This window comes from Vigna unguiculata, chromosome 1 (assembly GCF_004118075.2).
Source record: "Vigna unguiculata cultivar IT97K-499-35 chromosome 1, ASM411807v1, whole genome shotgun sequence".
Classification (NCBI taxonomy): domain Eukaryota; kingdom Viridiplantae; phylum Streptophyta; class Magnoliopsida; order Fabales; family Fabaceae; genus Vigna; species Vigna unguiculata.
Genome location: NC_040279.1, coordinates 22082561 through 22143508, shown reverse-complemented (window position 1 = coordinate 22143508; position 60948 = coordinate 22082561). Strand labels below are relative to the sequence as shown.

At 31.9% G+C, this 60948-nt stretch overlaps 3 protein-coding genes, 3 non-coding genes and 1 pseudogene across 7 annotated transcripts; 6 read left to right on the top strand and 1 right to left on the bottom strand.

Moving 5' to 3' along the window:
* Positions 1 to 558: 558 nt before the first annotated feature.
* LOC114194680 (sialyltransferase-like protein 5) lies at positions 559 to 9758 on the top strand. The gene is made up of 11 exons (XM_028085046.1): positions 559 to 920; positions 1007 to 1083; positions 1332 to 1418; positions 1538 to 1615; positions 1705 to 1796; positions 1889 to 2090; positions 2343 to 2433; positions 8210 to 8268; positions 8405 to 8553; positions 8731 to 8812; positions 8896 to 9758. Exons 1-11 carry the CDS (start codon positions 803 to 805, stop codon positions 9286 to 9288), a joined length of 1428 nt encoding a protein of 475 aa, XP_027940847.1. The 5' UTR covers positions 559 to 802; the 3' UTR covers positions 9289 to 9758.
* Positions 9759 to 10432: 674 nt separating this feature from the next.
* On the top strand, positions 10433 to 11343 carry LOC114176904 (light-regulated protein, chloroplastic). Its single transcript, XM_028062103.1, has 3 exons — positions 10433 to 10738; positions 10839 to 10997; positions 11156 to 11343. The coding sequence occupies exons 1-3, from the start codon at positions 10554 to 10556 to the stop codon at positions 11229 to 11231; spliced, it is 420 nt and encodes a 139-aa protein (XP_027917904.1). The 5' UTR covers positions 10433 to 10553; the 3' UTR covers positions 11232 to 11343.
* Positions 11344 to 19369: 8026 nt separating this feature from the next.
* On the top strand, positions 19370 to 19442 carry TRNAR-ACG. The gene has a single exon. It is a non-coding gene; the product is annotated as a tRNA-Arg (tRNA).
* Positions 19443 to 28330: 8888 nt separating this feature from the next.
* Positions 28331 to 28403, top strand: TRNAR-ACG. Its single transcript has one exon. It is a non-coding gene; the product is annotated as a tRNA-Arg (tRNA).
* Positions 28404 to 38946: 10543 nt separating this feature from the next.
* LOC114165506 lies at positions 38947 to 39049 on the top strand. Its single transcript, XR_003599723.1, has one exon. It is a non-coding gene; the product is annotated as a U6 spliceosomal RNA (small nuclear RNA).
* Positions 39050 to 39482: 433 nt separating this feature from the next.
* On the top strand, positions 39483 to 39660 carry LOC114165471 (annotated as a pseudogene).
* Positions 39661 to 44804: 5144 nt separating this feature from the next.
* LOC114162308 (transcription factor ICE1-like) lies at positions 44805 to 47540 on the bottom strand. 2 transcript variants are annotated; one of them, XM_028046154.1, is made up of 4 exons: positions 46549 to 47540; positions 45781 to 46011; positions 45249 to 45419; positions 44805 to 45139 (listed from the first exon to the last, which is right to left on the bottom strand). In XM_028046154.1, exons 1-4 carry the CDS (start codon positions 47371 to 47373, stop codon positions 45056 to 45058), a joined length of 1311 nt encoding a protein of 436 aa, XP_027901955.1. In that variant the 5' UTR covers positions 47374 to 47540; the 3' UTR covers positions 44805 to 45055. The 2 variants fall into 2 exon arrangements, with proteins under 2 accessions (XP_027901955.1, XP_027901962.1); XM_028046161.1 differs by having other exon boundaries at positions 44805 to 45136; positions 46549 to 47539.
* Positions 47541 to 60948: the final 13408 nt, after the last annotated feature.

The window sequence follows — 60948 nt, the reverse complement described above, 5'->3', positions numbered from 1 at the left end:
CCTAGCATAATACTGACACCTAGCATTATCACTGCCACATCACTCTGCCACGTGGCACGATGACAGGTTGACACGTGGCAAATTTTTTTATTTTTTAAAAGAAATTAAAAAAAAATAAATAATAATAAAAAATTCAAAAAAAAAAATCAAAAAGTCGAGAAACTGACATGTGGCACTCCCTCTAAGGATGTCAATCCAGATTTAACAGAAAGGGCAAACTTGAGACATTTTAACAAAAGAGGAGACTGAGACTTTTAAAAATTTGGATATCAAATTAAGATTTTAACTCCAAAATAGAGACAAAAACATGATTAAACCAAGAGTTAGTCACATGATAAGAAAAGAAAAAAAGAAAAAACTTATAAGTTTCTAGAATTTTATATAAAACATCGTAGAATAACTGTTAATATTAATAGATAAAGAGGAAAATAGACAAATCAAATATATATATATATATATATATATATATATATATATATATATATATATATATATATATATATATATATATATATATATATATATATATATATATATATATAAAGACACACTCATAAATCAGTAGTCCCTGGTCTGATTTGGCACCAGGTTAAAACGCGATTGTCCCCTCAGAACGCGAATCCAAACGCGCTTTTGCGTTTCCGATTCCTTTCATCAGAAGCGAAGAAAGTCGGTGACGTTCGCCAGAGAAGAAAACGTCGTCGTTTCGGAGAGCTGAAGCTGTTCCTTATCTGCCACATTTTCATTCCGATGTAGATGACATTGTTCTGTCTCTTTCTCTCTGAGCGTAACCCAAACACCAATGAGGCAGCACAAGCAGGTTTCAGCCCTTAACCGGCGACCCACCGTCCTTTATCTAGTGTTCGCCGCCGCATTGTTCTCCCTCCTCCTCTTCTACATCCAATCCTCTCTCTTCGCAGGTATTTTCGCCGTAACCACACCACACTTGTAATATCAATCATTTTAATTCTGTTTTCTTAATTTCCTTTTAAATTCGCATGTTCAGGGTCCCTTTCTTCGGCTCGCAAATCCGAAATTATCCGCGTCTTGTCTAACTTTCAGTCCAGTGTTCAGCAATGTGTGGTAACTGTTCGATCTGAAACATTTCTCCCTGATGAATAATACTGATGTGGTTATTTATTTATCTTATCATTTCTCATTATTATTGATGTGTAACTCCGGCTACACTCACTTCCAATTCTGATAGGAGAGGCACATAAACAACACATAAGCAACTGAATCTAAGTCTTGTTGTGCGTTTATTTTTTATTTTTTAAGAAGATAGAATATAGTTGTGTTAAGATATGAGCTGATTTTGGAAATTGAAACAGGATAATAGGGGGCTAGGACTCACTGCTCATATTATTGATCATTGTAATTTGATCCTTAAATACCCTGAAGGTACCAACAGCTCTTGGGTATGTCTTTCTGTCTCTTCAATTCTGAGTTCTGAGAACACTTATTTGGTTTAATGTTTCGTTAATGGTCAAACTGTTGAGTTCCCTTTTTTTTTTTTTCAATGTTTAAATTATTGCAGTACAACGCACAGTTTAAGCACTTTGAGCCGTTGGAGTACACATATGATGTGTGTGAGGCAATCCTGTTGTGGGAACAGGTGCATTGTCATGGCACTCCTTTTGTTCCTGTTTAGTTTGAACTTTCAGAATGAGTATTTACTTCGGCTGATATGTTGAGATGTTGCAGTATCGGAACATGACAACTGTGTTGACCAGAGAGTATCTTGATTCTCGACCTGGTGGTTGGGTGGATTATGCTCCACAAAGGATAGCACAGTTGTAAGGATCTTGAAACCTTATTTCAATTTTGTTTATTGGGTTGCATGTGTTATCAGTTAGTGTGTGTGCGCTAATGCTTTTTCTTCTTGTAGGGGGACAAAGAAGTGCATCAACAAGACTCTTTGTGAAGAGAACCTCAATGTATTATTACCTGCAAAGCCCCCATTTCACCCACGGCAGTTCCAAACTTGTGCTGTTGTTGGGAATTCTGGGGACCTTCTGAAGACTACATTCGGGAAAGAAATTGATAGCCATGATGCTGTTATTCGAGACAATGAGGCCCCTGTTAATGAGGTATACATGTCAACCCATCATAATGGGGCAAAGTTTTAACAATTTCTTCTTTCATTTCCGTTGTCTTGAAATCCTGTTAGTTTATCCAAAGCATAGATGAAACTGACCACTTGCTTCTGCAATATCCATCTATTATTTTTACTTCTGAACAAGATGCCAAAAAATGATACAGTATTAGAGTTTGTAGTGCATTTATCTGATATGCTATTAAAAAGGTCGCTGATACTTATTTTGTCTCTACGAATTGTGTAGGAATATGCCAAATATGTTGGTCTTAAGAGGGATTTCCGTCTAGTTGTCAGAGGTGCTGCTCGTAACATGGTCCCTATTCTAAAAGGATCTGGTAAGTTATTATTTTTTATAATATTTAAACGAAGATGCGAAACTTCTGTTGAAATTTTGGGCCATATTAGTTGTATTGGGAATCTATCCAGTGTGAAATATAGCTTTAATTTTTCTATTAAAGATTTGGCATGCAAAAAAATCACTACGGAACAATGACATCCTAACTAGATTGTCAATTGAATGTCCATCTATCATTTGTAACATGTCAAAAGATATATAAAAAACTTAAAAAATAAGAATTACCAACAAAAACATGAAGGGACTAGGTCAAACCTCTAAATAACAAAATCAAGAAAATCTAAACGCAAGTAACCCGTACTTGTTCGTAGGAAACTTTCCCTAATAAATTCTGGCATAATATCCAACAAATAAAACTCATGTTTTTCTTCAAAACCATAGTTGGCAAGTTTATCAAGACTATATTACCTTCTCTATAAGTATGATATAGAAAAAAAAATGCATAGAAGAACAAAGTTGAAGACATCTAATCCATCTCCCTCGGATTTTCCATGGTACAGGATGAACATCCTTTGAAGCTTCAATCACAAGCTTCGATTCTCATTCCTACCAAAGTTTGCATCGTCCCCATCCCCTTCGATATACTTGTTCAATAGGCTATAATAGAAGCCATGATCTTCTCTTGGAATGCAACAATAAGGCCTATTTATGCCACAAATCCTCCCATAAAAAAATCACCTTTAGTGCCTTAAGATAAATACATGCATTGGTAGCGTGTTCAAAACTCCCATGAGCTGCACCATTTGTGTTGCACTTAACTCTTGGGATATTGAGAAGAAAACTGTTGCACACTTTTGGCATTCAGTAGTGTGTGTGTGTGTGTATATATATATATATATATATATATATATATATATATATATATATATAGGGATGTCAACGGGACGGGTAGGGTACGGGTAGTAGCCCCGTACCCTACTTGCTAGATAAATATCCGCCCCGTACCCATATCCGTGTGAATATCCGTTATGCTGGTACCCGTATATTTTTGTAATATCTACGGGTACTCGCGGGTATTTACAAAGAGAAATTTAATATTTAATAAAAAAATTTAACCATAAATTCAAATAAAAATACAAGGCATAACGTTTATAAATTTCAAACAAAGTGAAAATAATTCATTTAAATATTATTGAATGACAATTTACAAATAAATAAAAAAATTTAAAATCAATTGATAAAAAATAACCCATTCAAAATCAATGTGTTAATGTTTTAATAATTTTTTTAAATTTAAATTAGAGTATAGTAGGTACGGGTATCCATGGGTACGGATACTATGATACCCGTACCCGTCCCGTTAACATGCAGGTATAAAAAATACCAGTACTCATTACCCGCGGGTATCTATTTTCAATATCCATTTTTTACTCATTGCGGATTTTATCCGCGAATATGAATTTTTTTGACATCACTATATATATATATATATATATATATATATATATATATATATATGTATATGTAGAAAGTGAACTAAATGCCTATGATAGCGTATGTCCATTTGCAACCAACAACATTTTTTCCTAGAGGAAGATGAACCAACTGTCGTATACCACTTTGCTCAAGAGTATGCTTTTAACAATCATGTTTTGTTGCTATACAGGACGATCAAGTGTTTCACAAAGATTTTTTGGAAACATAAATAGGAGATAGAGAAGATACAAAGAGAAATATGACGGAGATAAATGATGATAACACAACAAATTATAAATAGGATGGGAAGTCAGTGGAGGATGGTATTGGAAGTCAGTGGAGGACGAGTAGATCAAATACCTTTCCTAAGAGTTATAGGCTAACTAGAGCTTTCATCCTAGGGATCCATGCTATTGGAGGTCATTCCTAAGAGTTATAGGCTAACTAGAGCTTTCATCCTAGGGATCCATGCTATTGGAGGTCAGTGGAGGAGTACATGAATAAGGAGGTTATGCATGCAAAGTTGGATATATTCTGTGTCCTGTGGAGATATGTGAGACAAGGTTGTGGGGAGGACTTGGGGCGAATGTTGGTTTAAGAAGAGGATTGGTCTTCATGGTTGGGAGACTTATGATGAGGAACCAACAATGGGCTAAAGTAAAACCAATTGGATAGTATCTAAGCCTTGTAAAGAAGAAGTAAATAAGGGGGTTCCTTTAAAAAAAAGTAACATCGGAAAACATATAATTGTTTAGTGTTTGAAGAATAATATTAGTTCCCTTGCTGAGTATGAGAATATCCAAGTAAGACACATGATAGATTGAACTAAAGGCTTATCCAAACTTGGAGAGGCATCTTGAGAAAAACAAGTACAACCAAAAACTTAAGAAGTATGATATAATGGTTTAGTTGGAAAAATTACAGAATGAGGATTTGTTTCTTAAACAAAGGAGGAAGACATTCTATTTATGAGAAAGCATGTAATGAGAACATCATCACCCCAATGATGATCAGGAATATTAAAGCAATAAAGTTTGCACAATTTCAATTAAGTGTCTATTATTCTTTATTCAATTCCATTTTTGTAGTTTATGGGGATATGTGGATTGATGTAGAATGCCTTGTGAAGATAAATAAGAAGAGATATTAGAGAAATATTCTTTGGAGAACTTTGATTATTTCTCCAAATTTATTTTATTATTTCATTGAAAAAGGACATAAAAATGGACAAAAATACAAATAATTTTTTTATTAAATAAATCAAAGTACAACGAGAATATTGATCAATAAAAGTGAAAAAAATATTTGAATCCAAAAGCTGTGCATGGCTTGGATACCAAATTTCCGAGTGAATGATGGAAAAAACAAAGTTATATTTTGTTTCATTTTGCCTAAGAAAAGATCTAACATGTTTCTCCAATTGACATTTTTTTTACATTATTCACACTCTAACATATTTTAGTGAGTCCTGCCACCATTTCCTTTAACTAAGACAGATTTGGATGACCTAAGCGATCATAAATAGGGTTTGGAGAGAGATGCAAAATACGACAGAGGGATTGGTTTCTAAATAATGGATTCAAGATTCATGTTCCATGTCAATCAATCAACTTGTACCATGTTCCTGTACAACAAAAAAATAAAAATCAAGGGCCATAGAACAATTCAATGACTTGCTGATAAAATTCCAAATAGAATTGTCTCAAAAGTTGGAAATTGGGGTTGGGGATTGGAATTAATTTAAACAGGAAATTAGGAATTGAAAACGTAACAATGAAAACTTGGATAAAGGAAGGTACCACAAACAAAATAAGCCTAAGGATTATCGTCACAGAAATTAGCAAAATCAGTGAATTATTGATAAAGTCACAAGATGCACTGATAAAGTCACAAGATGCACGAAAGAACCCTAGCATAAAAATATTCTCACTTTTGTCAAAATCATCCGTCCCTTTTTCTGATTCCAAAATGTTTTAATACACCTTTATTTTCAAAGTTTTTCCTCATTTGTAAGTACAGAAAGAAAAAAACACCTATATCATAATAAAGTTTATTTGACCCGGTGGTTAAGTGAACACATTCTAAACTTGCGGTTCTGGGCTCATTCTAACTTTAATTAATATTTTAAACAATTTTACTTTATCTCTCCAAGCATGTTATACATGTAATCAACCTAGTATATGCTCAAAGTGGTGGGCTTTCCACAATTGAGCTTGCAATAGATGAACCACCTTATGCTCTAGTGACTCCTGTCGTCGTGTCCTTGGGCTTCACGTCACTTGGTTAGTTGACTAAGGGTAAGGGAGATAAAATTAAAAGGACAATTAGGGATAAAGAGAACACATTTCAAGTTTAAAGAGAGAGACATAGCGAACCAATTCCCTTGGTAGCAACCTTAGAGCCATTTGCTAGAGTAGTGACTTGGTTAGTTGACTTAGGGAGATTTAATTAAAAGGATAATTAGGGACAACGAAAACACATTTCAAGTTTCAGGAAGGAGAGAGAAATATTGGACCAATTCCCTTGGAAGTAACCTTAGAGCCATTTGCTAGAGTAGTTAGATGAGGAAATTTTGGGGAAGATATTGAGGCGAAGAAGGAATGATTACCAGAGATGTGATAAGACACACTTAAAAGTTGAATCAATTATCCATAGACCTTAAATATTCAAACATTGAGAAATGCAGGTTGTTGAGTTGAGGTACGAGGTGTTGAAATGATTGGGCTTGGTTGTTGGATTTGTATAGAAGGTATTCTGGATACTCATCCTTAGAAAGCTTGTGTTCATTTTCTTTGGCTTGGATACATCGACTATTTTCTCAAGACAACCATGCAAAGAAGCAACATGTTTCTTGGGCGTGTCCCATCCTCTTATAATAAGAACACTAAGGTCAACCACTTCTGCTCCAACGTTCACCTTGACTTCCACGTCCTCCTCTCCATCAATTAGACATCATGACAAAGGATCCAACAGATTCAATCAAATTTCCACTCCTTTTAAGAGTAGGGATATTGTAGAAATCGTGTAATTAATCTTCCATTGAATGAATCTCTTGGCCTTGGCAAATTTGATCATGAACATGATCCAAGTCTGGATTCATAGCACATAAAACCAAAACCATATATAATTGATAATGTTTTTGCTTTATTTCTTCCTGTGAATTGGCTTCAAGGAACATCTTCAACTCTCTTATTTCCGCTCGAGCTTCCGCAATAAAGGATATCATGTCATTGTCATTGATAAGAGTAATATATGCATTGAATTATTTAAGCATATGAAACACAAAAGTAAACGACAATTTGAATCTCCTCCTTGTTTTAAATCATGAAATAGCTCATGAGAAACTTGAGTCAATGATTCCATGCACAAGATTTAAATAGGAGTAAGAGCAAAAATAGAACTGGGATTCAAACATATGAACACAAATAAGAAGCAAAGTAGATGAACATATCATGAACATGAAGTAAATTGTGGATAGAATAGATCTACACAAATAATAATCGAACAAGTTAAGGATAGAAGATAAGAACTAGAAATCAAAGATAAAATGATAATAAGACTTTGGAGAATGGAAGAATGATTGTGCCACTTTTGTAGTGGGTCTTCATGTTCCTTCACAAAGATAAGCACCAAAAGTTGAATCACTACTTGACTTCCAAGAACCAAGACAAGACTCTAGAAAAGTGATCACTCTCACAAGAGCTTCTACAAATCTCTGAAATTCTCATATCATAAAAATGATTTACGAAGAGAGGGAGTGACTATGTATATAGCCACTCAGGCCAAGCTTTGGCTGAGAATTACATAGGAGAAACAAGAGAATTCAAAAATAAAATTCAAATTTTAAAAATTCTAGATCTAGATCAAGGGCCAAGATGATCTCCATGTTTTCCAAGATCGTGTAACTCTTCATACTTGGGATGCATCATGTAGACATCGAACATATTTTTGGCATTCCTCCAAAAGAACAAGTCTTAAAAGTTTACAGAGTTCCAATAATATTGGGTTCTACAACATAGTACATGATTGAAAATCCATTGTAGCTGACAGCTGCGGACATAGTATATTGGAAACAATTGTATTAAATTGAGAGACTTAAAACATATTTAAGCCTTTTAAAAAAGTTTCTATTTTGATAAACATGTAATAAAATGTTGGATTCCTGTAACTATGTGTTGACAAATATATTTATATATCTGGGCTTCTCAAGACATGGGAAGTAGAAATCGAGAAGTTCACTAGATATTATGAGATTTTAATCCTAATTTTTTTCTTTTTTTTTTGTCTGTTAGTTTATGGTATCTATATATGAAAGGATTAACACTTTTGTTCTTTTGCAGACACTGAGGTTCTCATAATCAAAAGTCTGACACACAGAGAAATCAACGCAGTTATAAAGGTGATAATCTGTTCTTTAATAACCATTTTATTGAATGCTTTTAGGTATATATCAGTACAGATGGGAGCAGCTGGATACCTAGCTACTTACTAGAATAGGTTTATCTACATTTTTTTTAAACTACCTTTTATTGCAGACCATACCCAACCCAGTCTATCTCTTCCAAGGAATTGTACTACGTCGAGGTGCCAAAGGAACTGGAATGAAATCTATTGAGTTAGCGCTCTCCATGTGTGATATCATTGATATATATGGGTTCACTGTTGATCCAGGATACACTGAATGGTGAGTTTCTATTTTGATATTGATTATTTCTCAAATTCTTGGTGTTTCCTCCATTGATACACCAAATCTTAACTTTTAAATTATTTGTTTATTTATTTTTGTAAATGTAAGGTTGTGATACTAAAAGACTTTCGAACATTTTTATCTTCCCTTTTTATCATTTGTTTTTTCTTATAGGACAAGATACTTCTCTAAGCCTAGGAAGGGACACAATCCACTTCAAGGAAGAGCGTATTACCAACTTCTAGAATGTCTTGGGGTATACATTAATTATAAATTTCTATACACAATATATTTAGAGTGTATATTTTATAATGTTTTCGATTTGGGTTTTATTGTCAGGTAATCAGGATTCACTCGCCCATGAGATCTAAGAGGAGGGAAGACTGGTCAGATATACCTAGTAGAGAAATGATAAGGCAAGCACATGCAGCAGCTTTGCGCTTGAAAAGGAATGAAGACGGTCATGGAGGTGATTTAGGACAGTTTGGCAATTGTAAGGTGTGGGGCAATGTGGATCCAGATAACAGTGGACCTGTCTCAGGATCACCAGACATGAGTGATGTCAGGAAATATTCAAATTATAGTAAATGGGAAGTGATGCCTTTTGAGAGTTTGAGGCGGGAAGCACAGGATTATTATAAGCAGATGCAAGGGGTCTCTCTATATAAAATGGATGGCAATAGGTTGGATGATCTAGTCTGTGTGAGACATTCCTTAAAATCTGAGGCGTAAATGGTGCCTTTGCTTTCTATTATTATTGTTTGATCGTGCCCAACCTTCTATAGAATCTGGGATGAAGTTACATTCTGAGGGCTGCTGTCATAGCCCCCCAACAGCGTTCTGTTTCTTCACTTATTGCGGCCAGAGCGTAGCACCAATCTCAACTCCAAGTGAAAAAATGGAGTGAATATGCATAATTCCACCAATCCAGGTGATTCACGTTAGGGTCAAGAAATTACACTACAGGAATTCTGAACCAGAAGTTTGTTGTACCATTTTTTTTTTCAGTTCTGGAATGGACAGTCCTTAGTCTGTGGCATGATAGGTGTCTGTCTTCTATAATGTATTAATTGGCTAAAGAAGTATCTGCAAAAAACATTTTTTTTTTGTGATAATGGATAAAGAAAATGATAGTGAGCTGTTTTGTTTTACGAGATTTTCAATGTATTTATTTCGTTGCTGAGCTTCTTTTCTCCCCTTTATTCATGTTTTTTCTCTTTTGCTCCACTTGCCACAATTCTTAAGTTCTTATCTGGCTTTGTACCACAAATTGCTGCTTGAGTTATTTTGCTGAATTTACCTTTTCATTTGCTTACTAATTGGTCAGCCTCAAGAAGATCACTAGCTCTTCAAATATTTGTGACTCATGCAGCATGTTATCTGTTGGATGTAATACTCAGAGCTGATCCTATTCTTCTAACATTTAACTAGTTCTATTAGGCAATTCTCAATTGTAAAGATGTGCAGATAAAAAGTTTTGCCTTGTTAATTAATCCATCAGCAAACTCATTTTTTTTACATTTTATTTCGTTTTGTTCTCCCTTATCAGCTTGTCAATTTTACTGTAAAATTTATAACTTAATGATTTAAAACTTAATTCCTTTGTTTACTTAAAACATAAATTACTTTGTTTACTTAAAACTTTTAAATTAATAATTAAGTTGCATTTTACGGATAGAGCTTCTCTAACAATTGCTTTATTCATTTACAAAACTTAAATTTAAAACCTCAGATGAAGAAGGTAAATTTTTCCTTATTACAATGATCAAAAAATTCCAAGAGCATAATAAATATCTGGAGTTGATGGAAGCCGCTATAGCAGAACGATCCCCAACACAAAAAGACAACCTTATCCTACACCTTAAATATCTCACTTCATTCCACTCTTGCACTGTCATCCTAAACCTTATCTCACTCCATCCTCTTCTATAAATAGGAATCACTGCTCCTCATAATCTTAATCCAAGCTCAAAGTTCAACAAACCAACACCTTCAAGATGCAAACAGCTTTAACCTTTGCTACCCCCAACGTTGTGCCTTTGGCACCTACAAAGACTGTCACCCATCTCACCAACTTCCCTACCAAATTGAAATCCCCACGCTCCTCCCCTCGTTACTCTCCAATTAGGGTTGCAACCGCCGATCCTGACACTTCAACAGTGGACTATAACTCGGCCTTCTCGTAAGTCATTCCTTCTGACTTAAAACTCTTTTGTAAATTGAGATTTGCATCAAAATTTCATGTCTGAGTTTTTGTGTTTTAATGGCTGCTTTGTTTTCAGAGTGTTTCCAGCAGAAGCATGTGAAACTGTGGGAGGGGAAGCCTGCATGGCAGAGATGTACCCTGAAGCCAAGCTGCAGCCACAAGCCAAGAACGACACACCACGCACAGCTACAGAGAACGTTGAGAGAGAGTATCTTGAATACAATGATCCTCAAACGTAACCAAACAGATACCCTTTTACAAATACCAAATCAATTGAGATCAATTTTCAAACACTCTTTTGAATTCAGAATATACTCATTTTATGGACTTCATTCATAGATTTAAATGCAGAACAGTGGGAAAGCATTATGATATTGTGGATGTGTTTTGCAGGGTATTTCGGGGAGAGGCTTGTGATGATCTTGGAGGAACTTTCTGTGAGCCCGAGTTTCAGAAGAATGTCTTCTAAACTTTTCATATCAACTTCTAGTGATTGAAGTCTTTGGTTGTACAGTACTTAGATATAAACTCTGTTGAGTTTCGTATAAATTTTACAATAATTATACACTAAATTTCATAGCCTTGCCTCTCTCTTCTTCATTAATAGTTTTGACGATTAGTTTTACTATGTTACTGTATTGACAATTGAATTATTGGCGAATAAAAATCGCATACTTTTAAAAGATTAAAAGATTAATTTTTTAATTAAAATTTGAGGGGAACCAAGTTGTACATTGATTACTCTATATAGATTAAAATTGAATTTGAGCTTGTTTCTTATTTTAAAAAATATAAATTTAAATAAAAAGTTGTCTTCGGAAAAGCGATACCAGAGGATTTAGTAAAGAAATGGAGTAATAAAATTTGAATTCAAGTTACAGGAAACTGGCGTAAATATTGTGAATGCCTGTACGCGTCTTTTAAATATATATTAGACAATGTTATTGTAATTTTATTAAATTAATATATAAAATAAAATTATATTTACTAAAAATATCAGAAATAATAGAAGAATAATAGTTAATAAAAGAAAAAATAAATATATGATTTTATAAAAAATTTATAAAATTAATAGTTAATTTTTAAAAATTTAATAAATAATTATATTTTAAAAAATAAAATTAAAATTTTAAAATATAAACATAAAATAAATTTTTTTTTATATATTGCTATAGATGTTAAACCGTAACTTTTCTTTTGACTGAAGTTTTAAAATCGAGAAAAATCCATGGGTCCAATGAATGTAAATGCTTATTAAGGCTTTTGTTGTCTTAAAGCGAATACTAACCTACTCTAAAATCTAGTGCAATATATATATATATATATATATATATATATATATATATATAACATTATTCCACAATTTTAAATTCTAAAATAAATTAAAAAATATTTTAAAGTAATTAGTTATCACATTGTGAATTGTACATGTGAGTTATACAGTGTAAGAAGATTTATATTGTCATATAATTATAAATCACCATAAGTTTGTTCATTTATTAAAAGCAACACTTAATAGATACGTCTAACCTGATTTCTGATTGATTGAAAATGCAAAAATCATATGTTATTAGTTTATAGAAGTTAAAGTAATAGTTATTTTTGAAAGGCTTCTTTGTAATTCTTATTATTACTAGGATATATATTCATTCTATAATGAACAATACAGTCAGAAACTATATGTGAAACTTTTTTGCCGATAAAAATAAAATATGTGAAACTTGAAAGAGGTTAAAAAGAACAGTGTTTGAGACAATTACATTAATTTTTGTTGATGGTATAATTGAATGTGTAACATCTGAATTGAATTAAGAAGGTGCAAAGCTAAGTAAAATTTTGCAGGAACAATAAAAGCAAAGTATAGTTGGAAATGTCTAGCATGAGATGGATAGGCATAGCACTGTATCAGGCACTCAGAAGCTAAGCAAATCTAACTTTCTGAGACTTATCCATTCACAATCTGGTGAATAGACATCTTTCAATGGCAGCCACAAATTTCAGATATTGCATCGTGAAAGATGTACAAGGATTTATTAGATCACAAGTTAGATAATTTTTTCCTTAAGCTAAAAACAACTTATACAGAAGTTAAATAAATATTTAAAAAGAGTTACATAAGAGAGTTTTATAACTTTAGTTTTAGTTTAAAGAGAAATTGATTTTTATTAAGTTTAGATTTGTGTATATTAAACGGAACTCTAGTAGCTTAAAGAGAAAATATCAATCAATATGTAAAATGTTATGAAATCTAAACTTTGACCCAAAAAGCCAACAAAAAAAATTATAAATAAAACTTAATAATTAAAACTTTCAAGACAATGCAAAAACTTTAACAAAATTGAATGAAGACTTAATAATTAAAACAAACCATAATCAATTTAAAACATTAAAATAATTGTGTTGAATTCGTCGAATTTCTTTTGTCTTTTAACTTTTTAGATCCTTTACTTTTTTTTTATATATTTGGACCCTAATTTTTTTTTGAATTTTTACGGTTCAATTCAAACTAACCTAAAAATTGACATGAACACAAAAAATTGACAGAATCTAACTTGCGGTCAAAATTACTCATCGAAGAAGATCTGCTCACTAGGCGAGTTGTTTAACTATCTTTGTTCTTGTTAAGTGAGATTGTAGTTCGTTGGGCAAGATTGCATCGTCAAAAAATGAAAGTTTGTGAACAAAATGTCCCTTCAAATATCTAAACTCGTGTAAAACAATGTAATTGTATTTATACACGATTATTTGGGATTGTCTTTAACGGGAAACAAAAGAAAAGTTAATTTCCATGGATCAAATGTAGAAATATTCAATTAAAAAAAAATGAAAACTCTCAAAAGATAGATATACCATGATGCCCAATGATATTTAAAAGAAATTAATAATGGAAAATTCAAACCAGACCTTATTCTGAGTTCTAAATGATATAAGGAAAAGTTCAATAGAACTTGACTCTGATACAAAAATGATACGATCCTTTACAAAAAGACGACGATATTCTCTAAATTTGAATTTCTTTTGTAAGATAGATGAAATATTAGACATGATAAATCAAAGTTGATAATTTTATAATTATAAAGAATGCAGAATAAGACAAAGATGGATGAACGCCACAATCTAGCAAATTGATAAGTCGAAGGAAGATTCGCCACAAAGAGGTCACTCTTTGATAAGAACCAATAATAGAGACACCATAATCAATAGGATTATTAAGTCAAGAAAGATTTATCACAAAGATCTTAGTATTTGATAAGAACCTGAGGCCTAAGTCAAGAATAAAAAGAATCCTCTCTTTTTTGAAATAAAATTCAATATATGATATAAAGTGATTACATTTTTTGTAGGCCAATGTATTTATAGATCCTTTTAAGATAAAAGATAAAAATAAGCCCCATTACATAGGCTCAATAAATAACAAAAACTGATTTTAAAAATAACAAAAATTGTCGCCTAGCGCCTGGTTGCATCGCCCAATGACCAAAGGCGTCTAGTGCATAAAAAACTCATTCAAGTGTTCGTTCAACGACTCGTGGCTTGCCCAACGGTTTACATGACTTGAATTCTTTGAATTTCCAACTTCTTGGATCATCACGAGCTTGTTAGAAATTTGTTCTTCTAATCTTTTATTCTTTGACCTTCGAATTGTCATGATTCTTCTTCAAGTTCCTCTTGTATGGATTGCGAAGATAGTCCTCTATCACTTTTCTTGCTTTATTCCTTGAACTCCTTTCATTTTTGGTTTGTTCTTTGGTGTAGACTCTCTTTAGATGTGAACCAATCCCTAACATCTTGGGGGGGGGGGGGGTGGAAACCAAAGTGCAACTCAAAGTCTAAGAGGGATTGCACAAGAAAGAGCAAAAGCACTTCGAGGTAAGAAAAGGAGGAATGGCGCAAAACACTTGGGAGAATTTGCATTATTTGAGTTGTATCTTTTATTGTTTTTACTTATTGTATCCATAACCAAATTAGGTGACTTGGGGGAGCCTTTGGTGTTCATTAATCTTCTAATTAGAACCTTAAACCTCTTTAATGAATTTTTTAGTTGGTGAGTGTGTGTCCGAGGTTCTAAGTGCCAACATGCCTCACCATTGGGCCACATAGTATAACTTGCTTTACTTTTCTTTATTTGTTTTATTCTTGCTTTTAGTTTAATGTTGATGCTGCAATGCAACCAATTTTTCCAACAAGTATATTGAGTAGTTTGTAGTACAACAAGTGTCGTCGATAGGGATTTGGTAGAAAACACAAGGTCTAACTAGTTTGAGTTGAATAAAATAGTGTTTGAGTTTCATAAAAAAATATGAAAACATATTTATTGTGAAAAATAGTATTGATCTAAAACAATAAAATTGGATTAAAAATAGATTTGAGCAAGGGTTGATTTCAAAGTTAAAAGATGTATTGAAGCTAGATTTCACTTCCTTGTCCCCGTCTTGTATTGATTCAGTTAATGTTTATAAAGATACAATCATTCATGTCCTAGTAGTTCTCTTTAAATGTAACTTTAGGTCAATTCCTAGAAACCTAGAGCCTAGGATCATCCAACTTCAGTATGATTCCTCAATGACTACTTGATGAATCATCTGCATTAAGACCAAGACTCTATAACCAACTAGACCCTTAGTTATATTCCTAGTATCTAAAAGCACGACGAGAATTAGTTGGACCACAACTTGGAACTAGTTCCCACTCAATCCCAAGCTAGTGAAATAAGACAAGTGATCAGTTCATCCAACAACAAGCATAAACTAATTCACAAACATGTAATGAAAGCATACTTTGATAAATGAAACAATGCCAATACAAGAGAGTTCCAAAGGGGTTGCATCTTTTCTTCAACACTTAAAGAGATTTAGCTCCTCATACTAGATGAGAACAGTACAACACATGGAAGTAGGGGTGGCAATTAGAGCCTGGCCCGTCGGGTCAGCCCGCAAAAAAAACACGGGGCGGGCTAGGGTAGTGAGCTCGTAGTGGCCCGACCCGCATAAGCCCGTAGCCCGCGCGGGCTGGCCCGCGGCCCGCATAAAAAAACTTGTACTTGTGTATATTAATTACTTTTTTTATGGGCTCTTGCATTAACGTTTCAAATTCTTGTATAATTGAAAAAGACAAGTATTATGTATTTTTTAATGTGCTAAAATTTAAACAATACATTGTGTATGTCATAGTATGAATATCAATTTATCATCCAACTCCTCAAAGTCTTTACTTAATTTTGTGAACTTCTTAAAGTTTTCCAATTTTTAGACATTGAAAGTTTTATCATAAAAATTAAAAAAATTAAAAAAATTAAAAAAAAATTAAAAAAAGCGGGCTAGCTCGCGGGCCAGCCCGCAGGCCAAGTGCAGGGCGAGGCGGGCCAGTGTTTGCAGCTCGCATAAAGTGTGTGGGCCGGGCCGGGCCTAAACGGGCCGGACCAGGCCTAAACAGGCCGGGCCGGGCCACATTGCCATCCCTACATGGAAGTGTCATCCTCTCTTGTACAATCAAATAATGTTTACTAAGTATAGGAAGAAGTGTCTCAAAGAGTCTCTCAAAAGAACCCTCACAAATGATTGCCTAAACAAGGGTGCAACTATGTTGTTATAAACTGTCTAGGGGACTAGGGATGGCAAATAAACCCACCCTCATTGCCTGAACTCGTCTCCATTTTGACAACAAATCTCCGCATTAATTGAGTATGGGTATGGGTATAGGGAATCTTTGACTTTTTCAACTAGGTATGGGGATATACATATCCGCCCCGTTCCCGTCCACATCCATATACCCATCATCGTTTAAATTATTAAAATATTCATAGTTAATTAAGTAAAATTATATATATATATATATATATATTATACATAATTTCTATTTTTTATTTCTTCTAATGGTTTGGTTTGCCATAAAATTCATTCACATCTCTAATATATTTTTCATCTTATCATAACCTTTATGCAATTATGTTCAAATGATGTGTGTCAATTAAATATTTTTTATGTGTTGCATTTGAATATTTCTATTTTTTTAATATTTTTATTTATTGTGTATTTTCCTTTCATATGAGAACGTTTAACACTCTCAAGTGTTCAATATCATAAACCTTCAATTTACTAGGTAATATAAAAAAATTATCTTCTTTGCCCTATTATTAATTTTTGTTTCATTTGAAGAATTATTTTGTTTCGCTAAAACAATTTTCATTATTTCTCAATCATTGACTATGTTGAAAAGTTTTCTTAAATCTCTAAAGTATTTTTCATTTTATCATACTCTTAATTATATATTTGTTTTCCTTTGTGCAATTTCATTCAATGGTCTCTCAAATTGTTTCTAAGACACACATTTGATAAAATTTTAATATATTTATTTATTTTTTATTTTTATAATGTAAAATACTATTTTGATATATTTTATATAATTATTTTTTATTCTTTAACTCATTATCATACTGTAATTTTGTCACTATAATTGTATAACTAAATTTTATTTACTATAATATAAAATTTTAATGTAATTGTCATGAATTTCTTTTTATCACCAATCATAACATATATTGAAGTTCAAAAGATACAATATCTACGTTACAATTTTATTATTATTAGTTTAATTATCATTTTTTGTTTTATTTTGATCGTGTGATGTGTTATAAATTGTATTAGTGTATAAAAAAGAGATTCATTAATGTTTGCATATTGAAGTAAACAAACCTTTAACATATATTTTAATTTGAATATTTGTTTTGCTTTTCTATTTTTTTTAATTTAAAATTTATCAACTATAATTCATTAATGTTTTCATATTTAATAAATGTTTTGGTTCTCATGAAATTTTATTTGGTATTCTAATTTGAAATGTATATAATTATAATATAATTTCATTCTAAATATTTGATATTGAAGAAACAACCCTCATCTTAATATTGAATGTTTGATAATATTATGTTTCCTTTGCCGTAATTTTTATTATTTTATAAAAAATAATTTATTAATATTGAAACAATAAAAATGCAAGTACTCATATTGGTATGAGTATATATCCGTTACTCGGTGGGGATGAGACAAAAGTTTGATACCCATTGGGTTTGGATATGGGGATGAGGATGATTTTTTTCGATGGGGATGGGTATGGGATAGCAAAACTCGTCCTTGCCCTGCCCTATTGCCATCCGTATAGGGCACTACTTAGTAGAGCACTTGTGACACGAACTATAGAGGTTCCCTCCTTAGGTGGGTCTGGCTTAAGCCTCATGCTTTTGTATTGCAGCTCTTGTGATAACTTCCTAAAGAAGGAGTCTTCATGGTTTAGCCTCAAGTTCAGTACTTGAGGTTTTCTTCTGCACTGAGTTTGCTAGTGTGGCTCTAGCCTCAAATCTGCCGCTTAACTGCACCAGTGTCAGTTTTTCCTAAAATTGATTGAAATTCATCTATTTTCTTTATTTTCCACTTTGACTCTCTATTGATATTGGAAATTGCAAAAAAAGCTAAATTAGGTAGTTTTATACATAAATTCATTAAAATAAAAAAAAAACAAGATAAATTCTAAATTTGCCTTTTCATTTAAGTTCTCATTGAGAAGTTTAGTGCAAAAGGCCTTAGGTAAACTTTAGTTAGGAAAGACATGGTTACTAAGTAATCCAAGTAATTCACCTCCTTTTCCTTGAGTGAACTTGAGCATCTTTCCTCTTTAAGTCTTCTTAGGAATTTCCTTGAAAGAAAAAGTTTATGTCTAAAATCAAAGAAAAAGCATAAACATGTCTAGGGATCCATCTTACTGATTTGGTAGTGACTCTAGTGAAAATGCTTCTAAAAGTTTGAACCAAATCACTTAAGAGCTAAAGTCACTACAAATTTGGAAGTAGCAAATGGCAATTTCAAAAGAGAAAGAGAAAATGAAAGACAAACTCATCTTGCCATCCTAGAGAAGGAACTTAGAATCCTTAAACAAAAAGAAGAAAAGATAGAAGAGAACTTAAGCAGTGTGAGCCACTTATGAAGCTCCAAATCTCCAATACAAATCACACACTATGAGGAGGAAGTAGGATAGTGAACAACTTTTATCAATCCACTCCACCAAGAAGGCATAAGAGAGAGGGTGAACATGAACATACTCCTATGGACACGCTTCAAAGACTTTATTGAAATAGCATGAGTGTAGAAGAATATAGGCAAAAGATGAATTTATATATGACGAGGGTGTGAATTAGAGAGCAAGAAGAGACAACCATCTCTAGGTTCCTTAGTTGTCTCAATCTTGACCTAAGAGATTGCCCTACCAAGATCTAATTGATTTATTTCTTACATTCAAATTATTTAAATAGATTTTTATATGTAAATTAAATGAATATATAAACTTAGGATTAAATTGGACAAAAAATAAATAACGGTAAAACATTTACAAAAGTAAACATTTGACCAAAATTAAATATTTTTAAATACGAAAACTAATTGACTTCTTTAAAATGAAAATATGAAAATTTTATTTAATATTATTTTTTAAAATGGAAATCAATCACTTCGATAGTTATTTAACTAGAAATCATAATTATCGTAGAATAATTTTTTTAATGTTAAGTAAAAGTTTTGTTGTTGATAATTATATCAAACAATTTATAGTCATCAAGATGACTTCATGGCCCAATGGATAAGGCGCTGGTCTACGAAACCAGAGATTCTGGGTTTGATCCCCAGTGAAGTCGTGTAAACCTTCTAATTTATTTTTTATTATATCAACTTATGACATAGTACCTATGTAAGCTTGCCTTGGTAATTTTATAAGAAAACCATGCACAATGGTCTTATCTCTCCAAATAAAAAGACCTTAGCCAAGAGTGGGTTTTGGTCCAAGCTCTTATTCTCATAGATCAATGATTTATTTAATTAATAGTGTAGGTTTCTTTTAGGCCTTGTATATGGACCAAGTAGTGTGGGGGTTATTTAGGCCTTGAGTAGTAGTGTACGGTTTTTGGGCCTAGGGTTATGCACTAAAGGAGGCACCTTGGTCAACCCTCTTTTGTGCCTAACTTTCTCTCCAGGGTGGGGGCGTGTGTTGATCATTTTCACCTTTGGTGCATGAAACACATGTTCTTGCTACTTGGCACACAACTCTCTTTTGGTCCCCAAGTTAGAGTAATTAGGGATTTGCTCTCCGTTTTGTTTGATACATCTAGTGATAGAGGACTATCCCTAGATTCCATACAAGAAGAACTTGAAGATGAACTTTTACAATTTAAAGGACCTATGATAAGGGCTAGGAGCAAGAGATTGGAAAATCAAATCTATTCAAGGCTCCTGATGCTTGGAAATTTAAAGGATATAAAGATCATGACTTGGAGCACATTTGAAGGATAGTTTTTAAGAAAATTAGTTTATGTTTTTGGACTTTGAGTTTTCTTTTAGAAATTTGTTATGTTTCTATGTTTTTGGGTTTTGAGCTTTCTTTTATAAATTAGTTAATGTTTTTATGTTTTGGGCTTGGGCCTTCTAGTAGGGTTCTTAGGTTTTCTTAAACTTATGTGCCTATAAATAGAGGTACCAAAATCTGATGTAGACATTTATATATTGAATTTGATTTCATTAAAGAGAGGATTCTCTTTGTTCTTGGCTTAGGCCTCTGGTTCTTATCAAAGATTAACATCTTTGTGGCAAATCTTCACTTGACTTATCAATCTGCTAGATTGTGGCGTCCTTCATCTCTATCTTATTCTGCATTCTTCTCTGATTTATTCATGTAGTGCCTCTTGAGGATTTAAATTCAGAAACGATCATACTCTTTTCCAGATAGGATCGTATCATCTAGGGTTTTTGCTTATAAGTAAAGATCCTCTGACATTGTAAAAACCACTTTCAAACTAGTAAAGAAATGTTGTCAAATTTATGGCATTACTTGTCACTTAGTCCCAACCTCTCTTGAGAGCATCTAAACACCACCTCACATTCACCATAATCGAAACATTTCTTCCATTTCCATTAAGCTTCCACCCACCTTAGCCTCTCCTACATTGCTTGGAGCCTATAGTTTGGAGGAGGAGCTATTAGGACATTTGTGTCACACAAGAATATTGTTTATGTTTTGATTTTAAAATTATCAAAAGAATGAAGAGTTTTTCAAGCATTACTAAAAGTTGTATTAATATCGAGTTCAAAATGTAAAATTGTTTCATATTCTGTAATTTAAATTGATTTTTAAAATAATCTTGCAATATAGAAATTGTGTTTGTTACATAATAATTCTAGAAATAAGAAATAATAATTATAACAAAAATAAAAATTTAAACTTTATTGACAAGAGTATTTCGATCATGGTACATGGAAGGAAGTTAATTTAAAACATCACACATTAATTGTGTGAAATGGATGTTCGAGAAATGTTTGGTCATATTGTTCTAGTGTGACCAAGTGTCTGGCCTTGAGAGCAATTTTTTGGAGGGAACTAAGACCATGCCATTTCAATCTATTCTTCTTGAATTTGGTTAACCCTTTTAAATTATTTTCATTTATCGATTTGAGCACATAATTGGCCTGTGTAAGTTGGTCAACTATCGTTGTGCTCGAGTTCGCAATACAGTTTATCTTGGGAGTCTCAGATATTAGGACCCTTACTCGTACACGAGTACCATCAATGGCCCTTAAACAATCATGTTTCATACAAATTAAAAGTGTCAATAAATATTGTTGCATTCGTGTGCTTTGAAAAATTAAAATTACAATTATGTCGATTGCTACCTTAAAGTACGAGTAAAATCGACTATTATTTAGGACATGTAGATGAACCTCTATCCCTAACGGTTGGATTATAAAATCTGACTCCAAAGTTAATTCCACTCAACACATTGTGAAAATATTTGCTAACAGTCGACCCAAACTGATGGAATAAAATTGACACTTTGATTCTTCACATTATGCCCTATGATGTTCATAAATTTATTTACTTGTTTCGCCATTGTTCACCGTATGACATCCTTCACTAACCTAGATGTCTGGAGCCGTTGACATAGGTTAATAAGTTCCTCCGATCCCATCTAAATAATGTCACGACATCAATTAATATACACTAAGTAAGACATCAACTACTGTTTGTGTCGATCTTTGTCTAGAAAAAAATCCCTAACATTATTTCTTGTACTCAAATATATATTTAATATATTCAATGCATATGCAACAATGCATAACATTGTTGATGTAGTTAGTGTTGTGCACAATTGCAATTGTTGGTGTAAGGGTGTAACTATATTAAAGTCCACACTTACAACATCATCAACTAAATATTTGGCATCAAAATATGAAACCTCTAATTCTTCCTTCATCTAAATTACCTTAAAAAAATATAACCACTATTACATACAAATAAAAATAAAGTTACATTCATTTGTAATTTATAGGCAATTAAATTACCCTTGGCCACACATAAATGTTTTATAATATTACAAAAAATTAAATTTCTTAACATTAATGGATTATTGTGTGGAAGTATATTAAAGTGAGCAATTATTATCAGCAAATTGATAACTTATATTCATTTTTTTTTAATGTTGTGTTGCATAGCTAACTTAGTTAGGAATTTAAAAAATTTTCTAATTTTAAAGAATAATTAAAAAAATGAATATTAAAAAATGTATAATAGACAATTCTAATTATATACTTTTATATATAACATTACGGTAGATGTTATAAACTATAAAGAGTAAAGTTATATAATGTACCATCAAGACAAAATAATACTTTCAACATAAAATATGTTGTAAAATAGTTAGAGAAATTTGTGTATTCAAAAACTTCTATTTTTGTTAAACTAAGTATAAAGTTAATTTTAAACTAACTAAAAATCTTATTAAATTGAGATGTTCGTACAATCTATCAATTTCATCTTTTGAAATTTGGATTATGAAAAATATATTTCTAGAGTGGGTTCCTAAATATTGATTAAAGAAATTAAAAAAAAACTAGTGTACATGTGTATAATAAAGTTATATCTCTAAATTATTGCTCATGACGTTAATCTTATAAAAAAACATCATAATATATTTTGAAACGATTTACTATAACTATTTTGAAACTAAAATACAATTCAATCTACATAATATATACAATTTCATGAAAAATCAATATTTAATTTCACTATCCATTATAACTATAAAAACTAACATGATCATGAAAATAAAAATGGTAAGACTATTAACATTCTACCTTTAGAAGAATTGTCAACCATGAGACACCGCAATGAACTCCACAAGCACGTCTTCAACCATAAAACACTTCCTGCAGGAATTCTACACAACTACTCCAACAACAAAATCGTTCATACAACACAAAACCACATTAAACAACTTTCAAAATGTTTGGAATTGGTTACATGCACAAGAGAATTGATTATGCAATGCTATTGTGTCCATGCAAGGCCTAGATCATGCCATTTAGTGTCACCCTCAACCTCCTTAGGTCACCATGGAGCTGCACAACCCAAGGAACCCTTTCTAGTATCAATTTTTCACCTTTAACCGCTTCCCACAAACTCATCACATGACGCCACATTTATGTCATGGACTGGAACTCACCTGAAACAGGTTGAAGCCAAGCTACACCACACCCTTTCCAGCATACTATCCAAATGCAACTTGCCTACTGGTATATCATATACTCCAACAACCAACTTGATATATTCATTGCTCTTTAATGTCTCATTGAAGACACTCATCTATGCATGGTCAAAGAAATTCAAATGAAAGTTGTGAATTGTCACCTCTAAAGTCTGGCATTTTTCCTGTGTAGTTTAGGAATCTTGCAGACCTGAGCTCCTTGAAGTAAAAGCATAAGCAATAGAAAAATAAACAATAGTGCATGCCATATAAACATATTATTAAATCAAGGGTGCTTTTGTAAAAGCACATCTTTCCCCACAAATATCTTCATATGAGGGGAGATGGCATGAAAGGTGAATCCCACATATCCATTCTCACCCCCCATAAATCAATACAAAGCAATAGAAAAAACCTTCTTAAATTTGTGCCTGCCATTCTCTCAAAACAGTAAATCTATCTAAAAGAACACAGTCTAAAACTATTTGTGCAAGATTGATGTACCTTATAATCTTCTGTAAGACCCAATATTTTCTGCCCTAAATTAAAAGGGGTGCCCCATGTGAGTTGGGCCTAAGGGTTGGCCCAAAGGGAAACAAACCCTAAGTCTACCCTAAACCTCATTCCTCTCACTTTGTTGAAACAGATTTCTTAACCCCCTTTGAGTAGCTGTCACCCTTTCCGATAGGGTTCAGCCTTAGAGCTCCGTCGCACTTGTTCGAGCCAGTTTCGTTCCACGTAAGTTGCATCCCATCCCATACCTTTCTTGTTTAGCAAAGTTGCTTCGAGTTCCAACTAGGGTCGTACTAAGTGGCTTCATGTCCTTCTGTTCTTTCGTTTCCAGCTCGCTAAACCGCTCTAAGAGCTGCTGCCTTTCTCTGTTTACGCCCAAGAATCCAACTGTTGGCCCTTTTCCAGGTAAGGGAAGCTAGAACCCCATTGTTTTGTATGATGATAGTTGTTTTGATGGTATTTCATGATTTCCGTGCTTGTATGTCACTGTGAGTGTATGGCATGATTTGTATTATTGTTTGGGCATGGTTGTGTGTTGGTGGTAGAGAGGAACAGTGGCGAGGTCTGTTAAACTCGCCCAAGCGAGCCTGTCTCGTCAAGGCGAGGTTAACAGGGGCTCGCCTAAGCATTTCGCCACGAACGGTCGCCCAGACGACCCGCTGTACTTTTGAGCGAGCGAACGTCTCGCTTAGGCGAGGAGGGTTTGGCCTAAGCGAGAACGCATGCAAGGTTCTTATGCTGAAAGTCGAGCTCTCGCCTAGGCGAAGGGAGCTCGCCTGAGCGAGGGTCCTCCTCGCCTGGGCGAGACCCTGCAGCCTGAGCGAGGTGTTGGGCGAGACAGGGCGAGACACGGCGTGGTGTGATTGTTTTCTTGACTTGGTTGGTGAATGTATGTCTTGAATTTAAGTGTTGTGATGAGAGTATGAGATAAATGAGTATGCATGTGCGAAGTAAATCATAACTTGTGAGTAATGGGTTGGTATGAACTTAGCATGATAATTGTATGAGATGAGTCATGAAATTTAAATGATGAGTTTGGCATGAGTTCGACAAGAGACATGAAAGGGTTGGTATCAATGTGGCATGGTAATGATATGAGACGGAGTTCCATTTGCTGGGTTCGCGAATACGGAGTTGGCATGGTGGTCGGGACGTAATCCCATGGCCCCTGTTAGTGGATGTCCATGGTGGTGCCCCATTTGTATAACTAGGTAAGGATTCAAGGTAAGGTTGCATCCTGACACTCTAAGGAGTCAGTGAGTCTCACCTAGAGCGGACTGACTCCTGTGGTGAGAGTAGCAGGAGACCTAAAATTCATTAAGGACTAACCTTGTGGTGAGGGAAAATTGATTCATTATAACACTTGTAACACATAGCTCGGGGGTGAGTAGAGGTATCCAGCACAAGTGCAAGCATCCGCTGAATTCGACCAGGTTATATGTATCCGGATGAGACGAGTCTTAGTGTATTGTTTTGGAAGGTCATAACATGCTTGAGTGATGTATGTATAATTGACTGTGAAAGCATATCAGATTGCATGATAAAACCACTTTTGGCTCTAGCTTACCCTTTTGTTTTTGTTGTGTATCCTGCTGTGTGGTACTCTCTTTTGCGATGATCATCAACTTGTTGATGTGAGCAGATGCGAGGAACACCCGTGGTCAATAGGGAAGTGATGGATCCGCTGCTTAGTCTTTGGGTTGACTTCTGCCTTTGGGCTCTTCATTTAGGGCTAAGGCCCATGTATTGTTTTCTCCGGAAATTTGTTTAAGTCATTTTCATTCTCTTATTGTACTTTGTACCCGGGATCATGGTGTATCTCTTTTATTCATCCTCTAAGCAATTGGGATATTTATAGGAGTGACGTTATACTCTTTTATCCTCGCTTCTTATATTATATTGTGTGACATATCCTTTATTTAGCTTTATTAAATAAATGGGGTGTTACATCTTCCCTTGTAAGCTTTGTGAGAAATAGAATGCATCACTTTCATGGAAGATTGATACACCTTATAGTCAATTGTCTCACGACAAATTTTACTGTGCATTGATTCAATATATGATTAAATGAACTAATTTCTCATTTCTCATATCACAACTAGTCATACACGTATTCGTATTGACTGAAATCATTAATTCAATCTCAAAATCAAGAATTGTACTTGTGTAACATGAATGGAGCAAATCAACAACAAAATTATACAATTAAACAACAACCAACGCGATAAGAAAAGCATCATGCAAGTGGTGGAATAATACCACAACAAAGTGTGGAAAAGTTATAAAAAGCCTAAAACTAACTTAAAAAAATGTAAGATCTAGCTCTAATTACCAAATGATGGAAAACTAACCTTGTGTAGGATTATTTATGATATTTTTCATTGAAGGATTGATAAAATTAAAAAAAGAAAATGCAATTGCAACAAGCAAGTGAAATTAATGAGAAGAGGAGGATTTGCCATTTTGAATGAGAGACTTAAAGATAAGGACCAAATGTTCTAATAAAGAACAAAGAAAATTCTCACTTTAAGAAGAATATTCAGAAAGAATCTACACTAAACCTTATATATCATGGATTTTGTACTCATGGCCCAAAAAATACTAAGGCGTATTTTATTGGCCTCTTAAAAAACTACAAAAAGTCTCTAGTTGTATGAAAATAGAAATATGTACAATGTTCAATACAAAAGTTTGTCTAAACAAGGGTGCAACTTTGTTGTTATAAACTGTCCAAGGCAGTGATCAGTAGTGCACTTGTGGCTCCAACTGAAGAGGTTTCCTCCTTGGGTGGGTTTGCTTTGTGGCTTAGGCCTCATGCTATGGTGTTGTAGCTATTGAGATAAATTTTTAAAGAAGGATTCTTCATGGCTTAGGCTTAGGTTCAGTGCTTGAGGTTTCCTTCTATAATGGTTTTGCTAGTGTGGCTTAAGCCTTAACTCCGTCACTCAGCTACACCAATATCAGTTTTGCCCAGAATTGCTTGAAATTCATCCATTTTATTTATTTTTCCATTTTAACTCTTTGTTGATACTAAAAACTACAAAAACAAGCTAAATTGGGGTGATTTATACATAAATTCATTAAAATCAAAACAAGATAAGTGCCAAATTCATCTCAAGTTTATCTAATTTGGACAATTATCATTTAGTGTGTGTATAAATTTGCCTTTTCATTTAAGTTCTCTCATTGAGAAGTTTGGTGCAAAAGGCTTGAGGTAAACTTTAGTTAGGAAAGACTTGGTTATTAAGTAATTCAAGTAATTCAACTCTCTTAAGTCTCCTTAGGAATTTCTTTGAAAGAAAAAGTTTAAGTCTAAAATTAAAGAAGAAGTATAAACACGTCTAAGGATCCTTCTTACCAATTGGGTAGTGACTCTAGTGAAAAGACTCCTAAAAGTTTGAACCAAACACTCAAGAGCTAAAGTCGATATAAATTTGGAGGATGCAAGAGGCTATTTTAAAAGAGAAAGAGAAAATTGAAAGACAAACCCATCTTGCCATCCTAGGGAAGGAACTTAGAATCTTTAAACAATTAGAAGAAAAGATACAGGAGAAGATAAGGAGTATGAGCCATTCTAGAAGCTCCAAATCTCCTACACAAATCACACACTATGAGAAGGAAGTAGGATAGTGAACAAGTTCTATCGACCTCCTTCACCAAGAAGGTATATGAGAGAGCATGAACATACCCCTAGGGAAATTAGGGTAGATTTCCATCTATTCCATGACAAAGATGATGTGGAGACATATCTAGATTGGTGGATGAATGTGGAACAACTTTTTGCTTACCACCATGTGAGTGAGGAGAGAAAAGTTCCATTAACAACCCTAAGCTTTCAAGGGTATGGTATGTATTGGTGGACATCCTTAGAAAGGGAGAGGAGACTCACCAATTCTCTTCAAGTCCAATAATGGAAGGATTTGAAAAGTGCCTTGAGAAGAAGGTACATCGCCTTTTATTACCATAGGGAGCTTATGGACAAGCTCTGAAGACTTCATTAAAAGAGCATGATTGTAGAAGAATATAGGCAAAAGATGGATTTATATATGATGAGGGTAGGAATTAGAGAGCAAGAAGAGACAACAATCTCTAGGTTCCTTAGTGGTCTCAATCTAAACCTAAGAGATAGAATAAAGTCGTTGCCCTCCCAAGATCTAAATAATTTATTCCTTACACTAAAATTGATTAAATAGTTTTTTATATGTAAATTAAATGAATATAAACTTAGGGTTAAATTGGACAAAAAATAAATAAAGGTAAAACCTTTACAAAAGTAAATATTTGACCAAAGTTATATATTTTTCAAATATCAAAGACTAATTGACTTCTTTAAAATGAAAAGATTAAATTTTTATTTAATATTCTTTTTAAAAATGGTGATTAATCACTTGAACAGTTATTTAACTAGAAATCATAATTATCGTAGAATAAATTTTGTTAATGTTAAGTAAATGTTTACCTGTTGATAATTATATCAAACAATTTATAGTCATCAAGATGACTTCATGGCCCAATGGATAAGGCGCTGGTCTACGGAACCAGAGATTCTGGGTTCGATCCCCAGTGAAGTTGTGTAAATCTTTTAAACTATTTTTTATCACTAGTGAGGTTAAGAGGTGTTGACACATATAATAGCCAAGATGAATAAAGTTCTATTGAGAGTGAGGATTCATGTAAGTATAAAAGTTGAGAATGTCTACACTTGTTATGGGGATATTAAGAACATCTTTCACACAATGTAAAGTTTTAAAACACATTTGCATTAACTATTTTACTCCATCCCAAACCATACAAACTTCAATGGCCTTATGAAGATAGAGACATGGTAGACATGATTTAGGATTATTCTGATTGATTCTCTAAATGGGGATATTAAGAACATCTTTCACACAATGTAAAGTTTTAAAACACATTTGCATTAACTATTTTACTCCATCCCAAACCATACAAACTTCAATGGCCTTATGAAGATGGAGACATGGTAGTTAATTAACACACTGCAAAAAAACTGTTATTTTATGAGGGTTAAAACCCCACAAATAGACATGATTTAGGATTATTCTGATTGATTCTCTAAATGTCTACCCTTGTTTTGGGGATATTAAGAACATCTTTCACACAATGTAAAGTTTTAAAACACATTTGCATTAACTATTTTACTTCATCCCAAACCATACAAACTTCAATGGCCTTATGAAGATGGAGACATGGTAGTTAATCAACACACTACAAAAAAATGTTACTTTATAGGGGTTATTAAAACCCCACAAATAAACATGATTTAGGATTATTCTGATTGATTCTCTATGTGGTGTTTGTAAATTTTTTTTTGAAGAGGTTTATGACCTCCACAAATTATAATACATTTCCTTCATTTGTTTTACTCATTTCCTCCCAAAATTTTACTCGTCTAAAACGTTTTCCACAAAATAGAAAACTTAAGTGTGTTCTCCCTCAATCACTCGCATCTTTGGCTCCGTCGTACACTTTGTCACTTACGATTCTAGCTTCATCGTCCACTCCGTCACGTGCCACTTCCATTGTGTCACTCCATCATAGGGGGCTCTATCGCTCATCGAAGTTGTTCGCCCTATTCTGTTATTCCAGCACTCCATCAAAGTTGTTTGCAACTTTTATGAGCCTTCACTTCCAATTGATTTCTCAACATTCCACTATTTGTAAGCACTCATGGTACCACAATTCATAATTTTATATAATTTGTCACACCAGAGAATGTTGAAACCTAATTTTTGATAGTTTGCACATAACAATCCGAATAGAAATATCACACTTGCATACTCATTCATTGTTATGTTTGCACATGTATTGACATTCTTATTGCGGTGGATTTTTCTAGTTATCTTAGTGTTAATATTTCACTATTTAGTAGTTGATAGAAGAATTTTAGTTATCTTAGTGTTAATATTGCTATGTTTATGATTTCCGCAAGTAAGTCATGTAAAATATGTTGAAATTATGATTCTATTTTTTTTCAAGAGAATTTTCAAGAAAAATCATTTATTTCTTCATTCATTTGATAGATGGAGACAAAAAAGGATAATTAAAGACAATCAGTACTTGTAGCTTTCTTTTTTCTTTTTCATATTTCGTCTATGGTTGAAAGCTTTCAGAGATAAAGGTACATAATAGTTGCATGTCTTTAAGTAGACACAAAATTGTAGTACTCGTCATTTTCTTATCATCTGCTAGTTTTATTAATTTCTTTAACTTTACATTTCTTGGTGTTTAGACCAAACTTTATCATAATTATATTTTAGAATACCATCCATTTTTCTTACGCGGTCTTCATAAATTAGATCTTAATTTTCCAAAACTTGATGTGAAACTTTAGTCTCATGTAGGTTTGTGTTCAATGTGAAAACAATGAATAACCATAGCATTTTTTAATTCACCAACTAGTTGGGAAATTTTTTCACATCAACAATCTTCACTTTGTACAATAAAATCTCTTATTGGGTAGAATTTTGCAAGATGATCAAAATATCAAAATAATTAATTGAGTTTAACCTATGTCTTGATTTTTTGTTTAACGTGTTTTTTAAGGAAAAAATCTTTAAGATGCATTTTTTTCCAATCACACACACAGTTAAGAACATTAGCAGGTTAGTACCACAAATTTAAGAACATTAGCAGGTCAGTACCTGGTGATGGTTTGATAAGCAAGTTAACAAATAAAACCTCCATTCTTTTTACAACTTTGTGTTTACTTTAATCATGTGTACCCTCTCTCTTTGTTCTACTTTATCATAATTCTAAGAGATTTTTTTATATCATATATGTTGTTTGAATTAGGTTATCAGTTCTTTAGTCATGACACCTTTTCAAAATAACCTATTAAGTGAATTATGAAATGACACTACAATTTTCAAACTAACTACCAAAGTCAATTTTTTTATTCTATCTTTCTTAAATGACACTTTAAAAAAAATAATATACACAACATACTTTAGACCAAACTTGATCATAACTTATATCTTAATTTTGCACTCTGATATATTAAAAAGTCGCTACACACATGCCATAGTCACACATGTTAGTTTAGCACACCTGAAACATTCCATTAAGGTAATGAAATAAAGAAGTTGTTGAAACAAGGATGACAAAATACGAGCAATATGTTTTATTGCATGGCTATTCATTTCTTCATTTTGGTATGATCCATCTAATCTTATGTAGACAAAAAAAAATTGATGCATAAACAATATCTATGGTATTATGCTTTATAAAATTGACTCACAATGACCACTTGGATCAATCGTGACACTACTACACAATCTCCTCTGATTCTAAGTAACTCAGACCCGAGTGTAGGGCCTCAATCATGTCACGAAAAAAGTGTGTAGGGAGAATACAATGTATACCCAAACCCACCTACAAAACAACCATAATAGTCCCAAATAGCTATAACTATATCGTTTTTCCTAGGATTCAACATTCAACAATTATTCCAAATATCAAAATACAAAAGAATATACACATACAACTATTCCAAATATCAAAAAAGAAAAGAATATACATACCCAAAAAGAAAAGAAAAATGGGAAGAAGAATATAAAGAAAAAGCACATCAATTTTGAAAGTCTTACTTGTCTCACCTATTATCATACTCTTCCCCTTCATGAACATACTTGGTTCCAGTTTTGTTTGATGTATCAACAACATCCTTGCTTCCCTTTGGTGTGTCTTTGTTCCTTTTCGTTGGTCTTTGATTTTGATAATTTAATTTATATCGTGGGAGATGATGATACACATTTTTTGCTCCTCATTTGGTGTTCTTCCTCTAAACTTTGATCTGTTTTGATTTTCCATGTAGGGTTGATTGATTTAGGGGTATCGTGTTGAGTGTGGCTGCCATATATTTCGTTTTTCCCTTCACTTATTTTTTTAGACTCTTAGTGTGTAGTTTTAGACCAATAGTTTTTTCTAACATATCATCTCTTTATCACATTCGCACTCCTTATCTATTTCTTGTTGGGCTTGACATGATTCCTTTTCTTCCCACTTTTCTAGGCCCAAACCTGTGTTTTGTGTGTGTCCAAATTGGTCTCTAACATGAGTAAATGAAGAATTAATTACCCTATGATTCTCTCTTTGGTTTTGCTGCATGAGAAAAGGTATGTTAGTTTTTTCACCTAAGTGGAAATGATCCATTGTTGATCCTTCGTCCATTTGGAATTCAGACTTTTCTTGTTTGTTGCTGGTGGTCGCTGTTTCTCATATTAGGTTTGAAAAAGCTAACTTCTGATGATAATTGGTTTACTTCGTTTTCATAATCTCCATCTATTGAATCCACCGATAATCTCCCTCGTTGATTTATTATATATTCATTTTCTTCTTCTTTTCTCATTGTCATTGAATTACCTATTGGTAGTTTGATACAAATTCGAGCATATTCAATTTCTTCCCAATTTTCTATCTTTTTATCTATTGTCATTAATGTTCCAATTGTTGCAATCACCTTTTAAAAGCATGATTCACTCCACAACGATATTGGAATACCTCTGCATTTTATCTACACCACCTTGTTTCTAGGTACAAATTTTCCTGACCACGACACTATTGATTCGAAGATTTTGCAAACCATTCAACATTATTTTCTATTATCTCTTTCATATTTATTCCTTCTTCTCTAGTGAGTAGAACATATCGATCTTCTAAATATCAAGTTTGAATGCAACATAGGCCCTCCATGATGAAGTTATTCTTTATTTCGCCTACTTTTGTTGAATCCAGTATAGTTTCAATCATGCTTCTCTTCATCCAATCTTTTTCTTGGTCCTCAGTCGTGAATTCTTGTCCATTCCACTACTGTTGTATGACTTTGTTCTTGTTACCACCTTGCACAACTCGCACGTAGGTGAAATCTTTTTCTACTTTTCTTCATACTTTGATCACCCTTCTTTTTCCTTGTTTATGTTGTAAGATATTTCAATGCCTTTGTAGACTGACAAATCTTCTATATTGTGGGTGTTTTACACGAGTTTTCATGTTTCCTAGTCTGATCTAATCCAATTGTTTTTCAAGCACCAGTGCATATCACTTCCCACACACTCAATACACAATGCCACATTTATGTCATCTACTATAACTCACCTGAAACATATTGAAGCCAGACTACATCACACACTCTCCAACATCAAACAGAGATTGTCCAAACACAACTTGCCTACTGGCATATCATATACTCTAACAACCAACTTGATATATTCATTGTTATTTAATGCCTCACTGAAGACACTCACCTATGCATAGTCAAAGAAATTCAAACGAAAGTTGTGAATGGTCCCATATGAAGTCAAGTATCTTTCTTGTAGAGTCGAGGAATCTTGAAGACTTGAGCTCCTTGAAGGAAAAGCATAAGCAATACTGTGATATTAAATCAAGGGTGTTTTTGTAGAAACACATCTTTCCCCCACAAATATCTTCACATGAAGGGAGATGGCATGAAGGGTCAATCCCGCATATGAAGTCTCGTCCCCCCCTCTAAATCAATACAAACAAATAGAAAAAACCTTCTTAAGTTTGTGCCTGTTATTCTCTCGAAATAATAAATCTATCTAAAAGAACACAGTGTGAAACTATTTGTGCAAGATTGATGTACCTTACAATCTCCTCATGTAAGCTTTGTCAGAAATAGAATGCATCACTTTCATGAAAGATTGATGCACCTTATACAAATGCCTCACGGTAAATAAACGCATTTCTCATATCAGAAGAAGTCATGCATGTACTTGTATAGACTAGAATCACCAATTCAATCCCAAAATCAAAAATTGTACTTGTGTAACATAAATGAAGCAAGTCAACAATAAAATTATATAAATAAAAATTAACCAATGCCAAAAAAAAAACATCATGCAAGTGGTGGAATACCAGCACACCAAAGTTTGGAAACATTACAAAAGGCTTAAAACTAACTTAAAAAAATGTAAGATTTAGTTCTAATTAGCAAATGATGGAAAACTAACCATGTGTAGGATTATTTATGATATTTTTCACTTAATGATTGACTAAATTAAAAAAGAAAATGCAATTAAAATAAGCTAGAGAAATTAGTGAGAAGAGGAGGATTTACCACTATGAACTATGAACGAGAGACTTAAAAATAAATAAGGAACAAAAGTTCTAATGAAGAACAAATAAAATTCTCACTTCTAAGAATTTTTTTAAAAAAGAAGCTACACTAAACCTTATATACCATAAATCCTGTACTCATGGGCCAAAAGAAAATACTAAGGCCTATTTTGTAAGCCTCTTAAAAAAAACTACAGAAAATCTCTATTTATAAGAAAATAGAAACATGTAGAATGTTTAATACAAAAGAACAAATACAATTATAAGCCCTAATAAATATCCAACACCAAAATTTACAAAAAAAAAAATACAAAAATGATATTTTAGCTCCATTCCTATTATGTGGTTCTTAAGGATTCTCAAATTTCATTTTACACCTCCATCATTTATGTGAAATTTCGATACTCACCTTATAGGTTGTTTACTTTAACCTTAATTTTTTGTGTTTTTCTACAACAGTCGTGTTTGTTCTACTTATTTAAAATAGTTAAAAATTATTTAATTAAATAATTTTGGTAAAAATACTTTATTCTAATAATACTATAATTTTTTTATATTTTAATTAATTGAATTAAATAATTTATAGTTATTTATATTAATAGAATGAGTAATTGGAAAATTTATCAGAATTAAATTAGAATAAATACTTTATTATTATATAATATAGTGTTGTGATTTTAATTTTAAGATTTTAGTTAATTTAATTGAATATAGTTATGGATGTCTAAAAATTTGTACGTGTAACAGGTATACGTATTTTTTTACACCCGCATGTTAACGGGATGGGTACAAGTATCATAGTATTCGTACCAGTGGATATTCATATTCGTTATACTCTAATTTAAATTAACAAAAATAAAAAAGCATGATTACAATATTAACATATTGATTTTGAATGTGTTATTTTTGATCAATTGGTTTTAAAATATTACAATTTCTTTATAAATTGTCATTCAACACTATTTAAATGAATTATTTAGACTTTATTTTAAATTTATAAATATTATGTATTATATTTTATTTGAATTTATGATTCAATATGATGTTAAATATTTATTTTTTTCAATACTCGCGGGTACCCAGTTGATATTAAAAAAATATGCAAATACCCGTATAACAGATACATATATGGGTATAAGACAAATATTTATCCAACGGATAAAATAAAAGAAGCTACTATCTGTATCATACTTGCCCACTAATATTCCTAAATATAGTTATTTATTTTAATAGAATGAATAATTAAAAAAAATTAATAGAATAAGTTCATACAATAACTAAATTTATGTGATTCCCTACGGAAGTCATGTTTGTTGTACTTATTTTAAATAGTTAAAATTTATTTAGGGTTTAGGGTTTTCACAACACAAAGGTCACGACCCCAAAAACCTTATTTTCACAACAAAAGTTTGGAAAAGTTACAAAAAGCCTAAAACTAACTTAAAAAATATAAGATCTAGTTCTAATTACCAAATGATGGAAAACTAACATTGTGTAGGATTATTTATGATATTTTTCACTGAACGATTTACAAAATTAAAAAAAGAAAATGTAATTGCAACCAGCAAGAGAAATTAATGAGAAGAGGAGGATTTGCGACTTTGAGTGAGGGACTTAATGATAAGGAACAAAAGTTCTAATGAAGAAGAAAGAAAATTCTCATTTCAAGAAAATTATTCAAAAAGAATCTACACTAAACCTTCTATACCATGGATTTTGTACTCATTCGTCCAAAAAATACTAAGGCCTATTTTGTAAGCCTCTTAGAAAACTACAGAAATCTTCTAATTGCAAGAAAATAGAAACATGTAGAATGTTCAATACAAATAAATAGAACAAATACAATTACAATGCCTATTAAACGCTCAACACAAAAAAATACACAAAAATAATAATACAAAAATGTTACTTTAGCTCCATTCATATTATATAGTTCTTAAGAATGTCTAATCCATTATGTCATCAACTCTTGAATACAATCAAAAGTAATACAAAAAACTTAGTCAAATAAAATAAAATTAGTAGAAGATATAGAAAAATAAAGTAAATAAAAGATTAAATAATAAAATATTAAATGATAGGAAGAAATACAATTATAAAAAGATGAAAATATATAAAAACAATGATAAAGAAAATATGTTGATTCTACTACTTTTTTAAAATAAGATTCATTATCTATTATCTAAAGATCATTGTTTAGGGTTTAGGGTTTAGGGTTTAGGGTTTAATTGATTATTGCCTTAGATTTTGAAATCAATCAATATAAATTTTCAAATAATTTGTTATCGTTTTTATTTTTAACCAAAGTACAATCTCAATTAAAAATAAGAATGTTTAAAAAAAATAATAATAAAGAGTATGTGTATAAGCTAAAAGCTAAAGAAGTAGTAGTACGAACTAATCTCTTCGACAATGATAGAAGAGATTTGATGAGTTTTTCGTGAATATAACAAAATTCCTTATAATCTATATTTGACTATTATGAAGAGCTAAAAAATAATGAATTATCTATTATTGTATGTTGATAATAATTTAAGACGAGACATAGATAGATATAGGTACAAATAAAAAGATTTTGAAGATGGAAATTAAAAGAAATCAAGCACAAAATCAATTTGTTTTATATTCATTGCAACCCATCAACATTTATGAAAAAAAAAACATTTTTTTATGTATATCCAATTTCGTATAATCTCATTCCTTACAAGTAGAGATGGCAAATAAACCTGTTTTCGTGGGTATTGCCCAAACCCGTCCCCGTTTTGATGGGGAATCCCCGCATTGACTGGGTATGGGTATGGGTATAGGGAATCTCCGACTTTTTTAATTAGGTATGGGGATGGGTATGAGGATGTATATATCCCCGCCATAATACATGTTCCCGTCATATCTTTATCTTCATTTAAATTATTAAAATATTCACAATTAATTAAATAACTCATATATATATATATATATATATATATATATATATATATATACTTTCAATTTTTTATTTCTTCTAATTATTTGGTTTGTCATAAAACTCATTCGCATTTCCAATATATTTTTCATCTTATTATAACCTTTATGTAATTATGTTAAAATGATGTATGTCAATTAAAAAATTGTATGTCTCACATTTGAATATTTCTATTATTTTTTAATATTTTTATTTATTATATCTTTTCTTTTCATATAAGAATGTTTAGTACTTTCAATTTAAGTGTTTAATAACATAAACCTTTTATGTATTAGGTAATATAAAAAAAATTATTTACTTATTATTATTCATTTGTGTTTCATTTGAAGAACTCCTTTGTTTCGCTAAAACAATTTTCGTTATTTCTCGACCATTGAGTATATATGTTGATATTTGAAAAATTTTCTTAGATTTCTAAGGTATTTTTCATCTTATTATACTTTTAATTATACATTTATTTTTTTTGTACGATTTATTTAAATAGTCTCTCAAATTGTTTCTAAGACACACATTTGTTAATTTTTTAATATTTTTATTTTTTGTTTATTTTCATCATGTAGAATACTAATTCAATATATTTTATCTAATTATTTTTTATTTTCGAAGATGGAAATTAAAAGAAATCAAGCACAAAATCAATTTGTTTTATATTCATTACAACCCATCAACATTTATGAAAAAAAAAAAAACATTTTTTTATGTATATCCCATTTCGTATAATCTCATTCCTTACAAGGCCATTGTTTTATGCATTTTTTTCAAATTTCATTTTACACCTCCATCATTTATGTAAAATTTTAAAACTAATCTCATAGGAAGTTTAATTTAACCATCATTTATGTGATTCTCAACGGAAGTCATGTTTGCTGTAATTATTTAAAATAGTTAAAATTTATTTAATTAAATAATTTTAGTAAAAATACTCTATTCTAATAATACTGTAATTTTTTTTTAAATTACAACAAATATACAACAAGATTTTACACAATAAATTCTACAGACGATACAGAAACAAAGAAACATACAGTAAGCTGAGTTCCCACTTTACATTCCCTATATACACTACAAAACCTGGTTCTAATAGAGGAAGATGTAACACTATAATTATGTTTCAAAGTGTATGAGATTCTAAACAAAGCCCTTCAAATAAAATTTAAGTTTATAACGTAAATCAAAACGAAATTAAGTTTTATTTAAGTACAAATAAAATTTGACTTTGAAACATAAAAGAAAAAATGTTCATAAAATTTATGATGATGAGTGCAACACCATGATTTTCATTTTTCTATTGGAAAATTTTCTAAATGCGGAGCTAACCATATCCACGAATGAAAGTAAAAAACGGATGAGGTCGCAATTAATTACTAAATAAAAGTGAAATTAAATGAATAATTATAAAGTCTATGGAATGGGAGAGGGAAACTTCCATCAATTTTCAATGCATTGAATGATTGATTAAATCAATCACGAAACAGTCTTTTCATTTCTTTTCGAAAAACGTTGTAAAAGGTAAGAATACTACGGATTAAACATATAGTGAAGATTAAAATTATTGTAAAATAAATCATTTATAACTGCCATAATATAAAAACCAAAGATGATAAATGGTGATAAAGTACATAAAAGCAAAGCAAAATGACGACAGTAAAAAAAAAGAAAAGCAGAGATGCAGAGAGAAAAAAATAAAAAAAAGGATAGCAGAAGTAAATAGAAAAGTGTAAAATGAAAAATAGGGTGCAGTCTGAGAGCAGAGTAATGATAAGGCTAAGAGGGCAGCTACGTTAGCAGTGTTTAGAGTGAAATTGTCTTACCTTATACTTGTGTTTCAAAAATCCATTAAAAAATATCTTCCACTGCCCAAACAACTAAATCTTTTTACACCTTCTTCTTCTTTATTTCCTGTGGATCATGTTACACTTCATACTCTACTTTCCTTCCACCTACACCCTGTTACAGACCCACTCTAGTTTCCTTTCACTTACTTTCCGTTAGAGTCCCACACCGTATAGTTTCACTGAATGTTTAGTGTTTATAAAGATGCAGTCTGCAACTTTGCTCGTCCCTTCGGGGACATCCGATAAAATTGGAACGATACAGAGAAGATTAGCATGGCCCCTGCGCAAGGATGACACGCACAAATCGAGAAATGGTCCAAATTTTTTTTTCTTTTTCTCCCTTCGGTGAGTTTTAGTTTGAAGTTTATTATTGTTGGTAATGCATAATAATCAGAAGTTCTCTCACAATCTAGCTTTTAAAGTGTTTGTTTAACGATTCTGGTATTCAGAGACACTGTTTCACACATGGCCCCAAGAACCACCATGAGCTCCAGAGACAACACCATGTTTGGCACTTGATGCAAAATCTTTCTTGGCCAAACCTTCTAACATCTTTCCTTTGAACTTCTCATAATCAAAATAAATAAACTCATCAAAAGGGCACCCCACTTGCCACCACAAACATCATCTTCAGATTACAAGCAACAAGAAACTAGCTAGACAGGAAGTGTTCACAATGACAACCGCTAATATAGTCCCACATCGAAAGATTTTTGAAAAGAAGGTGCGTTTATAAAGACAAACCTCACAGGTTTGGTCACGACCTTACTTGAACAGGATCTGTTCTATAGGCTCGTACCTCTGTATCCTTAAGTTCTATGATCAGAGCGTGATTAACGGTATAGGATGGTCTTTGTCTCTGGACTGGACTCACCTTCCACCGTAGAGGATCGTTCTCAGTTGTTCACGACCTGGGATGGTTGCAGGGTTGTCTGACAGACTCCCCCCATTTAAAGTTTTGTTTTTCCTAACTTGAAGTTCATACTAAAGATATATCTTCTCTTTTCTAATTGAAATACTCCTTTCAGAATATGTAAAATGATACGAAGAACTCCTTCTTCCCTTTGTATGGCATATGGAATGTGTTTGTGTTAACTCTTATACTTTTATATTTGCATTTAGTACTTTAAAAATCATTAATTAAATTGAATATAGAGTATAATAATTTGTTTACTAGATCCATATTTAATTGTTATCTAAAGTAAAATATTACTCTTAATTAATATTATGTGAAAGGGCAAAATGCTAAAACGAAACTTTAACACCTCATCGACACATGAATGAAATTGGTGTTGCCTTCCTTTTAGTTTGTTTTCCTTTTAGTTTGTTTTCCTTTTAAATGCACGATACTTTTAATTAAAAATGACATACAATCTTGATTAACATATATTTCACAAGATTCGGGAAGTTAACTTTTTAGACATTTTGATCTTTTTCACATTCATGCATTAGAGACAAACATAATTTCGATTTTTTAATTTTTAGTCCCGTCTCTTTTCTTATTTCTTCTTATAAATTGTTCTCTACTTTTAAATATCATTTATTTATTTATTTATTTTTCTCAAAAATCACATTTTCTTGTGAGCTCTATAACTTTTTTCTATAATTAACATTGTACAAAATTATTTTGGTATTATAAATTATCACTTTCTACTGTGTATAAATATTTGATATCACGTTACAATAAATTTAACAGGGTCATTGTATCGTTTTGGAAAACATTTATTTTTGTGATGGTGGATAAATTGATTGATCATTTCATATCACTAACATATCTCCATAATTTCTTTATAATGTCAGAAAATTGAATCAAATACTTAAATTGCCTAGGTGTCCATATTAAATTTTTGGTGACAGAGATATTGTATTCTTATGTTATGTCAATTTTGGTAAGATTTTATGCTTTTTCAAGGGGTTGAAATTCAACTTTCAACTAACAATCATTTACAAATGGATGAATAGATGAAGGAGGTGAATGGTGTCTAGAAACCTATTTTAGATGTATGTGTGTAGATTCTCCACTGAACTAGTCCAGATGGTTGGTTGAATTGAGGTATAACACCACCTTCATATGTAGTCACAATTCACAATGTCTTTCACATTTCACAACTCAAAAAACATGTTGGAGGCACATTGACACCTTCTAACCTGCCATATCAAGCTAAAAATACCTTCACATGTAAGGAATAATAAGACATCGTGGGTAAGCTAAATGTCAAAAAAAAGGGAGTAACTTTGGCTAAAGTTTTAGTTAAATGGAAGCATCAACTCCCACTACTTGAGAGTTCTAGAATGAATTAAAGGAGAAATACTCTATGTTCAATCCTTAAGGACAATAATGTGTTTAGAAGGGGTTTTCATATGATATTTTGACAACAACTTTCAAACAGTTGAAATAACTTGGTTAGATCGATTAGTAAGCTATATGTTCTTTGAGTAAGCCTTATTCCTAGAACTAAGTAAATCTTACAATAGTGTGGTTATTTCTCCACCATGTCAATCATCACTACTTTGGTTTATTGAATTGAATCGATGAACACCACTTACTTCATGTTTTTGGAATCACCAAAATTGAATCGCAATAGCTTAAATTACTAATTCAAAGAATAACACCAAAACAAATCCAAAATGTTGAAAATGAAACCTCACCGAAATCACATAGATATTGCATTGAAATGAGAAAATGAAGATTCAAACTGAAATCATTGAAACTATTTGTGCATGATTGATGTGCCTTATAATCTCCCCTTGTAAGCTTTGTCGGAAATAAAATGCATCACTCTCATGGAAGATTGATGCACCTTATAATCACCCACCTCACAATGAATTTTACCACGCACTGATTCAATATTTGATTAAATAAACTCATTTCTCATGTCACGAGAAGTCATAGAGGTATTCGTATCGATTGGAATCACCAATTCAATCCCATAACCAAGAACTATACTTGTGTAACATGAATGAAGCAAATCAACAACAAAATTATATAATTAAAAATCAACCAACTTGCAAAAAAAAATATCATGCAAGTGGTGGAATACCACAACAACAAAGTTTGGAAAAGTTACAAAAAGCCTAAAACTAACTTAAAAAATTTAAGATCTAGCTCTAATTACCAAATGATGAAAAACTAACCTTGTATACGATTATCTATGATATTTTTCACTAAACGATTGAGAAAATAAAAATAATACAACTTCAAAAATTAAGATAAATTAATGAGAAAAGGAGGATTTACAACTTTGAATGAGACTTAAAGATATGGGACAAAAGATTTAATGAAGAACTAAGAACATTCTCACTTCAGGAAAATGATTCAAAAAGAATTACACTAAACCTTATATACCATGGACCTTGTATTTGTGGATCCAAAATATACTAAGGCCTATTTAGTAAGCCTATTAAAAAACTACAAAAACTCTCTGATTGCAAGAAAATAGAAACATGTACAATGTTTAATACAAACAAATAGAAAAAAAAAATCAATTATAAGGCTTTAATAAATGTCCAACACCAAATATTACACAAAAAATAATATGTATAAAGAAAGCTATGACTAAAATAGTAAGCAAAGGTTTAGATGGGCTAAAAATACAAAATTAAAACAATTATATGAAATGAACATAATTTATTAATAATGAAAGAAAGTGAACTAAAAATCGAAAATAAAGCAAATGGAAAGTGAAATCATTATGTAATAAAGCTATAAATGTGTGTTCAAAATATGTGTTATCGAACTCTCCTTCTTTGAAGCTTTTGCACTTTCCAACAAAAGAAAAACTAAGAAAAAAAAAAGAAACACACAAAAAAAAAATTGTTAAATGGATCCTAAAAGTAACTGCGAGCAAAAGGAAAAATGAATCATTCATCCAAAATTTCAAAGAATAAAAATAATACAATAACTATTTCGAAACATAAAAGTGAACAAGAATCACAATCAAATCAGATTACGGATAAAAAAATGCTAAAATTTGTTGGGGCAAATGGCTCTGAAAAGGGGTGAGGTGTGTGTGTTGAATAAAGCTCAGACCCCTTTCTCCCAACATGAACCGAAAAACTTAACAACAGACAAATCAAATAAAAACCACATAATGTGTGCTGATTTATCTAAAATTGATGGGTTACGTCCAATTCTTCCTTAACCACAAAACATAAAAGATTCCACTAATAAAATAATATTTATTACAATGAAATCAACCTCCCAGGTAACACAAGTATCAATTTTTTCAAGTACCACGAGTAACAACTTCTGAGGTATCATGAGTATCAACCTTTCAAGGTATCACAAGTTTACCCTCTTCAAGTATTCTTCTTAATCTCCCCCTAAGATTAAGAACTTTCAATATAATTTAGAGAAAACACTTTCAAAGAAAGAAAACACATTTTAAGTAGACTTGGGTATACTTTACAACGTGAAGGATAAACATGTTAAAACGGGTCAGAAATCGTGAACCAACCCGACTCACCATGGGTTTGAGTAGGGATGTCAAAATGGACCAGGCCTGCCAGCCCGCCAAAAAAAGGACGAGTCGGGTTGAAATTTTTAGCCCGTCAGCCCATTGTAACTCGGCCCGCCAGTTTAGCGGGCCAAAACGGGTCGGGCTGGACTGTTTTGCCACCCCTAGGTTTGAGCAGGACTGGATTGAAAATTGAAATTTTTTTCGATTATGGACAAAAACAAGTTGGTTTCACTTAATTCACGAGTTATGTAGGTTCGAGTCGAGTTAGGCTCACTTAATCCACAACCCACTTTTTTTTTGTAAAACCTATTTTTTATCTTTGAACTAGAAAAAGAAACCTTAATTTCATTGTATTTATCTGCATTTCTTGATATCTTTGAGATCCTGCAAATTTCAAGATCCGAAAAATGATAAAATTGTTTCCATTCTACAAATTTAAATATTTGAAAATTATTAAAAAATAGATTTTTTTTATTTTTATATGGATTAGTAATTCAAATCACTTAACCTTCTAACACATGGTGAGTTGAACTGGATTGTAAAGTTTATGGTTCACAAAAAAAGTAAATCGGGTTAGACTCACTCACTTTTAACATTACATAGCTCTATTTGAAAGAAAAAATAAAATTAAAGTAGTGCTATCTTGTACAACTTTAAATAAGACAAATTTAGCTTATCATACATATAGTGAAGTCGGTATTAGAAGTAACAACTTCACCTATTCAGAATCGTATTGTCTAACGTGGATTCACTCAAATCACGTGATACTTAAAAAGCAGCAGTCTCTATTAAGTAAATACCATTCAAAATTGTCGCCCTTTCGCAAATAAACCTAGAAATAGAATTTTAAAAAATATGGGGTGGAGGAAGAAATTAATGAGGTGCAAGAAGCAATTGCCTCGTACAAAGGCCTGGTTTAGTGTTGCATACTTTTGTTTTGTTTTTTTCTTTTTTCTCGTTATTTTTTAATAATATTTGGATATACTGCAAATAATTGTTACTAGCTAGTGTACCAACTTAACAGAAACTGTAGCAGGATAAAGCATCAATTACAACTTAAGTCTAATTTCCTCTAATATCCACAATAAAAAACAATATCTTCATAAAAAGTGTAGAGCGTTGTTTAAGCTGTTCATAAATAACAAGATCATCTCAATCAATCAAGTAACTGAAGCCCAGTTATGACCTAAACAAAGGAAAAAGGCATATTGCGCTAAGATAAAATAAAAAAAATTAAATAAAATAAAGCATCTCAAAAATTGCTCTTTTCTTTTTCCACGATAAAAGTCTAATCATTATTCTTTTTATATTTAACAATCTCAAAACGTGAACTATATGAACATATATAAAATGGAGTCACTTTCCTAATATTCCATTAAAACATGCCAAAGTAATTAATAAAGCTATTAACTAATTTTATCTAAAAATGGGTAGGGTGAAATTTGTCCAAGCATGAATTTGAAGCCAAAATAACTCATTTGGTTTAATTCTAGAGCGTAAACTGAAATATTTGAAGAAAGTGAATGATTTTCATCGCTATTCTCTTGAAAAAACTCCTTTGAAGACTCATTGAGTTGCACCAAATTGAAGATGAAAAGACGAGAATCACAAGACTGGGAAAGAATAGAAAAGAAATAAAACGATTTATTACATGAGTTGAAAATAAAGTAAACAGCAGAAGTTGGCTTTTGTGAAAAGAACGATTAAGAAAAAAGTACGAAAGATAACTCAACCTACAGATTCAGCTACCTATTTGATCTTGTCCAAAACAGAAAAGCCTCTACAGAGTAGAAGAAGCACTGCATTTACAAACTGCAAGCCACAGCAACTATGGTTGGTTGCTCTATAAGGAAAACTCATCAAGCATTTTCTTCACATCATGCCAAACCCTGCTGAATCCATGAGCACTGCTTTGATTTGCTCAGGTAGCACATCCTGTCCTTCTCTGCATTGCTGCTAAAAAACAGCAAACATTACATTAAAGCCAAAACTTCAAACATCATATGCAACTCAGAAACTCAAACATAAATTGTTAATGATCTTAGTGCTACAAGTAAGTTAATACCTCAGCTTTAAACACATCCAAAGCAAAGCCGTTGAAACAGCTTATAACAGCCTGCTGTACATCCAATCCGAGGTTGTCCAAAGCCCTCATGGTAGACAGCAAAAGGCCTGGTCGGCGGGTGCAAAACATGTGAATGTTCACAGCTCTCCCTTCTCTTGCTCTAACTTCAACCTATGTATCATATCACAAGCACCAAAGTCACTTTAAAACAATTTACTCAATTTTTCTCTGCTTTCACAACCACTTTTTATACCAGGATCTATCACTACACCTTAGAGTCTCCTAGTTTCAAATTTCAGTTCATTCTTGCTGTTTGAAGCATATGTGTGTTTCAAAGTCCAGAATGAAGCTTATACATGTGTGACTGAGAAACTTCTATGCATCATTCAGCTTCAAAATTTTTTGAAACTTTTCAAAGTTAACTTTCTAAAAGTTTCAATTGCAGCATAGTTCACATGCTCAGCATAAAACAAGCTGCAATTTCGATCTTGTACAATCACCAATTCTGCAATTAAATCATCAAAAAAGTTACCTTTGCAGCTTGATTTTTGGGGCTTGGCAAGGTGGCAGGATACAGTTCCTCCTTGACCCTGCAGGGAAGAGTTGGCAGGGTGGGGGTGAGAGGCTGAAAGCTTGTAGAAGCCGACGGCGGCATCGATGAGCCCGCCGGAGTCGACTCCAGCTCGTTATGGAGATCATTAATCCGCTGCAGCAACTCCTTCAGGTAGTCAATTGCATCCCCAAGTATTGAAGCCCTATCCATCTGCAAACAAATGCAACAACATCAGCATGCACCTTTCCTATGCTCCTAACACGAATCAACTACAGATTCTTCAAAACTGTCATCAATATGCACAACCACACACCAGATTCTCCACCAAACATAAGTCACAAAATGACATTTCTCAGTATAGGAGACAACAACCGGAAATAGATAACCTCAGAATAATGTCATGTTTAGAAAATTTTCTCCACAAACAATTCTTTGAAAAACAACTTTCATATTTCTCCTCAGGCACAACCCCAAAATTAGATTCTTTTGGTAGAATTCTTCTACCAAAATCAAAATTCCACCTCAATAATTTGCATTAAGATCTAATGTAAACTTTAATTACTCAGATTAGCAAAGTAGAACACCAAAAAGGCTTCAAAATTTATGCCATTTCTACTTTTGCATGATAAAACCAGTCACCCCCAAAACAAAGCAAAACAAAATGAACATTGAAACAAACCAAGAATCAAGAACAATTAAGAAGCATTTATGAAAAGTTTAATTCTTTTGGGATTTTGGTTTTCATACCTTGCTAATCTTGGGCACAACAGACCTGAGCATGTACAAGCGATCATTGAGCTTCTTCCTGCGGCGCCTCTCCGCCATGAGATTTTTAGCAGGCAACCCCTTTCTCTTCCCCTTGTGATCTTCACCATTCTCACTTCCCTTCAAACCATTATTTCCATTATCATTCTCATCAGACTCATAATTCAACCCAGAACCATCCACGTCAGCACTGCTCCCTTCCTCAGCCTCCCTCTCCTCCCACTTCCTCCCCTTCCTCCTCACCGTCTCCAGCCCCGGAATCTCCGCCGTTCCCCTCCGCTTCCGGTAAAGGGTCGGCTGCACCCTCTCAAGAGGGTTCTCCACCTTCGCCCCCTCCATAAACGGCACATGCCCAGGTGCAGCAGCAGTCAGAGCTTCCAGTTCTCCAAACTCGAAGCCCGGCTGAACCTGGGGGAAAAGAGGGGGGCACGAAGAGTGAAGCCCGTTGTCCAGGCCCATGTCAAAGCCCGGGTCAAAGGGCATGCTGGTGTTGCTGCTGTTGTTGAAGAAAGGAGATGATGAAAGTGATGGTGAGAAGGGGTCCAGAGGGGGAAAAGATTCCATGGTTGGAACAAAGGGAATGGGAATAGCAGAGTTCATGTTGAAGTTGAAGTAAGGGTCAAGTTGTGGTGGCTGTGGCTGTGGTTGTGGTTGTGGTTGAGGTTGTTGTAGAAGCATGGATTTAAAGGAAAGAGGGGCACCCAAGGCAATGGCAATGTCCTCTTCTTGTGAATTGGGCCTACCCCATGACGGCGGTGGCGCGTCCTCTTCACCGGGTGGTGGTGGAAGCGCGTAGCCTTCCATCATGATGATGATGATGAGAGAACGGAGAAGAAGGTGGGAAAGTGAGTGAGAATGGTTATGTTGTGTGTGTGTGTGTGTGTGTGTTGCGAATGAAATTTATATTTGTCTGTTGTGGTGAGAAAATGAATGGAGAGGGAAACGGTTGAAAGGGTGTGGTTTATCCATGTGTGTGAGAGTGTGTGTCGTGATTTTTTTATTTGGAGAAAACTCAAAACTCTTTGCTTTAACTCTTGTAATCGCATCAGAGTGTGTTGTATGTGTCTTCTGTTATGGTAGAGTTCCTAAGGAAGGAAGTGGTAACTGTGTTCTGTTAAAGTTTCATGATAATTGCCACAGCAAAGAACCTTGTTTTGTGTAACAACATTTGTAGCTAAAACCTTTGATTATGTCCTTTTATCATGTACTCTTCTAAACTTTTAATTTGGTTTATCACTACTTTATTTCAAGTTTTTATGATGATATACCACAAGATCTAAAGTTAAAGTAAAAAAATTATAATAGCAAAATCTACATAAACATTGCCATTTGTATATTACAAATAAAAACAAAAGGCTTACGTTTTTTAGAAGTTACCCTTCTTACTATTATTCATTTTTGTTGTTTTCTCACTGTTTTTGTATTCATGTAATATCTATTGAACAGTGATGGTTAAAACATTTCTCTTTGAAATAAACTTTAATTAGATTAAATTTATTATAATCAATAACAAATACTTACAATGTCCAAAGACTTTGCACTTCCTTGTTTTAACTTTAAAGAAAAATTTATGTTCGCATATATATGTGCCTTTTTAATAATATATTAATTATTTCGAGTTTTACAAGGTATTTATAGTGCAACTAAATGTTATTCTTTTTAGCAAAAAAATGGTTTATATGAATATACATAAATTAGTTGGAATGGCACAGAAAAATTTATAAACAACAAGAGTGGATAATTTATGCAAGTTAAATATTTTTAAATTTGCATAAAAAAATCCTAAAATCGTATCATTAGTTCAAAATGGACAAAGTATTTATTATACATGTAAAAAAGAAGGATTATTGCCTAGAATTATATTTTAATTAATTAATTAATTAATTAACGGTGTTGAATTTATTTAATTTTGCTATCCAACCCGATTTAAATACCCGTGGAGTTTTGAATTTGATCAATTAAATTTTAATAAAATCAACTAATCAATAATGAGTTAGTTTTGATCAAGCTAATAAACTTAAAAAAAAATGGTTTTGAACATGTTCTTTGGGAATTCAAAAGCAAAATCTCATTGCTCAAATTAAACATCTTTAATATAAGCAGCAAGTCAGGTCGAATTCAGCTCCACAATATCTTAAATCTAAATCAATATTTTTCTGGTAAAATTAAATATGGTCAAATTCGTAAGTTAGCTGAATACTTAAACAATCTATAATCAATCATTAATTTTTTATTATCTTAATTTTAATCAATAACTTTTAATATTTATATAATTTTTAGTTTAAACACTTGCATTGCTTTTAAATGTTCAATAATCCTAAAAGTAAACTGTCCAATCAATTAATTAAGTATTATGTTTATAACTCAATTAAATATTTATATATTAAGGAAATTACAAAAGGAGGCAAATCCCAAAATTAAAAATAAGAATGGGTAACAATTCTTTTGAAATTTAGAGAAAAATAATATGATGAGTAGAATTTTTTAATTAGAAAATATCTGTTTAATTTTTTTCTAGTCAAAAGTTTAGAAAGTAACTCTAATTAATTAAGTTATTATTATTTAATATTTATTAAATTTTTTATTTTGTTGCAAGATATAACGGTTATTCATAAAAGATGTTTATGCGTGTCCTTTACTCATATTTCAGTTACAACTTATCCTTATTCCTACTTTTTGAGAAATTAATTACTATGTATCTTTAACAATTACATAAAAGTTTGTTTCTCTATAGTTATTATAATAAAACTCTCGTATATGAGTCATGTCCCTTTATAATCATTACAATCCTTGTATTGATTTATAATTAAACACACGTAATAAATATGAGGAAGAGTTTGTTTCTTCCTAATCATTACACTACAAGTCATAGTGAGTCATATCTTTTCCTAATCTTTACAACATTTATATTTCTGTTTTAAAGAATCATCACACAAGTATAATAAAAATTATATCTCATCATAATCATTTCATTAGTTACAACCTCTATTGAATTTTTTTTTTCATAAACACATAACTCAATCCTTGTATTTATAACTTTAGGAATTGTTACAAACTCATACTAAGAAGTATCTATATTCTTAATCATTTCCATTATTGTGTTTAAAATGGTTTAATTGAGTATGTGTTCCTTGTATAAATACCCTTGTTTTATTGAACTTGTAGTTTATACTAATCTTTGAATTTCCTAAGTAACATACAATCTAACGAGGAATGGAAAAATAATTATTTAGAAATTAATAGAGTGAGAAACATTATCACTCCATATATTTTACTATCCAAAAAATATTTATTTAACTTTTAAAGTAAATAAAACATAGCGAAGGAAAAAATGTGACAAAGATCTCCGTGATGGTTAAATTTACGTTGTATCTGGTTGAAACGTAAGGTGGACAAACCCACATGTCCCCAACTTTGGTTAAAACGTGATTTAACATGTGCAAGAGAGGGTGGTAGCTGTTAGGGTTTACTACACTTGCTTCCTCACACACTCAACATTCATCCAATTATGTTACTACTAGAATTGGTAAATCACCAATTAGTGTGGATGTTGATGAAACAGAAAGCATTACTTAACCATAGAGGTGTTGTTAGGATGTTGAAGAAGCTAAGAAAGATTTTGAAAGTTAAGAAGAGAAAACCAGCAGCCAGAATTTAATGAAATCACAAGGTTGTTACATGTCTATCTAGTTTCTCTTGATTAGTTTGCATTTTGAATGATCTCTGACATACATGCACATATTCAATTATTAATTCATCCAAGATATAAACAAGATTTACTCATTGGGACCAGAAAGCGAAACATCCTATTTTCAACACACCAAGTGGATTTTCTCTTTCCCACTCTCTCTCCCTCCATTTTTTTCATTTTCTTATTACTTTCAAAATATATTATCAACTTTCCACCATGCAGGCGCCAAAACCATAAATTGCTTATTCTCTTTTTTTTACAAGACTTTGGAAATGTAAGTGTAGCTTTTAAGACTTCTAAATTTGCACTTTTCCTGTATTAATTTATTTTTCTGATGAGTTCAAGACAAGTTGTTTTGTTTTAATATTATGAAGAGAACACTTTTTACAACTTTTTATTGGATTAAAAGTATATTGTTTGTCCTGAAATTTGAAGTTTCTTCATGACTTTGTTCATACAAACTATTGAACATAGTAGAATAGGTCTTTAACGTTTATTTTGTGACACTTCTCTTTTATATGACCATTTGAATATCATTATTTTTTGTGATCATACATGTATTTATAAGTTTTAAGACCTATGAAATAAAAATCTAATAACAAAAACATATAATTAATTATACAAGTATTATTAAAATAATACTATATATCTTTTAGTATAATACTATTTGATGGCTAATTATGATAAATAACCATATGATGAAGTTATGAATCAAACACCCATAATATAAATACTCAATCTAAATAAAAAGGTGAAAATTTTGAAAAATAGAAAAACTAAATAATCTAACAAAAAACCCTGTATGGTGGGTTGAATAAGAAAGTGAACACCAAGTTGCCATTTGAATGAAGCAATATTCAAAGCCAAGTCTTTGGAATAAAATTTTGAAAAGAAAGCCAAGCTTCTCGTGATCCCTTTTACCCCTGTTTTAATCACACTGCGTACTCTTCAATCTAACTTCAAACTTTCATCCTAACTTTTCAATTTCCATTCTTACACACTTATTATATCTCCCTCCCACTTGTCACTCTCTCCTTGCATACCCAAATTAATTAACAAAGTCTTGTCAAATTTTTAACAAAATTAAAATTTTACACAAAAACATTATTCATTTAATTTCTACAATTATACAAATTTAATCTATAATAATTCCGTTGTTTCTTTAAGTCTATAGTTTTTAATAAACAACCTCTTTCTTTATCAGTATTGTTAACTTATTAACTCCCTTAATGAGTATTGGTACATGACACTTATGTAAGGTTGTTGTATATTAAAATGAATGGTTAACTGAAAACATAGTATTTATGACTAAGACATAAAACATGCAAATAATATGAGGATTTGAATTAAAAGGTAAGCTCAACATATGTGAAGGTTCTATGTTTCAAGGGTAACAAAATAAGTGTGTTTGAAACCACCACCACACCCTAAGTATCATTTTCTATATTTTATAAAGTTAAATTGTATCACAATATGTTAAAATAACTTTTCAAAATTGCTAAATAAAGAAGATATTACTGATTATCTTAACATTTGTATATTTTGAATATTTCTTATAAAATATTATTAGCTTGTAATACAATCGTTATCGTGTGACTGATTCAAATGAAACTAATTTGTATATATCACGTAATTTGAGTTTTCTAAAAATGAAACTTTGTTCTTCTTTGTTAAAGTTTTTTTTTTTTTACTGAGATTAATGCTAGGTAATTTTGGTGAATATTTTACCTCGAATATCAATTCAAAAGAAAAGTTCAATCTACTTTCAAATTCATCAGACTGAGCCAGTAATATTCATCGAACTCTATCGCAATGGCAGAGAAAAGAAACAAAAGATCATTGGATCATTGGTTGCGTATCCAACGTAATTTTTTTGTCCATCTTTCGATAATTCATATGCTAAGAATAATTCTAAACCTAATTTACTAGGCACGTGACACCATTATCACTGTCTTAGCAATACACGTGGCTAACATGCAATCATGGTTGGTAGCGAAAGTGAGTGAATAACATGCAAGAAAGACAACGGCAAGTTCTGTCTTCCTTCTCTTGCTTCAATGCAAGCACAATAATGTCTATAATCTTCTGAGATGGTTAATCATTCGTGTAAAAATCTTTATTATATTAAAACATAAAAAAGTTCTGTATTAATCTTTCAAACTAATTGTAGAAGTTGTTTCCAAGAGAAAATAAAAATACATAAATATGTTGCTCAAAGTTTAATACTAGATTCAAGTTATGAATCTAAGCTATACAATTTATATAAGTAAATAATTAATGATCAGCATCTTTGGAAGAATAAAGGGTTTTTGGAGGCTTTTGGGATTAGAAGAAGATGAGAAGAGGCAGATTACAGAAGTCAGAAGGGCATGCAGGGTTGAAACCAAAGTCCCGACAAGAAAGTGGGACCATAGTAATTGAATGGCAAAAAGGAATGTATAAAAGTCATTGTCTTCACAGCTCACAGGCTCCATTTCTACCATTTTCTTTTTTAAATTTTTGGAATTAAAAGAATAATTTATTTATTCGATGAATTTGAATTTTTTTTATGTTTGTTTTTAGTATTTACGGTTTGATGGAAGGACTAGAGAAATGAATAAGATGGACAGAATAAAGAGATGAGAATTACGTTTGTTGTTGAAAATTATTGTTGATTCATGTGGATGAATTTGAGAAGGAATAAAATATTTTCATCTTTATATGAATAAAGAGATGAAGAGAGAAATATAAACGTTTACCTAAATGCCTATCACTTTTTTTAAGGTTTAAATACATATTTATTTTTGTTTGTGTCGTTTTTATTTAATTTGATCCTCATTTTGGTTCAGTGTTTAATTAGGTCCTAATTTCTTTATTTGATGAATTTGAAATCTTTTATGCTATGTTTGGTTATTAGTATTTACTTCTTGATGAGAGAATTAGAGAAATGAATGAGGATGGACACAACGCGTTTGTTCATAAGAATTATTGTTGATTTGTGTAGATGAATTTGAGAAGGAATAGAATATTTTTTATTCTGATATGAATAGGGAGATGAAGACAGAAAGATAGGTGTTTACCTAAATGCCTTTCACTTTTTTTTAAAGGCTTAAATACACATTTGGCCCCTATTTGCTTTGTTCGATTTGGTCCTCATTTTAGTTCAGTATTCAATTAGGTCCTAATTTATTTATTTGCTGAATTTGAAATCTTTTATGTTGTGTTTGTTTTTTAGTATTTATTGTTTGATGAGAGGATTAGAGAAATGAATAAGGATGGACAAAACACATTTGTTTATAAGAATTATTATTGATTTGTGTAGATGGATTTGCGAAGGAATAGAATATTTTCATTCTAGTATGAATAAAGAGATGAAGAGAGAAAGATATGTGTTTACCTAAATGTCCTTCACTTTTTTTAAAGGCTTAAATACACATTTGGTCCTTATTTTCATCACTTTTGCTCGATTTAGTCCTCATTATAGTTCAGTATTCAATTAAGTCCTAATTTATTTATTTGATGAATTTGAAATCTTTAATGCTATTTTGTTTTAGTATTTATTGTTTGATGAGAGGATTAGAGAAATGAATGAGGGTGTGCAAAATGCGTTTGTTTATAAGAATTATTGTTGATTTGTGTAGATGAATTTGAGAAGGAATAGAATATTTTCATTCTAGTATGAAATAAAGAGATGAAGAGAGAAAGATAGGTATTTACCTAAATGTCCATCACTTTTTTTTAAAGGCTTAAATACATATTTGGTCCCTATTTTCATCGTTTTAGTTCAATTTGGTCATGATTTTGGTTCAGTGTTCAATTAGGTCCTAATTTTCGTCTTTTGATCAAAATTTGGTCATTTTTCTAACTATGCTTAAATAGTGAACGTTAGTGTGAAAAGTGTATGTTAAGTATTAACTCTTGTTTTTTTTAAAAAAATTAATTTTTTTTAATTTTTTAATTTTTTTTAAATTTAAATTTTTAAAAAATGATTCACGTGTTAAGTCACCACCATTATGCCACATGTCAATGTTAGTGTCATGTATCAGGTTGGGGTTGTGTTTTTTTTTTGTTCAATTTAATTCCTATATTCGTTATTTTTGTTCATTTCAGTCTTTATATTCATTATTTTTGTTCAATTTAATTCTAGTTTTTTTTTTCTGAAATAGAGCAATTTTGTCTGACTAAATTTAATTTTTTTTAAATATTACTCTAATATTTTGATTAAAACTGAAATTTTAATTAATTAATTTTAAAATTCAATTATAAATTATTAGATTTAATTATAAATTGAATATAATTCTTCGATTCAATTGTTAAATAGAAAATAATTATTTAAAATATTATTGGAATATAAAATTATTAAATATTTTAGAAAAATATACTAATATTTCTGAAATTGACATTTAAATCTAAAACAATTAATATTTTTGTTGTGTTTTAGAAATTAAAATCTAAAATATTTTTATTTAAATGTCAAATTTAAAAATATTAGTATTTTAGAATATAATTATTAGAAAAAAATATTTAATAATTATATTGTAATAATATTTTAAATAATTGTATTCTATTTAACAATTGATTCTAGTAATTTATAATTAAATTTAAAAATAATTAATAAAAATTTAATTTGAAATAAATATATTAATATAATATTTATAAAAAAAAATTAAATTTGGTCTCAATTAAAATTACTTCATTTTAACCAAAATTAAGACTAAATTGAACAAAAATAACAAATATATGAATTGAATTGAACAAAAATAACAAATATAGAGACTAAATGAACTAAAGGAAACAACACAAACACAAAGTGACATGTTGTAAGCCCTCTTTTTCTCCTTTTCAGCTGAGTTTTTGGGCCTAGCCATTCGTGGGCCTAAGGCCGGCCCAATAAGGGGACCCAATACCCTTGCCAACCCCTAACTCCTTCATTCTGTTCCATTTTCAGAAACCAGCTTCTGTTCCCTCCCTTCATCTCAAGCAAGGTGCTCTGCTAGGGCACACCATCCTTACGTCTCCAAGTTAGCAAAAACCCCTTCTATTTCCAGCTCTCTAATATAGTTCTTGGAGCCGTGGTATTTCTGTTGCGGGTCAGTGTCGTGCTGTTAGCATCTAAGCAAGGTAAGGGAAGCTAGTTTTCTTCGTCTTTCGTTGTGGGTGCTTGTTTTCCCTTCTATTGTTGCATAAAATGAGTTGGAAAATGTTTGTGCTTGTGTGGAAATCAAAAGTATGATGTTTGGTTTGTTTGTTCTGGGTTGCATGCGCGGAACAGTGGGGGAGAACTGGTATTCTCGCCTAGGCGAGCTCGTCTCGCCTAGGCGAGAATAGCAGAAGCTCGCCCAAGATTCTGCCTCGAGCGCTCGCCTAGGCGGCCAGTCACGTTTTGAGCGACGCACTGTCTCGCTCAGGCGAGAAGGCCTCGCTTGAGCGAGAGCTCGTGAATTCTCCCAGGGGCCACTGTTGCATGTATCGCCTAGGCGAGAACCCACGATTTTGAGCGAGGCAAGCACCTCGCCTGAGCGAGGTCCCTAGCTTGGGCGAGGTTAGTGCAGTGGTGAGTGAGGGCACTGTCTTCATGACTGTTTTGATGATTTGATGCATATATTGTCTAAATTATTCGTCCTAAATATGATGTACGTGAATATGCTTGGGTGTTTGGACTTATGAATGAAATTGGCATGCTTGGTATGAGGTTGATCATGGATTTGTGGCTTTGAAATGTCTTAACATGAGAATTGGATGAAGGTATTGAGGGAAATGGAATTGTATGAGAAAAATGATTCTGATTGTGTGATAGGCGTAATTCCATGAGTCTCGTGGGGAGATCTCATGGTGGTGAGTAGTGTATATATTAGGATAAGGATTCAAGTAAGGATCGCATCCCGAAACTCTAAAGGGTCAGTGAGTCTCAAGTAGAGCAAACTGACCCAAGTGGTGAGAGTAGCGGGAGGTCCTAGTCTTTCGCAGGATAATGGCCTTAGACGCTTAAAGGCTAACCTTGTGTGTGGTAGGGTGAAACCCATTGGCAATGGCTCTGCAGAGTAGTAGAGGCCACCACAAGTGCAAGTGTCCAGTGAATCCGATCCTAGTATATGTATCCGGATAATTGAGTCATAGAGTCTTTCTTATTTGTTAAAATGTTATTCTCGTGCCTACTGTGTTGGATGTTGGACTGTTTCTAAATATTTCGCCGCAATAACATGTATAATTTAATTCACTCTAGCTTACCCTGCTATTTCTTTTGTGTGTGTGTCCTTGTTCTGATTTCCCTTTTGCGATGATCACCATTGGTGGGAGCAGATGAAAATACTTCTGGAGGTAGGCCTGATGGTGGTAGCGGTGCAGGTTAGTGGGCTCGTTGATGTGGCCCTCGAAGAACAATTCTCTGGCCTTAGTGCCTTTGAAATCCCTTGCTCTAGGGGCTTTTATTTTGCATAACTATGAATCTGGTTGTTTCTGTTTTGGCTATGGCATGGTTGTATGCCTAGAACCCCCCTTTTCTAGTGCTCGTTTGGATGACTGTAAAAGTGAATTCTTTGTCTATTGTTTTCATCAGTTGCCTTGCTCTTTATTATCAGGATCATGTGATATTTTATTGAGTAGTCAATTCTATTTAAATGGGATGTCACACATTATTTTTAAAATTTGATTTTTCTAAAAATGTTAACTTGACACATGGACAATACTTTTAAAATTTGATTTTTTTTAAAGAAATTTAAAAAAGGTTTAAAATAATTAAAAAATATAAAAAACTAGGAACTGGCATGTGGCATGCATTATTTACTATTTAAACATTGTTAGCAAAACTGGCCAAATTAACCAAATATTGACAAAAATTAAGACCTAATTGAACATTGAACCAAAATGTTGACCAGATTGAACAAAGGTGGAAATAAGGACTAAATATGTATTTAAGAATTTTTTAAAATTTCAATAAAAATGATATTGATTATGAAATTAAAACTATTGAGTAAAAATTATTAATAATTGTAAAAAATATTATTTACCTTGTGGATAATTAAAATAATAATAATAATTATTATTATTCTATTAATAATAATAATAATAACATTTATAATTATAATAATATTAATACCACTAATAATAATTATTATTATCATAATAATAAATATAATAATAATTATAATTTATTTTATATTAATTTTAATCATAAAGGTAAACTTGTTATCTAATAATTTTGTTTATTAAAATATTTTTTTTATCTATCACATCGATTACATCATTTATCAATTTTATTTTCAAATCTCCTTACTTTTCTCTCTTAATCCCTTAAAACAAACAACCTCACTGTTTTCTCTCTATCCCATCAAATTTATTACTCACACTCTCAAACCCATCATTGGAAACAAATACAAATATTACTCACACTCTCAAACCCATCATTGGAAACAAATACAAAAGAAAACTGAATTGTTTGAAGTAAAATGAGTTAGTAAAAATAATATAAATTTTAAGAAAATACTTTCTAACAAATAAAATAATATAATTTCAAATTCAATAAAAAGAGAATTAAATTTTACAACTAATCGTTTCTTATACACATTATACAAATAGATATGGGAAACAAATATATTTAAATATTTAAATTTAACTAATACTTTTCATAAGTTTTAATTTTAAAATATTTTTTTTTGAAAAAAGCAATTACTTTATTAAAAAAAGTTGAAATATAAAATATTTTAATTATTCTATCTAGACAAAGGATATAAAATATAAAGATAATTTAATTATAAATGTTGGATCTCATATATCAACTAGAGTTAATGTAGGTTTCTTTTATATAAGCGGTGTAAACTTCACTTTACAAGTCAGTTTTGTAGGATTGACTTAGGGTTAAAATCCATTTCTCATGGTGGTATTACAGATATCCAAAGTCTATCTTGACAAAATTTATTATTGGTTATGTTAGCATAGGCTCATGTTTTAGGCTCATTTATTTGTGGCTTCTAGGATTAGCTTTGTGTGTATATATAACACACCTCTTGTAACATTTTATACACAATCAATACTACATAATTCCCTTCTTCATATATTTCTTTTTTTTTCTACATGATATCAATAGCCCAAACGATCCATAAATGAGAAATGATTCTTGTAAGTTCTCCTTTCCTAAGCCCTATATATGAAACGATCCATGATTGAGAAATGTTGATGTTCCAAATGTCTTCTAAGGAAGCTATTCTTACAACAACTCATGTTGTGAATCAAATCCTGATTTCACATAATTCTGGTTTGTCTCCTTTTGAAAAATTGTATGGTCATGCACCTAATTACTATACTTTGTGTGTTTTTGGATGTACCTGTTTTGTTCTAAAACCACAATTTGAGCGTACTAAATTATCAGCTAAGTGTGCTTTGTGTGTCTTTTTGGGATATGGTCTTGGTCAAAAGGGATATCGTTATTTTTGTCTAGTTAGTAAAAAAAAATGTATGTCTCACGTCATATGTTGTGTTTTTAGGACATAATTCATTCTTTTCTATTCCAGCTAGCTCACATTATTTGACTATATCTAATGTCAATAAAATTGATTATTTTGATATTGATGACACTACACCTACACTCGTACCAACTCTAGAGCTTGTCTTAGCACAAATTACAAACATTGTACCATAGGTTGTACTTATTAATTCCCCTACTATGCCTAATCAATCATCTCTTGAGGTTGTGGTTCCTTTGCCACTTGTTCGACCAAGTCGCAATCATAATTCTACTTAACTACTAGATTTTGTTTATTCCTCTTATTCTTGTTCATTTGCTGCTTTTATTGCCTTTATTCATCGCCTTCATGAGCCTTCATCCTATACATAGGTTATTTCTGATGCACTTTGGCAGAATGTTATAGTTGAGGAAATTACTACTCTACACCAGACTCATACATGGGATCTAGTTCCACTGTCACCAGGAAAATGTCTATTGGATCTCGTTAGGTATACAAAATCAAGACAAAATTAGATGACTCAATTGAAAGGTATAAAACTAGACTTGTTGCTAAAGGATATACCCAAGAGTAAGACATGGATTATGAGGAAACATTTGCTCATGTGGCAAAGATAACTATTGTCTGTACCTTGATTTTTGTGGCTTTATTTTTCAATGGAAGATTTTTCAAATGGATGTGAAGAATGCCTTTTTGAATGGGCTTCTACATGAGGAAGTATACATGATTCCACGACTAGGTGTCTCAAAAATATGGTGAAGTTTGTAAATTTCAAAAATCCCTCTATGGTCTTAAACAAGCATCTCGTGATTGGTTTTAGAAGTTTTCTACAATAATTGTCTCTCTTAGTTTTGTTGCTAATCATCATGATTCTGCATTATTTGTCAGGAAAATCAATGCAGAACACATTTTGCTATCTTTGTATGTTGATGATATGATTATTACTAGTGATGATTTTAATGGAATTTCATCTTTAAAAACTACATTATCTTATCGTTTTGCTATGAAAGATTTAGGTGTACTGCATTACGTTTTAGGTATTAAGGTTTATTCTTCTTCCAAAGGTTATCATCTCTCTTAGTCCAAGTATATTGTTGACCTATTTGAGCGTGCTTTACTTATTGACAACAAGATTGTTGATACTCCTTTTAAGACAAGTGTACAATATTCCCCATCAGATGGTGTTGCTTTGACTAATTCTACTTTATATCGAACTATTGTTGGAATTCTAGTTTATCTTATTGTGACTTGACCAGAAATTGCACATATTGTTCTACTCTCTCAGTCAAAGTATATTGCTTTTTCCTTTTAGGTGTACTACGTTACTTTTGGGGTATTGAGGTTGCTTCTCCTTCCAAAGGTTATATTCTCTCTTAGTCTGTGTATATTGTTGACCTATTTGAGCATGCTCGACTTACTAATAACAAGATTGCTGATACTCCTCTTGAGATAAGTGTATGATATTCCCCATTAGATGATGTTCCTTTGACTGATTCTACTTTATATTAAACTATTGGTTGAAATCTAGATTATCTTACTATGACTTGACCAGACATTATGTTCATGTTGTTAGTCGATTTGTTTCAACTCCTACAATAGTTCATTGGGGTGTTGTTCTTCGTATTCTCAGGTATATTTAGGGCACTCAATTTCAGTCTCTTTTATTTTCTTCTACGTCGTCTTTAGACTTGCGTGCCTATTGTGATGCAAATTGGAACGATGATCCTAATGATCCAAAATCCACTACTGGTGTGTATTTTTCTTGGTGATTCACTTATACCATGGAAAAGTATGAAACAAGATGTTACATCTCGATTGTCTACAAAATTTGAGTATCACGCCATGACTTTGATTACTTGTGAGATTATTTAGCTACGTTGGTTACTTGTAGATATGAATGTCTATTTGAAAAATCCTACGCCTCTACATTGCAACAATAAAAGTGCTATTCATATTGCTCAAAACTTTGTTTTTCATGAGCGAACCAAACATATTGAAACAAATTGTCATTTTACTCATAATCATCTTCAACTTGGCATTATATCTTTACCATTTGTTCCTTTTACTCTACAAATTGCAGATATATTTACCAAGCCGTATTCCATTTTATGCTTTTGTTTTTTTTATTTGTCAAACTCTCAATGCATTTATGTGTAGGGGTTTTCTTCCTGCATCCCCAATTTTTCTTCCTGCACCTCCAACTTTTTCAGATTTCCCATATTAACTTACCTTTGAATGAAAGTTGATTCGGGT

Excerpts from the sequence above, each read along its gene's own strand:
- LOC114176904 (XM_028062103.1), top strand. The coding sequence starts at position 10,554 with ATGCAAACAGCTTTAACCTTTGCTACCCCCAACGTTGTGCCTTTGGCA. Across the intron at positions 10,739-10,838 it reads GACTATAACTCGGCCTTCTC|AGTGTTTCCAGCAGAAGCAT; the intron begins GTAAGTCATTCC and ends CTTTGTTTTCAG. Across the intron at positions 10,998-11,155 it reads GAATACAATGATCCTCAAAC|GGTATTTCGGGGAGAGGCTT; the intron begins GTAACCAAACAG and ends TGTGTTTTGCAG.
- LOC114194680 (XM_028085046.1), top strand. The coding sequence starts at position 803 with ATGAGGCAGCACAAGCAGGTTTCAGCCCTTAACCGGCGACCCACCGTC. Across the intron at positions 1,419-1,537 it reads AAGGTACCAACAGCTCTTGG|TACAACGCACAGTTTAAGCA; the intron begins GTATGTCTTTCT and ends AAATTATTGCAG. Across the intron at positions 1,797-1,888 it reads CCACAAAGGATAGCACAGTT|GGGGACAAAGAAGTGCATCA; the intron begins GTAAGGATCTTG and ends TTCTTCTTGTAG.
- LOC114162308 (XM_028046154.1), bottom strand. The coding sequence starts at position 47,373 with ATGATGGAAGGCTACGCGCTTCCACCACCACCCGGTGAAGAGGACGCG. Across the intron at positions 46,012-46,548 it reads TTGTGCCCAAGATTAGCAAG|ATGGATAGGGCTTCAATACT; the intron begins GTATGAAAACCA and ends ATTTGTTTGCAG. Across the intron at positions 45,140-45,248 it reads TGGATGTGTTTAAAGCTGAG|CAGCAATGCAGAGAAGGACA; the intron begins GTATTAACTTAC and ends GCTGTTTTTTAG.